This window comes from Euphorbia lathyris, chromosome 4, assembly GCF_963576675.1.
Source record: "Euphorbia lathyris chromosome 4, ddEupLath1.1, whole genome shotgun sequence".
NCBI lineage: Eukaryota > Viridiplantae > Streptophyta > Magnoliopsida > Malpighiales > Euphorbiaceae > Euphorbia > Euphorbia lathyris.
Window position 1 is genome coordinate 59546773 of NC_088913.1, and position 72089 is coordinate 59618861.

General features: G+C 34.2%; 3 protein-coding genes, 1 long non-coding RNA gene and 1 other non-coding gene across 5 annotated transcripts; 3 read left to right on the forward strand and 2 right to left on the reverse strand.

Annotated features, from left to right (window-relative positions):
• Positions 1-11941: 11941 nt before the first annotated feature.
• On the forward strand, positions 11942-13012 carry LOC136225446 (acidic endochitinase-like). Its single transcript, XM_066013446.1, has one exon. The coding sequence runs from the start codon at positions 12001-12003 to the stop codon at positions 12922-12924; it is 924 nt and encodes a 307-aa protein (XP_065869518.1). The 5' UTR covers positions 11942-12000; the 3' UTR covers positions 12925-13012.
• A 9707-nt stretch (positions 13013-22719) lies between these two features.
• Positions 22720-23777, forward strand: LOC136226768 (hevamine-A-like). The gene has a single exon (XM_066015418.1). The coding sequence runs from the start codon at positions 22788-22790 to the stop codon at positions 23703-23705; it is 918 nt and encodes a 305-aa protein (XP_065871490.1). The 5' UTR covers positions 22720-22787; the 3' UTR covers positions 23706-23777.
• Positions 23778-28574: 4797 nt separating this feature from the next.
• LOC136227192 (uncharacterized) lies at positions 28575-39173 on the reverse strand. Its single transcript, XR_010687981.1, has 6 exons — positions 36005-39173; positions 35891-35921; positions 34088-34135; positions 29309-29454; positions 28969-29217; positions 28575-28894 (listed from the first exon to the last, which is right to left on the reverse strand). It is a non-coding gene; the product is annotated as an uncharacterized lncRNA (long non-coding RNA).
• A 9759-nt stretch (positions 39174-48932) lies between these two features.
• Positions 48933-51893, forward strand: LOC136225486 (uncharacterized). The gene is made up of 3 exons (XM_066013532.1): positions 48933-49118; positions 50576-51094; positions 51245-51893. Exons 1-2 carry the CDS (start codon positions 49025-49027, stop codon positions 51082-51084), a joined length of 603 nt encoding a protein of 200 aa, XP_065869604.1. The 5' UTR covers positions 48933-49024; the 3' UTR covers positions 51085-51094; positions 51245-51893.
• An 8661-nt stretch (positions 51894-60554) lies between these two features.
• Positions 60555-60661, reverse strand: LOC136228284 (small nucleolar RNA R71). The gene has a single exon (XR_010688612.1). It is a non-coding gene; the product is annotated as a small nucleolar RNA R71 (small nucleolar RNA).
• Positions 60662-72089: the final 11428 nt, after the last annotated feature.

The window sequence follows — 72089 nt, forward strand, 5'->3', positions numbered from 1 at the left end:
CTTAATTTCTTCTGAAATGGTTGTATTGTCATTCATTATAAGAACCTATCAAGGTACAAAGTTAATATGTTTAGCTTTGGAATACTTATAAACTTATAAACGTATAAAGTTATCTTATTTTGAAACCATTCATGAAACTTTTCATTGATTATCTTTTGTATCTCACTCTCATCAAGACGAGCATGACGACGCCTTTTTCTCTTTTCCAACCGTATGAATTCACTATATCATGAAAATTTATTAAAACTAACTAATTATATTATTAAATTAATAGGAAAAATGTGCTTACTTCTTAAACGGTTCAATCTCATCACAATGTCGTAAAACATAACGATGTGCTTGAAGCAATGATAAGTCATCCAAGGTAATATTTTATGCTTTTCCAATAGTTTGACTAGCACTTGAAAATAAATATTTGACATTGTCATTTAAAGGAGGATCCGGATTTCTTAAAAGCCGATTAAATCTAGTCTCTACTCCATCCAATTATCTTGAACAAAAAACTAGACATTCTTCAGCTATATACCACTCTGCAATTGATCCTTCTGGATGCGCTCTATTTCTCACGGATGATTTAAAAGGAACAAAACTCCTTCGAAAAGAAAGACTAAATTAGTTGACAAAGACAAGCAATATATATTTAGTAAAAGAAATGACATACCTTTATATAGGATACATCCATCTATATTGCATCGGACCACCCAATTTCACCTCTTCAATTAAATGTACCATCAAATGAACCATTATAGTAAAAAATGAAGGAAGAAATGTCTTCCCCATATTGCATAGTGTTAAAACAATTCGCTCCTGAATTTTTTCAAGCTCTTCAATAACAATAACTTTCAAGCTCATCATATTTATATAAATATACCAGTATTGAATGCTGAGTTTTTTAGTATATCAGTACTTTAATTTTGTTTTATTGCTACTCTGGGTACATGTATTTAGATATATCAGTACTGAATGCTAACTTTTTTTATTATATCAGTACTAATACTGAATGCTAAGTTTTTTTTATTATATCAGTACTTTAATTTTGTTTTAATACTGCTCTAAAGTTATATTTTATAATTTCATTTTATTGTTGTTCTAAATTAATATTTTATACCAATAACACGTGGGGAATTTTAAATTTGGGGGATTGAGTAATTTTTTAATTTGGGAATTTTTTTAAAATTTTATTTGGGGATTCCCCGAAACCCGTGGAGAACCGTGCGGGCGGGTGTGGGTGCTAAAAAATCCCCGAATATTTTTTTGGGATTCCCCGAAACCGCCCCCGAAAATATTGGGGGCGGAATGGGGGATGCAAAACCGCCCCCGCCCCGCCCCGTTGCCACCCCTACGCAAAAGGTTGAATTCCCAATATGGTAGTATATAAAAAATACTTTTCTTCTTCCACCATTTTTGTGTATATACTGATGTAAATTCAATGTCATCTAACTGTCTTACCACATCAGTACCACTAGCTCGTAAAGGAATCTTTCTGTGCTCCTCTATGCCATCAAAAAATTCCTTTTGATAACGAAATGGATGACCATCAGGCAACCACCGATGGTGACCCATGTAGCAATGTTTGCCACTATTTCATAACCATTTTGAATCAGTTGATTCCCCACAACAAGGACATGCAAACTCACCTTTCGTGCTCCATCCAGACAAATAAGCATAAGCAGGGAAGTCATTTATGGTCCACATCAATGTTGCACGCATATTAACATATTGTTTAGTAGAACCATCATAAGTTTGTACCCCTTCCCATAATAGCTCTAGCTCTTCAATTAGAGGTTGTAAGTAAGTATCAATGTTATTTCCTGTACCTTTAGGTCCTGGAATGATCATTGATAAGATCAAAGAAGACTGTTTTGTACAACTCCAAGGTGGCAAGTTATAAGTGATCAACACAACAGGCCACGTGTTATAAGATGTGCTCATGGTTCTGAAGGATTAAAACCATCACTGGAAAGAGCAAGCCTAATATTCCTAGCATCAGAAGCAAAATCGGGATATCGAGCATTGAATGCTTTCCAGGCTTCTCCATCCGCTGGATGCCTAAGTAACCCATCCTTCTTGCGATAGTCTTCATGCCATCTCATATCATTCGATGTTTTTGATGAGAAAAACAACCTCTTCAACCTAGGAATCAAGGGGAAGTACCCCAGAATTTTTGCAGCTTTCTTTTTTCCTTTGGTAGAAGATGTCTCAACATCACTAACACCAGCAACATTTTCTTTTCTTTCTTTCATTACCCATCGAGATGATCCATATTTACTACACAATTCTTCATTTTTTCTCTCTCCCCAAAATAATGTGCAATGATTTGGGCAAGCATCAATTTTTTCATAATTGAGACCCAACGTTTGAATTATTTTTTTAGATTGATAATATGATTTGGGCAACAATACACCTTCAGGAAATGCATCAAGCAACAAATCCAATAACATACTAAATGATTTCCCCGTCTACCCATTCAAACATTTGAGATGATACAAGTGCAATATGAAAGATAATTTAGAGAAACTCTTACACCCTGGATAGAGTTCTTCATTAATATCTTTTAGCAAAGTCTTAAACTCATCGTCATCAATTCCAGTGTTTCGTCCGAGATCCTCTTCTCCATCACTTTCCTCATTTGCCTCTACGGTTCCTATTTCACATCTTACTCCATCCATACTTAACACCTCTTCACTAACTTGATCTACAACCTCCAAGGCATCACGCAATAACATTTCCATGTTATCTGGTATGCTAGTGTTACTCTGCATACTACATTCTTGCACATGTTCGACATTGAACTGATGTGTAGCACTTGAAAAAAGTGAAGAAGGTAAGTTGGTATATTCCCCCCCATGAAATACACATCTAGTGTATACTTTAAGAAAACCATCACATATCAAATGTTCTCTTACTTTTACGACTATTTGAAAAGAACAATTAACGCATTTAACACAAGGGCACATGATTTTCCCATTTTCAGAACCATTTCGGAATGCGAATTTAATAAAATTCTCTACTCCTCTTCTATATTGACTACTAGATCTAGGTTGATTTATCCAAGTTTTATCCATTCCTATATAATACAACGAAGAATGGAATAGAACAGGCAGAACATGTTATAGCCAGAATGAAAAGAGCTGAGGGAAGAAAATGAAAAGAGCTTTAGTAATAAGTACCTCCAACAAAGAACTTAGTAGCTATGTCGCGACTGCAAATGAAAAGAGCTGAGGGAACCAAAAGAAAAGAGCTTTAGTAATGTAGATCCCTGCAACTTGAAAACAACTTGCATCAACGTAATTAGGAACATCTCAACCCAACCTGGATTTCTCAAGCATACATATGCATATATAATATAATAATATAAAATAACCTGTAGGGATTATACAAGAAGTCCAGGAACTTAGTTGACTACGATATTCTGTTTATAGAAATAGGTTTGTGTGATTTCTTTTCACCCAGATTGATAATTGTTTTTAGATGTTTGTTTTGAAAGAAAAGGTTTGCATATAGCAAAAGCAATGGGAAAGTTTTTATGCTTCATTAATGATTAAAACTATACAACTTGATACAAAGTGATATAAAACATACAGATTAAGAAAAACAAAATTGATATCCAAATTGGTAACATCCTAGGGAAATTCGGATTACCAAAACAAATTGAGTTTGTGAGGAATTGTTTGCTAAATATATCGGCAGAGAAATGCCCAATTGCTTTTGATACCATGTAAATAAGGTCTAACTAATTCTAGAAGGTAGCTTGGTATGTTTAATCTCAACTGTTAATTATGCCTTAGAAGATTTGGTGGCATCTTACATGTAAATAAGGTCTAACTAATTGAGTTTTTATAATTTGTTACTTTCTCTATCTATTTATGCTACTATTTGTGGGTTCAAAGGTCTTCCCTTTAAGTATCCAGGCAGCAAATAAACATTGGAGCATTTTTGTGATATGTCAGATGAAGGGCTGCTAGCAAAAATTGAAAAAGTTTGAACATGTACAATTCCTTGAACAATTGGAAAATTGAAAAATTGGAGCATTCCTTGAACATGTACAATCCTAATCTTCTTGTGTCAATTGAAAAAGTTTGAGTTGGTGGCGTCATGTCCAATTTTGAAGTCTACTAAATCAGCAAATAAGAATGCTAAAAGTCCAAAATTATCAAGTTTTTAACAGAAAAAAAAAACAAGTATAGGTATGTAATTATGTATGAAGTTAATTAAATACTCCATAGTTCCTGGTGAGGAAATTACTGTACTAGTGACAAGTTTTTATAACATATTACTTTTCATCAATAGATTTCTTGTGTATACTTGATCTATATCTCCTATAAGAAAGCTGAGCAGCAATAGATAATCAATAAAACAACCAGTGGAATGATTAAATTTAAATTTTGCATATTATAAAATTGGCAAAACTAAATAAAATAAATGATAGATTATCAACTGAACAAGTTAGAAATTTGTAAGAAAGTGGTGGAGGATGAGTTGGGTTGGTTAGCTAACCTTCAAAATTCACAATCTAAATACCAGCTATATATATAAATATGGAAATGTTTGAATAGAAGAACTTAAAGCAAAAATGAAGCAATATGTCATCTCATAGTCACTGTATATATCGAAAAAGGGGGATTCACAACCAAATAAGAAACACTAGGAATGGCCAAAATAAAGAACCCAAAAAGAATACTATATACTCTGCTCATTCTGCTCAAAACACAAACATAACTCAGATTAAAAGAATGACTAAATTGACCATTCGTTTGTATTCAGAAGAATAGTAATGAATAAGCAACAAATTAACAATAGCATTGTCGTCACATTTTTCGACTTAACATTTAAACAACAAAGTAAGATTCCAACACATGAACTTATTTGACCTGAGATTATGCAGACAGAGGTCGGTTTTTACTAACTTTAAGAGTGGATTCAGTTAATAAGCAATCTAATTAGATAAATAAGCACCTAAAAAATGGGCTTACCTTATTGGAAGAAAAATAATCTGTGCATTTCCTGTAGCAGAAACCAACAGACGATATTAGATAAAATATGCCAAATTAAGCCTCAAATTAGTACTAAAATCTTTCACAATTTACCTCTAGTATAGACAACGACATTTCATCCATTGGCTTCCTCATTGAATCTCAAATTAAAATATCCATAATATTCCAAATTTCAACCCGTTGGCCATTCAGGTTGGATTTCAATTCGTTCTCTACAAATATTTCAAAATTTCTGAATACAAACGAATGTCAGAATAAGCACATAAACACTCAATAGAAACAACAAATTAACAAGAAGAATAACAATGAATAAGCTAATAGATGTTACCATCCCATGTCTCTGATGAAGTTACAATTAATTAGTAAAACCCCAATTTCCAACAGAAAAAACAGAGAAAGCATCTCAAACCCAAGCAGTGTAGTAGATATTTCTAGAAAAACAAAAAAAAACGAGGTTGGGAAGAGATAGAGATAGAATAGACACAAACCTCTATAACTAACAACGATAGCAGATATAGCGATAGCAGCGATATCAGATAGCAGATAGTAGAGAATTAAGAAAATCGTGAATCTGAGAGGAGAGGAGAGGAAGAGGAAGTAATTTGCGAACTAGATACAGCGATAGCAGATAGCAGATCCCATGTATGCGGCTTGAGTGGTGAAAATCGAGAAGTTCTGAGTTTGCCTTGACTTAGAAAGATGAAGAAAATAACCTAATTGCTCATGGGCTTTCATATAGTATCATTTAATTAAAGCCCATAGGGGCAGTTTTTAATTTAGCCACAACAATAGATGGCCCAAAGCCCATTGGGGCACTCAATCAAAGTGCTGCTACAAAAAGGCCACTAAAGCCCTATTTTTTGTAGTGTATATGATTCCGCTATTATGATGTTGATAGTCTCATCTAGCTATAAAATTGATATTGTTGAATTAAGAAAGTTTTTGAAAATTTTGAATGGCTTTGAACTTTGATTGCGTGAAGGAGGTCATTAAACCATAACAATCTTCTAACTCAGAGTCCAACCGATGAGATTACGACTACGGTCTTTCATCTGAATTCTGCTAGTGCGCTAACTAAATTTGAAGACTTCTTCAGAAGCATTTAAACATAACAGAGATGACCAAGAAAGAACTCAGCTTAGAAGTTGAACATTCGAAGATAACGAATAAAGCTGAGTGACAGTCAGGACATCATGAAGGATTCGTTCACTACAAGACAAAGTCTGCCAATCCTCTGCACCAATAATTAGAACCTCGAAGACATACAAAAGACTAATTCCAAGAAACATGGGACATTGGATTATTGGTAAAAGACAACTGGCGCAAAAAGACAAGTCTGGTGCAATAAGACAAAACCTGACGCCTGAAGAAAACAGAGGAAGGGAATGGCGGAACAAACTGAAGCTGACCAGAATTTGTCCCCCAAAAGAGCCGTTTTGGTGTTAACGGTAACAACAATTCAAACGATCCAAATCTGCAATTTTCCTTCTATAAAAGGACAATGAAGAACCTTGGATAATCATCGAAGCATCAAGAGAAAAATACAAAGAGAGAAAATCTTGAAAGCACTCAAATACAAAAAGATCTTACACCAACTTTTCTATTCTCTGTGTAAATGCTAGATTGATTGTTTTGTAATCATCTAAAGTGTTCTTTAGTTGAAAAAGAACAAGTCTGTGATCAATAGGAATATTGAGAGTGTTAAGCTGAGTGCTTGGTTGTAAGCATTCAGTGGTAGAGAAATCTAGGTGCTGGGTTGTAGCACTTAGTAGGAGTTGAGTAGACGAATAGAGGAAGGTACTCTTGCATATTCAACTGCCTTGTAATTGGTTTGTGCTCTACCGTTAAAGAGCTCAGTATTGGATTCAAAAAGCCCGGAGGACTCTGGGGACTGGACATAGGCAGAGAGGCCGAACCAGGATAAGTGATACTGAGTAATCTCTAAACTCTCTCTCATATTGCATGTGTTGTTTGCTTTATCTACTTAGCATATAAATTGCCAAAGCTGACCTTGAGTAAATAAGTTGTGCTGAGTTAGAAGCTGACCTCCAAGAGTGTCAATTCCTAACTTACAAGAAAATAACTTTAGTCAACACCTGACTAAAGCTGTCTTAAAACACATCTCACCAAGCTGACCAAAAGCTGAGTTAACAAACTCCTAAAATAACCTTCAGTCAGCATTACTAAACGCGAAAAAGTTATATCAGTTCCTAACCCCCCCCCCCCCCTTGGAACTAATTACTAGGGACCAACAGAATCTACCTTCATTATCTTCATAAGGAGCCCCGTGTCGATCCCACTCAACACACCGACACTCACTCTCATCATAGTAGACCCCATCTCCGTCTTCCTCATAAGCAGTCCCACATTGGTCCCACTCAATGCGTCGACCTTCATTCTCCCCATGGTAAACTCTACCATCTTCATCATAATCAAACTCATATGCACTATGACAAAGTTCACCATCTTCACATATTTCATCTTCGGAAGCGTGCTCTCTCTCTTCAACCTCATCCTCGAATTCGCCATCATAATAATCACACTCCTCATGTCTTTATAGCTCATTCTCGGATTGGTTCTCCTCTTCATCAATCTCCTCTTCTAACTCCTCTTCTTCATGGTTGTATTCAAATTCATTTCCATCTTCATCCACGATCCGTCTTTTCCCATGACCTTTCGTTTCCTCCCACTCCTCTTCATAATTTGAACCGACTAATTCACGTGCCAAGTCGCCCGACTCAAAAGACATGTTACAACCCAATATGGTAGAACCACCAACATCTCTCCCATCTCCATAGCCATCAATCTCCACACATAAACTAATTTCATCATGCTTCCCAAAGAGATTAACAAGCCCAAACTCCTTCTCCCCTTCTTCAAGACATATGCCATCAATTTCCTTAGGCATACTTATATAGCTAGGCCTAAGGGGCATTTTATCAAACACTTGGGGAGTATCCCTTGCGACATGGGTTTCCTCAATATTACCACACACAAATTCAACCTTCCCCATGTTCTCACACACAAGCATCCCTTCCTCCTCATCCACACATACATTTAAATCCTCATTCATACATTCATTATCAACAACTCCACAATGAGAATTTAAATTGCTAACAACACCACAAACAACCAAATCCTCACTAAGAGTAGGCATACCCGCAACTTCCATATCAAGAATTGAAAGCTTTGGATTTACCTTTTCCTTGTGCAATAGAGGACAGGTTTGGGATGAATCCTTAGGAGGCGAGATAGTGGTTTCTCCATCTCCTTTCCGTTGGACTCGACGTTGTCACCTCCGGCTACTTCGGGTTCTCCTTTGGAGTCTTTCCATCTCTTCTTGCTCCAAGTCCTCACTTGTCTTTCTTATCATCTCAACCTATTGGAGCTCCATCTCCATTGTCTCGGCTTCAAGACGTTCCTTTAAGGCTTATGAATAACTCGGTTGAATCATTGTGGAAAGAAGTCTCCGTTCAAGGAAAACGATCGGCTCTGATACCAACTGATACAGATCGGTTTTCACTGAAAGTTTTAATCGTAAACTTACAAAGATATTTCTTCTCTAGCTAAACTAAAAGGAGTGAATCTCGGGTTTTACGGACTAAATCCGTAGGAAATCAAAGATCCCCCATTGTTGAAGGTGAAAACCTTAACAAAGCTTCACAAAGAAGTTGATAATTTGATTGATAAAAAGTTAAGCATTACAATGACAAATAGATGAATTTATATCATCTAAAATCTAATTGCCAAATTACAATAAAGGGTAAAGCATATAACTACTTAAAAATAATAAGATAAGGGTAAAAGGGGTTAAATATAAAGGGGTGGCATGGATGGTAAATAGGGAGTAGTAGGGTTGTAATAAGGGAGTGGCAAAGGTGTAATAATGAGTGGTAGGATTGTAAATAAGGAGGAAGCTGGAGTAAGGAGCAAGTTGCTTAAACTGAAGGCACGCGGGGCGTATGTTGGCCGTTGAGCTCTTCTCCGGATCAGTACTCATTATACGCGGGGCGAGCCTAATTCTACGCGGGGCGTGCCTTGGCTGTTGAGCTCCTCTCTGGATCAGTACTCCCTCTACGCGGGGCATGCCCAATTCTACGCAGGGCGTGCCTTGGCTGTTGAACCCTTCTCCGGATCAGACACTCAAGTACGCGGAGCGTGCTATAAGGTACGCGGGGCGTGCCTGAGCTGTTGAGCTGTTATGTGGCCCTGTTTTGGCTTCTTTACTTGCTTGTTGCTCGTGCTTGGTTCTTCGTCCGACTTCCCTCGTACGGACCCGATCCTAGGGAAAGATGTCCCGCATCAATTCTGGAAAGTTAACATTCCAAATTTTTAGAATTCTATGCTGGTCGTCCAAAATTCCACTGATTCGGGATTCAATTTCGTTGCAGAAGTTATTGGGCAAGATTGCTGAAAAATAGTTCATATTTGATCCTGATTTTTTACTATTTCTTTTTCTGTTTTTTGTTATAATTTTGTTATTATTTTTTACTTTTATTACATTTTTATGTTGTTGAAAGTTGAATTTAATTCGCAATAAAAAAAAGTTCAATGTAATTAAATAAATTTAATTCTAGTGTAAAATTATAACATATGCTAAAAATATAAAAATTAAATTACCCCAACAGAAATCAAACCATAAAATGAGATTGAAATTAACGTTTGTCAAATTAGGATACATATTATAACACTCTAGCAATATTATAAATATGGCACAATACGTATTTGGCACCTTAAACTAAGGTTTCAAAATCAATTAAGACCTTAAACTATTAAAATTATCATTTAGGTCCTTGAACTAACCAAAAATCATCAATTTAGTCCCTATTTCTAAATAAAAAAATCATCAATTAAGGCCTCATCAAAATTCGGTTGAACAGTTTCACACTCATTTCCCCAACCAATTTTGAACCAACACATATATTATTATTGTCCATATTAAATATTCGCAATTTCTAATTTTAGGATAGAATATGGACTCAATTGACGATTTTTATTTAGTTTAGGGATCTAATTGATGATTGATAGTTTAGGGTTCTAATTGACTTTGAAACTTTAGTTTAGGGACCCAAATAAGTGTAATGCCTATAAATATAACAACAAATATAAAAAGATTGATTCTTTCGGTCCAATATATAGGGCTGTAAATGAACAGAGCCGCTCATGAGCGGCTCGGTGATCGGCTCGATAAAAGCTCGGCTCGACTCGGCTCGATTTGTAAACGAGCCGCTTGTGAACACGATTTACTGGCTCGGTTTGTAAACGAGCCAAGCTTGAGTAGACCAAAGCTCGGCTCGAAAGCTCGCGAGCAGGCTCGATTAGAACATTTATGAACAAATTTTAGTTTTGTAGAAAACTATATAGTTTTGTGTTAGTTCACAAATATTTAAACTTAATATTATTTCATTTGCTATTAGATGAGTTCGTTCACAAACATAATAAATGAGTAATATACGGACTATTTGTAAGCATCTTGTTTATTTATTCACGAACTTTGCTTGTGAGCTTGTTTATGTACACAATTAAAGAGTTATTTGCGAGCAAACTTCACAAATATAATTAACAATTTACTCACAAACAATTCATGGTTAGATAATTTTCTTAATGAACCAAGTCCAAAAGAGGATTTTGAGCTTGAAACAAGCTCGAAGCTCGGCTCAAGCTCGTTGAGCAAGCCAAAGCTTGGCTCGGGCTCAGCTCGTTAATTTTATAGCAAGCTTGGCTCGGGTTCGAGCTCGTTAATTTTATAGCGAGCCGAGCTTGAACAGGCCAAAGCTCGGCTCGGCTCGATTACAGCCCTACCAATATATAGGTCGGCCGTTGATCGGTTCTGGAACTAAATATTGAGAAAATCTCAAGAATTATGCCTAGAGGAATTCAATGAGATGGTTTAGTGATTTAATTCAATGCTAAATCTTTATACGTGTATTAATTTGGTCCGCTTGAGGAATCTCTAAAATTTGTAATGAGCTCTAATATTTTGAATATGGAATAGAAAAAAGGTAGTTAAACTGTCAACTCAATTATTTTTGGGTGTGCACAATCCGTTTAAATTTTTAATTCAAACGGTTTCATTACATGATATGAGAGCCTCTTGTACGAATTTCTGACAACCTTATTAAATAGTGGAATTAAAAACACATGTTGAGATGTACATGTATTGTGCACGCTTTAAGTTGAAGGGCATTCAGGTGAAGGTGTAGATCAGAAATTAATATAAAAATATATTATTGAGCTTTACCTAAAGCAAGAAAATGAAATTGTTTATTCACTTTGGATTGGGGTGAAAATGAAATGATGGATATTTGAAATAATATATTACATTGAAAGTAGGAGAATTAAAATTGGTTGCTCCTAACAATTAAAAGATAAAGATGAGTTTAAACCATTTAGAATATAATTTATATATAGATAATATTAACATGTTAGAGATGGAGTATGTTGGTGGATCAATCTTAATTTATTTAATTATTGATTTTATTTTGTCTTGTATGAATGAAAAACAAAAAGCAAAATAAATATTTGAAATAATATATATTACAATTGATGAAAGTTGCAGAAAACTCTTATTACCATCAACTTGCTATACATTGGGGTTGATCCTAAGGATTAAAAGATGAGGTTAAACAATTTAGAATATAATTTATATACAGAGATAATAATGTAGTGGTCACTAAGGAATATATAGAGTATGAATATTTTTGATCTCTTAAATGCAAAACAATAAACATGTGATATTTTAGAGATGAGGTTGTGGGCCAATCTTTAATTTGAAGTTATCTTAATTTATTTAATTGTTGATTTATTTTGTCTTGTATGAATGAATGAATGAATGGTGTTTGGCAATGCAAATGCAAAAAGAAAAACAAAAAATAATAAAGTATGCAATGCATGCATGTTTTAAATGAGTAAGAGTAATATTGGGTTATAAAAAGAGAAGGTTTTAGTGAAGATGAAACACACCAAATCAAAAAAGAAAAGAAAAGCATTAAACAGCAGGTAGAATATGGCAAAAATATTGTGGTTAGCAGCATTAATGGTGACATTTCTTGTTGTGGGTTCAGAAGTAGAAGCAGGAGGAATATCAATCTATTGGGGTCAGAATGGAGGTGAAAAAACATTAGCAGAAACATGTGAAAGAGGCAATTTTGAATATGTGATCATTGCTTTCCTTTCCACTTTTGGCAATGGCCAAACTCCTATGATTAACCTTGCAGGCCATTGTGATCCCTACACTAATGGTTGCACTGGTTTCAGCTCAGATATTGAATCATGTCAATCCAAAGGAATTAAGGTTTTCCTTGCAATTGGTGGAGGAGCTGGGAGCTATTATCTTTCATCTACAGAGGATGCCATGGAAGTTGCTACTTACATTTGGAATAATTTCCTCGGTGGGACTTCATCGTCACGTCCGCTGGGAGCAGCTGTTCTAGACGGGATTGATTTCGACATTGAAGGAGGTACAACTCAATACTGGGATGATCTTGCTAGGTTCTTATCAGCATATACCACTGAGAGTAGGAAAGTATACTTATCTGCAGCTCCCCAATGTCCATTTCCTGATGCTTGGATGGGAAAAGCTCTCAATACAGGTCTTTTTGACTATGTTTGGATCCAATTCTATAACAATCCTCCTTGCCAATATAGTTATTCATCATTTGCTGCAATTACTGGAGATGCTACTAAACTTCTAGATTCATGGAATGTATGGAGTAACTGGGCTTCGCCTGTTCCGTCTACCAAGATATTCTTAGGTTTACCTGCTTCAACTGATGCAGCTCCTAGTGGAGGATTCATCAAGCCACCTGATCTCATTTCTCAAGTCCTTCCTGTCATTAAGGGATTTTCCAACTATGGAGGGGTTATGCTTTGGTCTGAGTATTATGATGAGCTTACTGGCTATAGCGATGCTATCATCAACTATGTTTAAACTATAAACCATATCTATAAATAAATAAATAAATGTATCTTCATATTCCATTACAAATAAATAAATAAACTATTTCATTTCGCTATTATCTATGGTGATATTCTCATCTAGCTATATTTTCATAGCATTCCAAATAAATGACAGTTTGTTTTAAAGTTTCATAAAACACTACCAAAAGTCATAATCAAAATCTCTTCATAAACTTAAACACCATAATTCCATGAAAACAATACCCAAATTCAATACCATTTTTGCACACTGCAACTCTCAAAACAACAAGAAAGAAAGTCAAGTCATCATTTATTCAAACAAACATTCATCCAATATATTTCACAAAATCCATCATAGTCTAAAAAACAAGATGTAAACTTAATTATAGTTATAGTTATTGCATTTGTTTCCACAATGTTGATTATTTAGATTAGAGTATATTGCCTTGTCCAAATTGCAATTGTAATTAAAGAGGGCTCTCAAGTCTCAGTGGTGATCATTGAAATTCTTATCAAATTCAATTAATACACTATGTTTCTTGTACATGTGCAAAGTCTTTGATAATGATGGTTTATGATGCTTTTATTTGATTTTTTTTTTGTTGTTGTTTTCCCATTTGTTTACTAGTTTTGATTGGAATGCAAAAGAAATTTTTCTTTTTATAATACATGTGTGCATATAGAAATTCTATTTATTTATGATCTCAGTCCATTAGTAGGGTCTATTGAATCCGATTTACAGTAGAATTTCTCGTGCATCGTACATGTAAAATTGGACGGAAATAGAGCTTCATGAATAACTATATTTTTTTAGGTATTATATGATGCCCTTGTGTCAGAATTAACTTGGTTCAATTATATAGCATTGAATTTTGATATTTATTGGTCATCATTACTAGTATAAACATTTCTTTAGTGGGTCTTATTAGGAACAACTTCTGAAAGAAGCTGATTCCAAAGATATTTGAAGTCGGGCATTAGAAGATAGGATTGGGGTTAGCTTTCCTAGGCTAATTCGTGTGTAGTTTGTTGTTGTTCGTTTTTCTTTTCCTTTTCTACCAAAAAAAAAAAAAAAGTACCAACCCTAAAGATGTCTTGTTGGCTATAGTTGTTCAAATAAAACGACGCTAAAGACCATATATTTTTAGACACGCAATCGATTGAAGTGGCCTCGTATTTTTTTAAACAACCGTCGCTAATATGTTATCATTTAGATGGGTTGCTTATAACAACAGACCTGAATGACTTATTATTGGGTCGGTTCATATAAAACCAACTCCAAAGACCATTAATTGTAGAAGCTTTTAAAACCGTCCCTATATAATTTATGCATTATTTATTATATATACTGGTTTTCATATTCCAATTTGCTACCGACAATAATTATTTGTTAATTTAAATATACAAATCAATTCAAAAAGAACATATAATATCAAAAAATTCAACTTTTAATATATTACTAAATCCAATATATGATTCTAAAATTAAAAAAGAAACTAAATTTAACGAAAAATGTCATTTCAATATCACTAGCTTGGTATTGCAACACTAATATCATTTCTAATATCAAAATAAAACCATAATATGATATTCTATGTTGTCGATGCTCCATACGTGCTCATTGGAAACATATAGGTTAGCTTAATTAGTTCCCCTTTTATAATTTGTCTTATTGAAAATTCAATAATATGTTACATTAACAATACTAAATATATATCAGGATGTTAACATGTTGCTTTCATTACTTTTTGGTATTGTTAAAGCTTATTCTCATCAATATTGCATTGGTTTTAATGCAAAACCTTAAATGACCTATAAAAAAATAATGTACGGAGTATTTCAACTCATGCATGATCCTTTGACTTAATTGACTGATTGGAGAAATTTCCATTTGCTTGTTTTTGTTTAATAGCAGGAAGCTGAGAGCATAAAGGGAAAGCAGGCTGCTGGAGAAAATTCAAGCAGACCTCAACACGTTTGGAGAACCAACAGGTAATCTCAGATATTATATTTTCATACTTTTTTGTGTATTTAACATAGTTTTTTTTGTTACAGAAAGTTTAGGTAAGGGTAGGTCTACCCACTCTCAATGTCAGGGCAAACCACAGACCTCGATGAAAGTTTACAGTGGAATTTACAGTTACAGATTACCTACCAACGAGGGCTAAATTTTGACGAAGTGGAGAGTCGAACCTCAAACCTGTCAAGCAGAGGTTCAACGCCTTAACACTCGGACTAACCCTCATTGGCTATTTAACATGGTTTGACTCAGCAACAACGCTGCCTGTTCTGCTTTGAGAACCCAAACCGGCCAAAACATCTTATTGTGACAGTAGTCCAGTTTCAGACAAAACGGTCTAAGACATCCAGGTCCCAGTTTCTGAACAACATTTTAAGCTCTTCCATCATTGATAAGTTAAGAGGAAATTAATCTTTGTTTGCTTGGTTGCTGATGCTATTTTACTTCATACTCAGGATTGAAGCTTCAATCTCCAGCTCTCCTACTTTCTTTCACTATGTATTCTAAAATCTTCATCTTTTCTTTTTATCCCCTTTGTTTTCTCTTCCTTTACTAAAGTTATTTTCTATTGAAATGTAAATTAGGTTTGTGTTCGAGTGGGAGACCTAGTTTGACTGCAGAATTCTATAGCAAAGTCAGTCAGAGCCTTCAATACGGGTAATTAGTTGGTTTCAGTGACATGATCAAGGCTAAATTATCAAAATTTAGGAATATAGAATATCCTCCAAGTGTGGAAACTTCGACTGGTACTTTAGTTGGTTTTATCTGTTATTCTTTTGTACACCAAAGCTAAATCCCATCATCTTTTTTATGTGCTTATAATACAACAAGTACATTTTGCTTCATGCATTCAACTTTATAGGGTGTTGTTTTCAATTGATGCTATTATACGTGATAAGTGTATTGCTTGTGACTTTTTTGTGTGTGCTTGTAGGACTCGGAACCATAGACCAATACAGGCAGGAGCAGGGGCGGAACTAGGGGCGTTCCGCCGGAGAATTGAGAATTTTTTATTTTTTTTTAGTAATGGTGTCTCATAATATTTTGGCGAGAATTATATTGATTCTGTATAGAATTATTTTAATGTTTAAAGATAGATAAGATGGTTAAAGATGCTTACTTCTATTTGAGGAGGTTCTATGTTCAACTTTCTCGAAGCTCATTTTCTTTTAAAAAGTTTTTATTTATTTTAATTTTATTTTTCAATAATTTTAAAAACATGTTACAATTATTAATGAATTTAAATGGACTTTTTATTTTTATTTTGATAACACTTTTAAATTCATTTTTAATATGTCTTTACCATTAAAAAAAGTAAACATATTTAATATTCATTTTTATTATGTCTTTACTATTAAAAAAAAGTAAACATGTTTAATTTTCTACTAGTTCAATGCTAGTTTCTAAAAAATGATAACATTTTTACACGTTTAAAGCGTTGGCGGCTAAAAAAATTTGCTTCTGACTTTTTTTTACTATGTTTGGATCCAATTCCATAATAATCCTCTTTGCCAATATAGTTATTCATCATTTGTTGCAATTACTAGAGATGCTACTAAACTTCTAGGTGCATGGAATCTATGGAGTCAGTGGTCTTCGCCTGTTCGGTCTACCAAGATATTCTTAGGTTTATCTGCTTCATCTGATGCAGAAGGATTCATCATCCACCTAATCTCATTTCTCAAGTCCTTCTTGCGGTTAAGGGATCTCCCAACTATGGAGGGTTATGCTTTCGTCTGGCGATTTTGATGAGCTTACTCACTATATTGATGCTATCATAAACTTTGTTTAAAGTATAATTGTTGGGTATACATCCCAAGTCCCACATCGGAAAGATACAAAGGAGTTACATAGTTTATAAAGAAGTTCACCAACTACATTAGTATGAGGCCTTTTGGGAAGGAGCCCAAAAACAAATCTGTGCGGGCTTGGCCCAAAGCGGACAATATCATACTAATGGTTGAGCTGTTGGTGAACTCGTGGACCCTTCAAATGGTATCAGAGCATCATTGAGGAAGCTATGTCAAGAGGTGCGAGATTTGAAGTTGCGAAATTCAATGGCCATGGAAACTTCAGTTTATGGCAGACAAGGATGAAAGACTTGTTGGCGCAGCAAAGGCTGTTGAAGGCTTTAAAGCCAACAAAGCCAGATGGGATTGATTTGGATGACTAGGGGAACTGCAAGCGAAAGCGGTCGGGACCATATGGCTGGGTTTAGCAGACGAAGTCATGTATCACGTAGTGGCTTTGAGTAAACCATGAGAAATTTGGGCGAAATTAGAAGCACAGTTTATGTTAAAGACCCTAACAACTAAACTGTATATCAAATAAAGGTTGTATCAGTTGAAGATGAAGGAGGGTAGCGATTTCGGACAACATGTGAACTCCTTCAATCAGATTGTCTCAGACCTAGCCCAACTCGAAATAGCGATTGAAGATGAGGATAGAGCGATGATTTTGCTTTGTTCTTTTTGCCACCTTCTTACGAACATATGGTGACTACTCTGACATATGGAAAGAAAACTATCAAAGTTGAAGAAATTACTGCAGTATTGTTGGCTCATAACCAGTAGAAGAAGAATTTGGGAGAGACATCCTCTCAAGGTGATAGTTTATTAGTCAAGGGTGACCATGATCGTGGAAGAATGAAGGAAAGGGATCAATCTGGAAAACAACATTCTAGGTCGAAATCCAGGGGCAAAGGGACGTTTCATTGCTACAAGTGCAAGTAGCCGGCTCGCATTAAGAGGAACTACCCGATGATGAAGAATCAGGCTGATGGTCAAAATAGCAATTCATCTAAGTCCGTAAACGTGGCAAAGAATGACAGTTCAGATGGTGATGACGGTGATATGCTTTCAATTGCGACTACTCAGATGTCAGAGACTTGGATTCTCGATTCAGGTTGTTCCTATCATATTACTCCTAACAAGGATTGGTTTACCAAATACAGGTCAGTTAATTCTGGTTGTGTCTATTTGGGTGATGATAGATGTTGTGATATTGCTGGTATTGGTGATGTCAGAATTAGGATGCATGATGGTATTGTTAGGAATTTAATTGATGTTAGGCATATTCCTGATGTGAAGAAGAATCTGATTTCCGAGGGTACTTTACATAAGAATGGTTTTATTCCTAAGGCTGATGAGGATAGAGAAACCATTAAAATTGTAAAAGGGACATTGGTAGTTATGAAGGGAAAATTGACTGCTGGAAATATATATAAACTGTTAGGGAGTACAGTTGTAGGTGGAGTTCAATCTGTTGATTCAAATGGTGATGATACAAAATTGTGGCATATGTGTCTTGGTCATCTTAGTGAGTCTGGTATGGCTGAGTTGCATAAAAGAAATATGTTGCATGGTGTTAAAAGCTGCAAGTTAGATTTTTGTAAGTTTTGTGTTCTTCGGAAGCAGACAAAGGTCAGTTTTAAGACAGGAAAACATACAACCGAAGAAATTCTTGATTATGTGCATTCTGATGTATGGGGTCCTGTCAAAGAGTCTTCATTGGCTGGGTCTGTGTATTATGTTACTTTTACTGATGATTTTCTGCGGTTTGGAGTGAAACGCTAAACGCTCCTCCGAAAAGCTGAAACAAACACCCTCTTAGTCTAAATCAAATTTCACCATTGCCATCTTCCTCCAAGCTTTAAGCATTTTTCGTGAAACCGAGATCACCAAAACCTCATTTTCGAGTCATTCTCAGTTTACACACTTATTTTAAATCATGTTTAGAAACTTTTTATTAATCTCAATCAATTAAAAAAACCCAGAAACAAGCTTTTGAGTTTTTCATTATTGAAAAATTCATCAAACAACTTTTCTGGTGAGTCGTTTTTCAAATTTTATTTTGAGTTTGTTAGCTGTTCATTTTAGCCCAAATTAATTTTAATCTCTTTATTGACATCATTTCTCTAATTCTCATTTTTTATTTCGTAAAAAACGACCTCCTATAGCCTTCTTAATCGTCCTTAAAACACCATCCACGAAACAGAATCAAGCTTTTGATTTTTAACCATCAAACAATTATTCTATCGCCTCATTTTCAATAATTCATTCCGACTCTTTCACTCGACTTTTTTCTAAAATATCAGTTCCAGGCCTTTCCTTTGCACACTAACTTTAAATACTAGCCTTCATTTCACTCAAATCCGATCTCTACAGCCCCCGTAATCGAGCCTGAATGTCTCGCGAAAGCATCAGTTTAGTCCCATTTTGATGCTAACTTAGTGGTAAATTGCTGGTTCAGTCCCTGAACTCTCTGAATTGCTCCGAATTCACATAGAATTACCCGGACAACGCAACAGCCCCCGAGCCGATTTTTCAGAGTTCTAATCCTTAATTTCACGCATCCCAACGACATCAAATAGATCGGTTTAATTTTATTTCATCCCGTACATATTTGTTTTTTATGACTTATTTACATTTCTAGCTTTAAAGTTTTTTTTTTTTTGAACCAAAAAGTTATTATTTTTTTAAGTTGTAATTTGCATGCTTTATTATTATTTGTAATACAAAAAAACATTGAAAAATATTTAGAAAATCAATAAAAAATATAAAAGAAAATTAACAAATTTACATCTTTGTGTTGTTTTATTGCTTTTATTTTTGATACTTATCTTAAAAATTGTTTTTCTGACTGACCTGTCAAGTAACGTCGGGGCCCAAGACCGTTGTTTTTATTTTCAGTCCTTGTGACAGTCGTCAATCGCTTTTCGTTTAGAATTCAAGTAATTTAGGCACACTATATTTATTTATTTTATTTTATTACCATTTTACCCTTTGAGAATTAGCTTTTTTGGCACGCTCGCATTATTTTTACCATTTTTAATCCCCACAAACGCGTATCAAGATTGAAAATTGTGATATTTCGAAAATATCGCCAACAATGGTCAAGCTCACTTTAGACTTTTATCTTTTGGAATTGTAGTGTAGCTTGAGGTTTGGTGTCTTAGTCATTAGAATTACTGAGATTGTCTCAAACTTTCATTTGATTCCGTATAATAGAAAAATCTGCTATTTTATTATTAATTTTATTTATGAATTAGTTACTTACAACAACAACAACAACAAAGCCTTAGTCCCGAAATGATTCGGGGTCGGCTAACATGAACCATCATATAAAACCGTGAAAATCAAGTCGTGTCAGCGACACAGATTCGCTCCCTCCACTCCGTCCTATCCACTACCATATTTTCCTCAATTCCCAATAAACTCATATCACTCTCGATCACCCTCCTCCAAGTTTGCTTAGGTCTTCCCCTACCCCTCACCACTACATCCCTTTGCCACTCTTCGGTTCTCCTAACCGGCGCATCAAGCGCTCTACGTCTCACATGGCCAAACCACCTTAGTCGGTTTTCTCTCATTTTATTCTCAATAGATGTAACCCCTACTTTTGTCCTAATTATTTCATTACGCACCCGGTCCTTTCTCGTGTGACCACACATTCATCTCAACATACGCATCTCCGCCACCGACATCTTATGGATGTGGCAGTGTTTCACTGCCCAACACTCCGTACCATATAACAATGTTGGTCTAATTGCCGTCCGGTAGAATTTTCCCTTCAATCTATTAGGCATGCCGGGATCACAAAGGAAACCCGTAGCACTCTTCCACTTCGACCAACCAGCTTTAATCCTATGGGCAACATCTCCATCTACTTCTCCATCCGTTTGGATAATAGATCCTAAATACCGGAAGCAATCCGAGGCCTGAACAACTCTCCCATCTAGGGTGATTGTCCCTGCCTCCCTACTCCTACGGCCGCTAAACTTACACTCCAAATATTCTGTCTTACTTCGACTCAACTTAAAGCCTCTAGATTCTAGAGTTTGCCTCCATAGTTCCAACTTCATCTCCACTCCTTCTTTCGTCTCATCAACCAACACAATATCATCTGCAAACAGCATGCACCATGGTATACCATCTTGAAGTGAACTTGTTAGTTCATCCATAACGATGGCAAAAAGAAATGGGCTTAGTGCGGAACCTTGATGCACTCCAATCGTAATAGGAAACTCTTCAGTTTTCCCAACACTAGTACGTACACTCGTGCATACTCCCTCATACATGTCCTTTATGATGTCAATATATTTCCGCGAAATGCCTTTCCTTATCAAGGCCCACCAAAATACTTCCCTTGGTACCTTATCATATGCTTTCGATTTTTCCAAATTATAAAATTATGCCGTAGCCAACTTTTCAATTTGCACTTATTTATCACATGATAGTGCCATAAGTTATTATTTACTAAATAAAGTTCATTATGGTATCGTAAAAAAATTGCAAGTTTTTGTATACAAATTACTACAGTTCAATGACAATTTTATAAACTAAAGTTCAAATGAAAGTGAAAATGCAGTTCACTGTCGGATCGTAAAATGCAAATTTTTGTACGGAAATCACTACAATTCAGTGAGAAATTTCACAAATTAAAAAATCAAATGGAATTGGAAGCAAGGTGTGTATTGAAGATGAACCTATTTTCGTATCATATTCTCAAGACGGTCAATTAAGAAAAAAGTTGTTTAAATTAAGCTTTTAAATGACATTTATCGCTTCAATAAATAATTATAGGACTTTTTTTTTTTTTTGGTAAGAAGGGAAGAAAAAAAACAAACAAACAAAAACCTAACCCAGGATCAGTCTAGGAAGACTGACCCCAATCCTATCCTCAAGAAGAGAAGGTAACATAAAAGAAGGAGGAACGGAAAGGGTAGAAACACCTAACATCCCCCATGCCCAGCAACTGCCAAACGATCCGCCACGCGGTTTTGCTTCCTATAAATATGGGAGAAGGTAATAATTATAGGACTTAGTTTCTCATACTTCATTTTATAGGTGTATATCACCTCTTCTAAAGCTTAAGACTAATTTATTATTACATTAATGAATTAGTTTCTCCTCTATTTGATCATAAATAAATTTATTACTACATTAATGAATGGTATCACATGAAAAAATATTATTTAGCATCAATATTTTTCTTTATATATTTTCGAAGTCTATTTTTTTTATATATCTGTTAACCGAATACAAGTTTTATAGTATTTATTTCTCTTTTCCTATCATTATTTATTGATTTATCATTATCTATTGGTTTATGAATAAATATTATTTCAGTTCTATAATTTATTTATTTCATTAAGGAAGGAAGCAATGTGGAGGTATCTCCAGAATAGATGAAAGTTGTAGAAAACTCTTACTACGTACTACCATGAACTTGCTATACTATGAGTTGATCGTAACAATAACAATTAAAAGATGAGGTTAAACAATTTAGAATATATATAATTTATATATACAGATGATAATAATATGTTGTGGTCACAAAGCAATTCATAGAGTATCAATATTTTTTCTCACTTAACTGCAAAACAATTAACATGTGGAGATAAGGACGTAGCTAGGTGGACCAATCTTAATTTATTTAATCATTGATTTATTTTTTTTGGTTTGGATAAAGTTTACTATCCACTCCCAATGTCAGGGCAAACCTCAAACCTGTGAAGCAGTGGATACAAGGGTTTACAGTGAAATTTACAGATCACCTACCAATGAGGGCTAAATTTTGACGGAGTGGGGAATCAAACCTCAAACCTGTGAAGCAAAGGTTCAACGTCTTACCACTGGGACCAACCCTCATTGGCAATCATTGATTTATTTATATGAATGAATGACTGGTGTTTGGCAATGCAAAAGAAAAACAAAAAATAATAAAGTATGCATGTTTTAAATAAGTAAGAGTAATATTGGGTTATAAATAGAAGGTTTTAGTAAAGATGAAACACACCAAATCAGAAGATAAATAAAGCATTAAACAGCAGGTACATTTGAAGATCGAATATGGCAAAAATACTGTGGTTAGCAGCATTAATGGTGACATTTCTTGTTGCGGGTTCAGAAGCAGGAGGAATATCAATCTATTGGGGTCAGGATGGACGTGAAAAAGAATTAGCACAAACATGTGCAAGAGGCAATTTTGAATATGTGAACATTGCTTTCCTGTCCCAATTTGGCAATGGCCAAACTCCTGTTTTAAACCTTGCAGGGCATTGCGTTCCAGACAACAATGGTTGCGCATGGTTAAGCTCTCATATTGAATCATGTCAAACCAATGGAATTAAGGTTTTTCTTTCCATTGGTGGAGGAGTTCGGGGCTATAATCTTACATCTCCAGAAGATGCCATGGAAGTTGCTACTTACATTTGGAATAATTTCCTTGGTGGGACTTCATCGTCTCGTCCCCTCGGACCGGCTGTTCTAGATGGGGTTGATTTTGCAATTGATATAAGTACAAATGAATATTGGGATGATCTTGCTAGGTTCTTATCAGCATACAATTACCCCAGTCACAAAGTGTACTTAAGTGCAGCTCCCCAGTGCATATTTCCTGATGATTACCTCGGAAATGCTCTGAACACAGGTCTTTTTGACTATGTTTGGATCCAATTCTATAACAATGCCAAGTGCCAATATAATTATTCATCATCTACTGCAATTACTGGAGATATTACTTCTCTTCTAGATGCATGGAAGGAATGGAGTAACTGGTCTTTGACTGTCCCATCTTCCAAGATATTCTTAGGATTGCCTGCTTCACCTGCTGCAGCTACTAGTGGAGGATTCATCTATATACCTGATCTCATTACTCAAGTCCTTCCTGCCATTAATACAGCTACCAACTACGCAGGGGTTATGCTTTGGTCTGAGTATTATGATGAGCTTACTCTCTATAGCGATTCTATCAAGAACTATGTTTAAAGCATGTCTATATATAAATAAATAAATGTATCTTTCATATTCCATTACAAATAAATAAAGAAGCTATTAGCTACAAAGCGTGTTCTTGTTCTTCATATATTCCTGATATTTGTATAGCATTCAATTGAATCAACATACGGCTAGCAAAACATATTAATTCCCCTGCATCAGGAAAACGTCTCTGATTAATGTGGTAACAACTACAGACTCGAATAGTAATGTCTTCCACAGGTCTATTCCTGCTAAAAAGGCTGCATATGGTATTCATGCTCTAAAACTTGAACTTTGATTGCGTCAAGGAGGTCATTAAACAATCTTCTAACTCGGTGCCCAATTGATGAGATTACGACTAAGATCTTTCATCTGAACTCTGATAGTGGCCCGGACCGTTTCAAATGTAGTTTTTACCAAGGTTTTAGGGATATTATAGCTATCAATAAGGGTTTTGACGAGCTAGAGTAGTCGCAAACTATTCGAGCAGTTCAATGAAAGTTGGATTCGAGTCCGCCCGGCTCGAGACATTAATGCACCCAGCTTGTCTGCCTTAAGTTTGGTTCAAAATCTTTAATTTTCTTACTATAGGTAAAAAATATTTTTTACTCTCATTTTATGATATAATTTGTATTTTATATTGTTCATTTTATTTTTATAAATATGTTGAAGTAGTACTTAAATTTTATTTTATATACGGTCTAGCCCCCAACGTTTAAATTTTATCTTGTAAATAGGCTCGATTATTTTTTAATTACCATAGGCAAAATAAAGAAAATGAGTAATGAGTACTTCTAACTATCAACTAGTCACAACACACAAGACCTATAAAAAAATACTTAATAGGTGATAAGCATACTCTCCATAGCGATTCTATCGAGAACTATGTTTAATTTCATCATGCATATCTATAAAAAATAAATAAATGTATCTTCATATTCCATTACACATAAATAAATAAATATATCTCTTAATTACTATCACTACAACAAAAACTGTCTATATAGGCAGTTTTTTTTTTTTTTTTTTTGCTTGTAGGGGCGATTAAAACCGCCCCTACAAAGTCTAGGGGCGGTTTTACCAACCGCCCCAAATCTGCCGTCAAAGGGGGCCGGAGCTATAAAATAGCGACGAAAAACACCACCGATCGGGTAGAGTAAAAATTAGCGATGGATTTGTAGGGGCCGTTCAAACCGCCCCTAGACCTAATTCTAAAATATCTCTTTTCACTCTAGGGGCGGTTAAAACCGCCCCTACATAATTTATGCATTATTTATTATATATACTATTTTTTATATTCCAATTTGCTACCTACTGTAAGTATGGATTAATTAATCAAATTTAAATGTACAAATCACTTCAAAAAGAACATATAATATGAAAAAAAATCAACTTTTGATATATTACTAAATTCAATACATGATCTTAAAATTTAAATTCAATACATGATTCTAAAATTAAAAAAGAAACTAAATTTGATGGAGTATGTCATTTCAATATCACCAGCATGATATTACAACACTAATATCATTTCAATATCAAAATAAAACCATAACATGAGATTCCCTCTTGTTTCTAAATTGTCGATGCCTCATCCGTGTTCATTAGAAACCTCAAAACTAATGGCATTGCCTCTAAGTGCCATATGTTGGTGAAGTCAAGCAAAACAATATTGCAGTACTCAACATAAACAGCTCCATATTCCCAAAAGGCTTAAGCACCAAATGTTTTTATAACTCTCCAAATTCCTGCAAGAATCAAATGCTATATTTGGTAATTAATGTCTCAGCAGCAATACAATCTCTTAATCCATTGATAAACAAATAATTAAAAGTCCCTACTTTGAATTGACAGATTTGTCAATTAGCAAAACGAAGATGGCAAATCCCCAAATTTAAGATCATACAACCAAAATAAGCAAAATTTGGGGAGGATCAAAGAGAGCCTGAACATAATCATCCAGACCAGCTTATAGACACTATCATACTAATGAATACTCATATAGAGCAGGTGACAAAACATTGCTTATAGACATGGTATTTACAATTTGAAGCAGACTCATACAAGCAGATGTCCGAGTTTCAAAGGTAGCATTTTGATTCAATGACATACCAGTGCACAAGAACTGATGAGGAGGCAACGGCAACATATTTCTTTTCTAGATTAGTAGATACTATATAGTTTATTGACATCTTCTTGACATGCAATTTCTATTAGTTATGTGATTAAGATTACTAATAGACAATCAAGTCCACCATCATGACAATCAAGTCCACCCCTGACTTACATATATCTGAACTCAATTCATTACTAGTATTTGGATATAGACAAGTTCAAGCCACAAATTGACTTTTAATTCCACATTAGAAGTTCAAACAAACAAATTAGTGCTAAAATAATTAAAAACATACCTATTTCAACTAAAGTAGGGATCATGGTTTGAATTTGATGAGTTATATGATGGCACTTGATAGAATGAAGACGTATTCCCTCTAATTCTAGCACCACAAACCTATTAAAAAGAAAGATAAAGTAAATAATAATAATATAATACAGTTTTAAAACCATATGGGGAACACACATCATTACCTGATGGTCAGTTTCTTGAGTATTAGGCATCCATTGTCCAGGAAATTTTTGAGATAGAAAAGCATCCACATCAGTCAATTTGTTGGAGACTATCTCCTGCCTAGCAGTCAAATCTTCATATTTTCCACATACTACCACATGTCTAGCAGCCAAATCGTCATATTTGTCACATACTTCCTCATGCCTGGTGGACAAATCACTAAATTTAGAAGTGATGTCATTCAACTTCACTTTAAGTGATTCCACGTCATGTGATTGACTTGATGAATTCCATCTTGCTCCGACATCATAAGAGGCAGATCCAAAGTAACTTCTTGGAGTTGGTCCCAATCCTAAACCCCTAACACGACCATTATGTTCCTTTCCAAAAACATCTTCAAATACCTGCTCATTTATTTCACTTGTAGAGGCACTTGAATTAAGGCTTCATTCAGCTTGAAGTGTAAAAGTTGTATCCTACAAAATAATAATAACAAATTAATTTTGTAAATGCATAATTACTAATTACTTACTCAACCATTTTGATAAAGATTACCATGAAATATTTGGTACTTTGATCCACATAAGTGCCATCTTTTTTCTTATGAGTAGCATCATAAAAGCTAAGTCTATCAGGTGTGTGACCTAACTCTTTTGCCTACAAATAACAGTTTCATCATAACATTATAATCTTTAAGTACAGTAAATTCATATATACAAGTCAGTGAAATACTAATGTACCATTTCCTCCCGGCGTCTTCCATAGCTTTTTCTACCACATGTATGTGAATTCTTTCTCTTTTCGCATTAGCAATATTAATTTTGCTCAATCTCTACAAAACTAAGATTTTCGTATAAGTGGATAAAATCAAGAATAAAACTATAAATACATAATAGATGCACAATAACCTTAGTTTCTTCACTGAACCATGTCCTGACTAATGAAGGCCATTGACTAGGTAGCACCAGGGCCGTCTCCAGCATTTTGGAGGCCCTAGGCATATTGTGCATTTTTTTTCATATCTAAATCTAATACTATTTTAGAAATAATAAATATTAAATAGTAAAACCAATAAATTATTAACTACAATTTAAGTCATATAATAATAACATAAAACTAAGAAATTGTTATTCTTCTTGTTTTTGTACATGTAAAATCGAGTTTTCTTTTATATATTTAAAATAAAGTTTTTTCTCAGCAGTCATGTGAGAAGCAAGCAGACAAAAAAAAGTATTAATTTCTGGAAATTAATCTTGGACGGCTGAACTCAAACCTAATCGCAAGATTTTATGGAAAGAAAGAGAAGAATTTATCTTCGAGATTAAAAATTGGTTGAGTCGCGTATTTATTATGAATTACAGGCTTAATCACTATTTGGACATCGATTGATCCAAGGAATCTTGTCATTTTGATCTATCCAAAATTTTATTATTTGGCCACTGAACTATCCCAATTGGTGAAATTTCAATCCAATTTGGATGGAAACTTAATAGAATTATTGACATATGATGATATTTTGATAACTAAACTTGATAAATTTTAGTTTAGAGATTTGTTTTCTTGTTTTAATCTCATTAATTATTTGGATAAATCAACTTTAAAACGTACGACATATCAAGCTCATATGTTAAAATATCATCACATATCATAAGGAAACAATTTTATCAAGACTTCATCAAAATTAAGTAGAATTTCATCAATTTGAATAGTATATGGTCCAAATGTGACCAAATGATAAATTAGGGGCCAAATATTAAAATTTTAAATAAATCAGAGTCTAAATAACATTTTATACCAAATTACAAATTGTAATTTATAAGTGCATTTCGTCTTGTAATTAAAAAAATAAAAAATTTAAAAATCACTACAATAACAAAATAATAGTTTATACATTGTTTCCGAATATGAAAAAAAGTTCAGAAAAAATCAGTATAGGTGTTGTCAAAAGAAAGAAAAAAATAAGAGAAAAAATGAACTAATAAATGTTGATCCAAAGAATCATCAAAATTGAGTGAAATTTCATCAATTTAAATAGTTTATGGTCTAAATGTGATCAAATAATAAATTAGTGGTCAAATATTAAAATTTTAAATAAATCAGAGTCTAAATAACATTTTACATCAAATTACAATTTATAAGTGAATTTCATCTTGTAATTTATTAAAAATTTAAAAATTTAAAAATAAATACAATAACAAAGTAATAATTTATACATTCATGTTGTCAAAGAAAGAAAAAAAAATAAGAGCAAATGTGAAAAAAAATGCTAATTTAGAGAATCAAACCTTCACTCTTATTAAAATCTCCACTATGTCTTTACCATTCAACCTATTAGTATATTTTGTTATATATTTAAATCTATATAACTCTTAATCATTATTTTTTTAATAATTATCAAATTTAAAAAAAATCCGATCGGAGGCCCCCGTAAGTCGGAGGCCCTAGGCGGCCTCCCCCTAGAGCCGGCCCTGGGTAGCACTCTATCAGGAATATCTGTCTCCACTTCCTCTATAGATCTATTTCCATCACTATAGAATTTTGCTTTCAAGTCACTTTTGTAATCTCGCCATTTCTTGTTAATCGATTTTAGAATCCAACTGTTTAACTCGGGTGGAAACACAAATCGATCCTGCTAAAAAGAAAATGTATGTTCATTACAAAATTTAAATAGTAGCAAACTAAACAAGACAATATTTAAATTACCTTAACAATACATAACATTTTTCGATGGAATGACTCAAAATCTCCATGACTCCATTTAGGGATATATAAAGGTGCAAGTTGTCCATTAGTTGCAATTGTACCTAAAAACGATCCTAAAGTACTTCCTTCCCTTGTGCAAGGCACTCCAAACTTATCCACCTCAATAAAAAAATTTCTCACTAGTGTTCATATTCCACACTGAAGACATTGTAGTCTTTCCTCGCTTCTTATATCTTTTTCCGTCATTATCTAAAACAAAATACGATTGTTGAAATAGAAACCTTCTGCATACTTATATAAAAGGAAATTCATATAAGAAAATCAAAAGCTTAAAAGGTACCGATAACTTCTATGTAATCATTATCATTGATTTGCTTAGCTTGAGATGGAGAATTTTGAATTTCTACTTCTGGCTCATCGTGATCATCATCTGATTCTATTCTTAATTTTCTTAATCGTCGAGGCATCTTCAATGCTGCAAAAATTCTTAAAAAACACAACAATAATTCTCAAAAGTTGAATAAAGATGCAATTGTAATAATAATTCAAATATTTTAAAATAAAAGTAATACTATTGTTTAATATTTAAATCATCTTCAAATATATCAGTACGAACCCAACTAGGACGTTCATCCAATACAAAAGACATACTAATATCATTATCTACCATTTCCTCGTTACCCATATCAAACACATCTCTAGGTGTAACCCTCCTAACTACATACCAAACAGTGTTTTTTGGATCAGAAACATAATAAACTTGCTCAACTTGTGAGGAAAATACATAGGGATCATCTTTAAATTTATGTCCAGTATGTATTAGACGAAAGAATTAACAAGAGTGAATCCAAATTCATCTTGTTTGATACCTATGCCATGATGAACATCAAACCAGTCACACTTGAATAACACTACTTTAAAACTACCATAATAATCCACTTCAACAATATCTCTAATTCTACCATAATACAAGACACCTCCAACTTCAGATGCATTGACCACACCACTATTTTGAGTCACTTTTTGTTCTTCACGAGATGTTGTATGGAATCTAACTCCTTTTCTGATAAAACCGGAAAATCTCTTAGCAACTTTGTTTGGACCTCTACCAAGTGCCTTAATTTCTTCTGAAATGGTTGTATTGTCATTCATTATAAGAACCTATCAAGGTACAAAGTTAATATGTTTAGCTTTGGAATACTTATAAACTTATAAACGTATAAAGTTATCTTATTTTGAAACCATTCATGAAACTTTTCATTGATTATCTTTTGTATCTCACTCTCATCAAGACGAGCATGACGACGCCTTTTTCTCTTTTCCAACCGTATGAATTCACTATATCATGAAAATTTATTAAAACTAACTAATTATATTATTAAATTAATAGGAAAAATGTGCTTACTTCTTAAACGGTTCAATCTCATCACAATGTCGTAAAACATAACGATGTGCTTGAAGCAATGATAAGTCATCCAAGGTAATATTTTATGCTTTTCCAATAGTTTGACTAGCACTTGAAAATAAATATTTGACATTGTCATTCAAAGGAGGATCCGGATTTCTTAAAAGCCGATTAAATCTAGTCTCTACTCCATCCAATTATCTTGAACAAAAAACTAGACATTCTTCAGCTATATACCACTCTGCAATTGATCCTTCTGGATGCGCTCTATTTCTCACGGATGATTTAAAAGGAACAAAACTCCTTCGAAAAGAAAGACTAAATTAGTTGACAAAGACAAGCAATATATATTTAGTAAAAGAAATGACTACCTTTATATAGGATACATCCATCTATATTGCATCGGACCACCCAATTTCACCTCTTCAATTAAATGTACCATCAAATGAACCATTATAGTAAAAAATGAAGGAAGAAATGTCTTCCCCATATTGCATAGTGTTAAAACAATTCGCTCCTGAATTTTTTCAAGCTCTTCAATAACAATAACTTTCAAGCATATTGCTTTAAAAAGGCAGCTACTTCTATAGCAATTATAATCACTTCTTTTGATGGACTACATGTTCGTAAAGCCACGGGAAGGAGTTCTTCAATAAGAATATGACAATCGTGACTTTTTAACCCAATGATTTTGCGTTCTTTAAGATTCACACACCTAGATATGTTTGATGCATAACCATCGGGCAATTTCACACTTTTAAGAACTTGATAGAAAACATCTTTCTCCTTTGATGTCATATTGAAACAAGCTGTAGGCATCCTCTTATTTCTCCCGTTCTCATCCACTTGGGGGTGGAGTTCATGTCTGATATTCATTTCTACAAAATCAAGACGCGCTTTCATGTTGTCCTTTGACTTGTGGTCAAGATTCAATAGTGTGCCAACAAAATTATCACAAATATTTTTCTCTATATGCATCACATCAAGATTATGACGCAAAAGTAAGGGTGGCAATGGGGCGGGGAAAAACCAAAAACTGTGGGGATCCGAACTGATAGGGTCGGGGAAAAACCGAACATTTTGGGTGTGGGGCTGGGGGCGAGGGAAATTTTAGCCCCGAACATTAAAATTGGGCAGGGGTGGGTATTACTATCCCCGAACTGCGGGGATCCGCAAACCGCCCCCGAAAAATCGACCGTAAAATCCCCGCAAAATCCCCAAACAATAAAATAAAATATTATATATCTAAGATAATTAGTATTTAAATGTGATTAAAAAAAGAATCAGTATTCATAAAAAAAAAATTTATCAGTATTGTGATAAGTTAACTAATACTATTATCTACATCTACATCTACAATAATTTAATTTAGTTTTATTGCTACTCTTAGTATATCATATTTATATAAATATACCAGTACTGAATGCTGAGTTTTTTAGTATATCAGTACTTTAATTTTGTTTTATTGCTACTCTGGGTACATGTATTTAGATATATCAGTACTGAATGCTAACTTTTTTTATTATATCAGTACTAATACTGAATGCTAAGTTTTTTTTTATTATATCAGTACTTTAATTTTGTTTTAGTACTGCTCTAAAGTTATATTTTATAATTTCATTTTATTGTTGTTCTAAATTAATATTTTATACCAATAACACGTGGTGAATTTTAAATTTGGGGGATTGAGTAATTTTTTAATTTGGGAATTTTTTTAAAATTTTATTTGGGGATTCCCCGAAACCCGTGGAGAACCGTGCGGGCGGGTGTGGGTGCTAAAAAATCCCCGAATATTTTTTTGGGATTCCCCGAAACCGCCCCCGAAAATATTGGGGGCGGAATGGGGGATGCAAAACCGCCCCCGCCCCGCCCCGTTGCCACCCCTACGCAAAAGGTTGAATTCCCAATATGGTAGTATATAAAAAATACTTTTCTTCTTCCACCATTTTTGTGTATATACTGATGTAAATTCAATGTCATCTAACTGTCTTACCACATCAGTACCACTAGCTCGTAAAGGAATCTTTCTGTGCTCCTCTATGCCACCAAAAAATTCCTTTTGATAACGAAATGGATGACCATCAGGCAACCACCGATGGTGACCCATGTAGCAATGTTTGCCACTATTTCATAACCATTTTGAATCAGTTGATTCCCCACAACAAGGACATGCAAACTCACCTTTCGTGCTCCATCCAGACAAATAAGCATAAGCAGGGAAGTCATTTATGGTCCACATCAATGTTGCACGCATATTAAAATATTGTTTAGTAGAACCATCATAAGTTTGTACCCCTTCCCATAATAGCTCTAGCTCTTCAATTAGAGGTTGTAAGTAAGTATCAATGTTATTTCCTGTACCTTTAGGTCCTGGAATGATCATTGATAAGATCAAAGAAGACTGTTTTGTACAACTCCAAGGTGGCAAGTTATAAGTGATCAACACAACAGGCCACGTGTTATAAGATGTGCTCATGGTTCTGAAGGATTAAAACCATCACTGGAAAGAGCAAGCCTAATATTCCTAGCATCAGAAGCAAAATCGGGATATCGAGCATTGAATGCTTTCCAGGCTTCTCCATCCGCTGGATGCCTAAGTAACCCATCCTTCTTGCGATAGTCTTCATGCCATCTCATATCATTCGATGTTTTTGATGAGAAAAACAACCTCTTCAACCTAGGAATCAAGGGGAAGTACCCCAGAATTTTTGCAGCTTTCTTTTTTCCTTTGGTAGAAGATGTCTCAACATCACTAACACCAGCAACATTTTCTTTTCTTTCTTTCATTACCCATCGAGATGATCCATATTTACTACACAATTCTTCATTTTTTCTCTCTCCCCAAAATAATGTGCAATGATTTGGGCAAGCATCAATTTTTTCATAATTGAGACCCAACGTTTGAATTATTTTTTTAGATTGATAATATGATTTGGGCAACAATACACCTTCAGGAAATGCATCAAGCAACAAATCCAATAACATACTAAATGATTTCCCCGTCTACCCATTCAAACATTTGAGATGATACAAGTGCAATATGAAAGATAATTTAGAGAAACTCTTACACCCTGGATAGAGTTCTTCATTAATATCTTTTAGCAAAGTCTTAAACTCATCGTCATCAATTCCAGTGTTTCGTCCGAGATCCTCTTCTCCATCACTTTCCTCATTTGCCTCTACGGTTCCTATTTCACATCTTACTCCATCCATACTTAACACCTCTTCACTAACTTGATCTACAACCTCCAAGGCATCACGCAATAACATTTCCATGTTATCTGGTATGCTAGTGTTACTCTGCATACTACATTCTTGCACATGTTCGACATTGAACTGATGTGTAGCACTTGAAAAAAGTGAAGAAGGTAAGTTGGTATATTCCCCCCCATGAAATACACATCTAGTGTATACTTTAAGAAAACCATCACATATCAAATGTTCTCTTACTTTTACGACTATTTGAAAAGAACAATTAACGCATTTAACACAAGGGCACATGATTTTCCCATTTTCAGAACCATTTCGGAATGCGAATTTAATAAAATTCTCTACTCCTCTTCTATATTGACTACTAGATCTAGGTTGATTTATCCAAGTTTTATCCATTCCTATATAATACAACGAAGAATGGAATAGAACAGGCAGAACATGTTATAGCCAGAATGAAAAGAGCTGAGGGAAGAAAATGAAAAGAGCTTTAGTAATAAGTACCTCCAACAAAGAACTTAGTAGCTATGTCGCGACTGCAAATGAAAAGAGCTGAGGGAACCAAAAGAAAAGAGCTTTAGTAATGTAGATCCCTGCAACTTGAAAACAACTTGCATCAACGTAATTAGGAACATCTCAACCCAACCTGGATTTCTCAAGCATACATATGCATATATAATATAATAATATAAAATAACCTGTAGGGATTATACAAGAAGTCCAGGAACTTAGTTGACTACGATATTCTGTTTATAGAAATAGGTTTGTGTGATTTCTTTTCACCCAGATTGATAATTGTTTTTAGATGTTTGTTTTGAAAGAAAAGGTTTGCATATAGCAAAAGCAATGGGAAAGTTTTTATGCTTCATTAATGATTAAAACTATACAACTTGATACAAAGTGATATAAAACATACAGATTAAGAAAAACAAAATTGATATCCAAATTGGTAACATCCTAGGGAAATTCGGATTACCAAAACAAATTGAGTTTGTGAGGAATTGTTTGCTAAATATATCGGCAGAGAAATGCCCAATTGCTTTTGATACCATGTAAATAAGGTCTAACTAATTCTAGAAGGTAGCTTGGTATGTTTAATCTCAACTGTTAATTATGCCTTAGAAGATTTGGTGGCATCTTACATGTAAATAAGGTCTAACTAATTGAGTTTTTATAATTTGTTACTTTCTCTATCTATTTATGCTACTATTTGTGGGTTCAAAGGTCTTCCCTTTAAGTATCCAGGCAGCAAATAAACATTGGAGCATTTTTGTGATATGTCAGATGAAGGGCTGCTAGCAAAAATTGAAAAAGTTTGAACATGTACAATTCCTTGAACAATTGGAAAATTGAAAAATTGGAGCATTCCTTGAACATGTACAATCCTAATCTTCTTGTGTCAATTGAAAAAGTTTGAGTTGGTGGCGTCATGTCCAATTTTGAAGTCTACTAAATCAGCAAATAAGAATGCTAAAAGTCCAAAATTATCAAGTTTTTAACAGAAAAAAAAAACAAGTATAGGTATGTAATTATGTATGAAGTTAATTAAATACTCCATAGTTCCTGGTGAGGAAATTACTGTACTAGTGACAAGTTTTTATAACATATTACTTTTCATCAATAGATTTCTTGTGTATACTTGATCTATATCTCCTATAAGAAAGCTGAGCAGCAATAGATAATCAATAAAACAACCAGTGGAATGATTAAATTTAAATTTTGCATATTATAAAATTGGCAAAACTAAATAAAATAAATGATAGATTATCAACTGAACAAGTTAGAAATTTGTAAGAAAGTGGTGGAGGATGAGTTGGGTTGGTTAGCTAACCTTCAAAATTCACAATCTAAATACCAGCTATATATATAAATATGGAAATGTTTGAATAGAAGAACTTAAAGCAAAAATGAAGCAATATGTCATCTCATAGTCACTGTATATATCGAAAAAGGGGGATTCACAACCAAATAAGAAACACTAGGAATGGCCAAAATAATGAACCCAAAAAGAATACTATATACTCTGCTCATTCTGCTCAAAACACAAACATAACTCAGATTAAAAGAATGACTAAATTGACCATTCGTTTGTATTCAGAAGAATAGTAATGAATAAGCAACAAATTAACAATAGCATTGTCGTCACATTTTTCGACTTAACATTTAAACAACAAAGTAAGATTCCAACACATGAACTTATTTGACCTGAGATTATGCAGACAGAGGTCGGTTTTTACTAACTTTAAGAGTGGATTCAGTTAATAAGCAATCTAATTAGATAAATAAGCACCTAAAAAATGGGCTTACCTTATTGGAAGAAAAATAATCAGTGCATTTCCTGTAGCAGAAACCAACAGACGATATTAGATAAAATATGCCAAATTAAGCCTCAAATTAGTACTAAAATCTTTCACAATTTACCTCTAGTATAGACAATGACATTTCATCCATTGGCTTCCTCATTGAATCTCAAATTAAAATATCCATAATATTCCAAATTTCAACCCGTTGGCCATTCAGGTTGGATTTCAATTCGTTCTCTACAAATATTTCAAAATTTCTGAATACAAACGAATGTCAGAATAAGCACATAAACACTCAATAGAAACAACAAATTAACAAGAAGAATAACAATGAATAAGCTAATAGATGTTACCATCCCATGTCTCTGATGAAGTTACAATTAATTAGTAAAACCCCAATTTCCAACAGAAAAAACAGAGTAAGCATCTCAAACCCAAGCAGTGTAGTAGATATTTCTAGAAAAACAAAAAAAAACGAGGTTGGGAAGAGATAGAGATAGAATAGACACAAACCTCCATAACTAACAACGATAGCAGATATAGCGATAGCAGCGATATCAGATAGCAGATAGTAGAGAATTAAGAAAATCGTGAATCTGAGAGGAGAGGAGAGGAAGAGGAAGTAATTTGCGAACTAGATACAGCGATAGCAGATAGCAGATCCCATGTATGCGGCTTGAGTGGTGAAAATCGAGAAGTTCTGAGTTTGCCTTGACTTAGAAAGATGAAGAAAATAACCTAATTGCTCATGGGCTTTCATATAGTATCATTTAATTAAAGCCCATAGGGGCAGTTTTTAATTTAGCCACAACAATAGATGGCCCAAAGCCCATTGGGGCACTCAATCAAAGTGCTGCTACAAAAAGGCCACTAAAGCCCTATTTTTTGTAGTGTATATGATTCCGCTATTATGATGTTGATAATCTCATCTAGCTATAAAATTGATATTGTTGAATTAAGAAAGTTTTTGAAAATTTTGAATGGCTTTGAACTTTGATTGCGTGAAGGAGGTCATTAAACCATAACAATCTTCTAACTCAGAGTCCAACCGATGAGATTACGACTACGGTCTTTCATCTGAATTCTGCTAGTGCGCTTGGCTCGGACGGTTTGAGAGGTACTTTTTTTACCAAGGTTTAGGGGATATTATAGTTGTCAATAAGCCTTTGTTTGGGAGTTTGGAGGTTAATAGAGGTGATAGTTAAAGGAGGTAATGAAAAGGGAATGGAAGTGATGGAAAGGAAAGTTAAAAATTAACCTTGTTTGGGAGTTTATATGATGTAAATGAGGTTAAATTTTTTAACTTCGTTTGGGAGTTTAAATATGGAGGGGAAGAAATGTTAAATTTACTCTGCAGAGTTTAAAAAACTTTACGTTACTCACATTAACTCCCAATTTGGAGGTTAGAGTTTGGAGGTTAGAGGAAGTAAACATTTAACCTCATTAACCTCTATTTACTCTCAAAAAATAACTCCTAAACAAAGTTAACTTAATACTTAACCTTCCATTTACTCTCATTAACCTCCTCCCAAACAAGGGCTAAGGGTGTTGATGAGATTTAGTATTTGGCAAACTATTCGAGCAGGGTTAGATCAAAGTTAGATGAAAGATGGATTCGAGTGGGCCTGGCTCGAGTAGTTTGTGGGTCTATTTTTCAGCAAAAAAGTCTTTCTACTTTGGTGTGTTGTCCCTTTGACCCCGACTTCATCCACCATTCATCTCCTCACATGTGGTCGACTAGATACCTGCATCACAGAGTCGGTTAACTAAAGCATAAACATAAGAATGTACAATAAATGGAAAGTCGAAAGAAAAAGGGAAACTTCAAAACAAAGAAAATTTCCATCCAAACTCAAAAAAATTAAGCACAATATACGCCATAAATGAAGAAAAGAAATCATGATTGGCAACTACACTATATCGATGGAGGAAAACCACGGCATGTGTGTATAACCATGGTGATGGAGCATGATGTCGGTGGAGAAGGACGCTAGTGGAGTAAGACGGAGAACGGGTGGTTCTGGTTTGGAACTGTCTTGGTGATCTAGCAGAAGAAACTATTTCTATTTGGAATTCTGTTTTGTGTTTTTGATGCGGTCGAATATTGAGCAATTCATAAATTCTACCAAGTTTTAAAGTGTCGAATTTTTGTATTCTCGAACCCTACTATAATTAGAAACGGGCCAACGGTGAAAACTCATACAGCTTTTGTATGGCCCCACCCTCGTTTGGCCAAATTCCACTGTTCAGGGCCTCAAAATCGCGAATTGGTGTTATTTAAACAAACACCTAAAAGCACCATATTAAGATGTGGGTGTTCTAAATGATATCTTAAAAGGAAGTTATGGATATCATTATATGTTTCCCTAATGAGAACAATTGGTTTGTTGCTAACTATTCTGAAAAGAGTACTCCTCATTTGAAGAAAGTTAGTGGGAGAAGATTTTTTAAACTTAGATCTTCAAAAGGTAGTTTGTTGATTATATCTAGTTCACTAGGTTATGAAGATAGATATAATCAGTAAACATCTAAATTTATATAAGTCGCATGATTAATTGAAATTGATATGAGACTTGCCTAAAGTAAGAAAAATAGTGGGAACACATAATTGTTCTTTGCATGGAAAGACTTAGCTAATTAGATTTTCAGTACATCGAATTGTGAATCCAATTTCTTGGAGAAATAAAAGATTAGATGGATTGATACTCTCGAACCATAATTAAAGCTAAAAGATGTCATAAAGTATATAACGGATGTGTCAGTCTGTTTGTAGGTTTAAATCAGCATGTCATTATTAAATCTATTTAGAATACTGAGTTTGTTGTTGCGTTGGATGCAACAAGTTAGTTTGGATCAGAAGTGAGTTAATTACTGAGTTGGGAACAAATATTTATTTTTGTGTTATTTCTTCCTAGTCAGGGTACACATCTTTATGTGATGGAAACGGAACAAGTGCACAAGCATGGAAGTTTCGGGCATGATAACCAAAATCTAAACACATATTTAGGGGATTTTGTCTTAATAGAATGGATTCGATTGGAGAATAAAGACCGACAAAGTTGATTCAGATAGTATTGTCGAGGATCAAATAATGGAATGATTGGATCAGCCTTAAGCATGATGGTCATGTTAGGTCAATAAGGATAGAACCTTGCTTAGTGTAAGTGGGAGATTGTTGGAATATGTCCAAGTCTCAAGACTTTATATCAAAAGCACAAATGCAGTAAATACATACATTCTTGCCGCTTTTTTCCATTTAAATCAAAGAGAATAAACTAGAAGAATGAGGAATAAAAATGGAGTTTGCAGATGTTGAAAAGCATAAGATAAATCAAGTTCGCAAATGCAGAGAAGAAGAAGATGAAGGTAAAAAAAAGCGTTAAATGTTATATATATATATATATATATATATATATATATATATATAAGGTAGTATGGATAATTCCTAAATGAAAGAATCTATATATGTGACGTGTTTTGTAATGGGTTTAAATATATGAATGGACCTTCAATTTGACCCGGTTTTGTAATTTTTCCTAAATTAAATATAAGTGCATCTATCTACGAATCTAGCGTAAACAAAAAATAAGGCTATAAAGATTGACACAAATTTATTTCATTACAAATTATCTTATTTATGTTAAATAAATTAAGGGTTAATTGCAAATAACTACCATGTGGTTTGGCCGATTTGTGATGTGGCACCTGTGGTTTTTTTTTTTTTACAAACACAACTTTATGTTATCACCGTTAACAAAATCAAGGAAAGCAGCACCACTGTTAAATCACATGGGCAATTTCGGGTAAAAAAAATTGACTTTTTTTTACTTTTTTGGTTGACCTTCTTCTTCTTCTTCTTTCTTCTGGAATTCCAGATGTTGAACGTCTGGATTTTCCAAATGTTCATCACGTCTGGATTTTCCAAACGTGAAGTTCACATCTGGAAATTCCAGATGTGATGAATGTCTGGAATTTCCAAATGTTCTGAAATTTTCAGAATTCAGAATTTAAAAAAAAATAGAAGAAAAGGAGAAAAAAAAAGGAAGATGAAGATGAAGAAGTAGAAAAGAGAGGAGGAGGATGAAGAGGAAGAACAATGGAAGAAGAAAGAGAGAGTAGGAGAGAGACAAAGAAAGAAAAATCAAAAAATCAAAAATAAAAATCGTTTTTCTCATAATGTCCTGTGCCACATCAAGAACTTAACAGAATCCATACATTTGTCTTGTGTTTGCAAAAAAAAATAATACACATATACCACATCATAAATCTGTCAAAACACATGGTAGTTATTTGTAATTAACCCATAAATTAATTATTAATTCATTCTATGATGTGACGTTTTCTTTGACGGTTAGAGTAATTTTTTTCCACACTTTGACATTCAGAAAAAACTTATCTCATCTGTATATTGTCTGACCTCCATGTTACATAAACCTATATAGAAGAGTATTTTTTGGACCCTTTTTTCCTTCGGCCCTAGGTACCCCTCCTGCCCAGACCAGAAACGGGGCTAATCATATTCTGAAAATTTTTATTCTTTAACTATTTTATTTTGAGGTCATTTAGATTTTATTTAGTTGGAAAACAGAATTTGAATGTTTAGAGAAAAAAAAACCACTACAACTTATGTTTTTGAAAAATAAAAATTATGATTCTATAATAAATATGGTTATAAACAACTTTAATTCTTTCAACTTTTCATCATCAGTAATAATTTTGAGAATTTATTGAGAAATTGATTAAAAGTTAATGACTATAATATTAAGTTTGGTGAATTTTATGTTAATATCCATACAAATTAGTAAAGTTGAGTTGGAATAGGTGTAATTTACGGCAAATTATTAGAAGCATCCGGATCTCCATGTCACTCGGAGGACCTTCCATATATATTTTGACACGTGTAACATAGACCACGTATATTATAAAAGGCCACACTATTTTAATTATTACGTAGGGTCACAATACACGTGTCCAAATGTGAATTGGAGGTCCTTCGAATGACATGGAAGACCCGGTGCTTTAATTTAGAGTGCATTATTCTAAAATTTTACCAATACTTTGGAATTTTGGTCTTTTTCTATCCTCCGTCACTGCTTTCCCTTTGTCAGTTTCTTCAATTTCTCTGCACCTTCCTTTACATCTTTGACACGGACAGAACTGCAATCTTCCAAAACCAAAATTACTAAACAAATACAAACCTAAAACTAAATTGAATTCCTTTTCAGTTGCTTTCCGTGTCACCGCCGGCCACCACCCACAACGGCGGTTCCTTCTTCCTCCAGAAAGTCTCCTCATGTGCAGATCAAAAAAGAGCACTGACGTAACCCCCTCTCTCACCCCCAAATCTCACCGGTCTAAATCATCTTCTTTTGCAAATCCTTCTTCTTCTTCATCCATCAATTACCCCCTATCTTCATCATCTTCCATTAATTTCTCTTCAACCTATAACAATAAATACAAGGACAATTCTAAGTCTTCATCTTCCTCTTCCATCTCAACCAAACCATCTCGCAAAAATATTGAAGCTTCCTTACCAGAAAACCCAAATATTTACGATTTTGCTGAAATCTGCAGAGCCACAAATAATTTCCTATCCAATCCTTTCTCTTCTTCCTCTTCCTCCTCCTCTTGGCGCTGTCAAATTCGTCAGAAAGAAGTCATTCTCTTCCGTAGGAAATTCCGCCACCGTGAACCAATCGAACTGCCTGAGCTTCAGCAGCGGCTGTCCACCATCTGCAGAAGTCACCACAGCAGCTTGATCAAGCTCCTAGGTGCCGCAATTTCAGGAAATTATATATATCTCGTGTATGATTACATTCAGGGGGCTGATTTAGCTAATTGTCTAAGAAATCGACAAAACCCTAACTACACAGTACTCTCGACATGGCTATCACGGATGCAGATTGCTACAGATATCGCCCATGGACTTGAATACATTCACCATTGTACAGGTTCGAATTCGGGGCTTGTGCATAACCATATAAAGAGTTCAAGCATTTTAGTGACTCAAGACACATTGAATGCGAGAATCTGTCATTTCGGGACGGCGGAGCTGTGTGGGGAAATCGAAAATCAGGAGATGAAAAGCTTAACTAGATCGAACAGTAAAGGAACGAAGATCGAAGGGACGAGAGGGTATATGGCGCCGGAGTTTCAATCGAGCGGATTAGTGACGGAGAAATGCGATGTGTATGCTTTCGGAGTGGTGATTTTGGAGCTGGTTTCAGGGGAGGAGGTGTTGAGGTATGTGTTTGATGAAAAGAGTGGAGGAATTGAGAGAATTAGTTTGATTGAAAGGGCAAGAGAAGTGATGGTGGAAGGTGGAAATGGAGTGAGGGGGTGGGTTGATAGGAGATTGAAGGATTCATATCCGGTGGAAGTGGCGGAGAAGATGGTGTTGGTTGGATTGGGATGTGTGGAGGAGGAAGCAGAGAAGCGGCCGGATATGGAACAGGTTGCTGTTATAGTGTCGAAATTGTATTTGGATTCTAAGAATTGGGCTGATAAATTTGAAGTGCCAACTGATTTCTCAGTTTCTATGGCTCCTCGCTGATTATCTATAGTTTGCAGCTGTGTTGTTCGGAAACGGAGATTGAAAAGGAAGATGAGATCTGAAAGTTTAGTTTGCTCCGGGAGGAAGAGAGTGCGTGAAGAAAGAGTGATTTTGACATTGTTGCTGATTGATTTGTTTTTTTTCTGCACTTGTAGCTAGAGATATTATATATGTAGGTATTTTTATCTTTTGACCATTTTTTTCTTCTAAATTATTATTACATCTATTAATCGACTGTTAGTCAAATATTTGTTAGGTGATTATCTTTTTTTAATATATGATTTGATTAGGTAATTTTACAGATCTGTTTAGTAAAATTTAATTTAATTTAATTTTAATTTTATATAAAATTTAATTTTATGGTAAAACTTTTATTTAAAGTTAATGGTTAGTAATTAAAGAAAATGGAGCAATAACTAATCGAAAAAAGCTTATTTTTTGTGTAAATTATACTCATGGTCACTGAACTTTACCCATTTTCACATTATGGTTATTTAACTTCATTTCTTTTCGGTATGGCCATTAAACTTTACATTTTTTGACATTGGTGGTCACTCAATTTTAACTAACTTTTCAAAATGACTGTTAACGATCGTTAACGACCTTAAAATAAAAATATTCAAAAAAATAAAGTTGTTCAGAACGACATTTACTATGAAAATTATCATAGTCATTTCTGTTAACGATCGTCAGCCATGACATCATTCTGATGCATTTTAACCACTGAAATTATCGAAATGACCTAATTAAATCAAAACTCAAAATTGAGTGCTTTTATTGAGACAAATTGAAGTTAAGTGACCATTTTGAGACAACCATGTAAGTTCAGTGACCAACGATGCATTTAACCCCATTTGGACACAATAAGCTCTTTTAAACATCTCTTCACCAAACACTTCTATTAGAAATTTGACTAATCAAAACCTCTAAATTGGCTCAAACCTTAATTTTACCCCAAAAAAAAAATCTCTTTATCAAAAAGGTCCTTGTATACATTGCTAATAATAAAGGAAAATTCATGATTTAGATTTTAGTGTCATAAGCTTTTAATTTTTATTTTAATACATGTAAAAATACCCTCTTCATATTTAGGAGTATTTTTACCCTTAACCTTAACAATCAAGAGTAATTTTATCCCTAACGTTGGCAAGTTGGATTAATTTGAAAAATAATTTATTATATTGCCTTTGACTTGTTACATGTACGTAATTTTTATTACTCATTACGTTTCATATTACATCTTCTAGAATCCTATGAGACAAAAGATTACTCCCAGGATTTGGATTTCTTAAGGGACAAGGAATCCTAGCTGTAAGGATTTCTAAAGAGGTGACAAACTCTAAACTTAAATAAATACTATAAATAGACAGATATTGGCACAAGGTTCGGTACGTTAACTATTATCTCAAAAACCTATTCTTGCTCTCTTATTCGGTCATAAATCATAAATTGACTTAGGCTCTAGAGGAGGTTTGTGAGACTCCGGCCCCGTCTGACCTACATATTGTTTTGTAGGTTCACTACGACGTCAGACCATTATCGCGGCTTTGACGCGTAAGCCCAATTGAGTAACAAGTTATCATTGGTGCAGTAAGCGTGGAGTCTAGTTGTCAATGATTTATCAGAATATTCAGCGATGGCACAATCCAATCGGGTTCATTTAGAGATTCACCGAAATAACGATCAGGAAGGCAATTATCGAGCAGAATCCCAGCCCCAATTAGATCCTCAATACCAACTTCTAGCGAAAGAGGTGTCCCGGAGGTTCACCCATAACCTAGTGGCCATGCAAAAGGAGATGGCTGATCTCCGACAGCAATTACGAAAAGCGAAAGAGGGCGAGTGGGAAAAACTCGTCTAGGTGGAAGAATCTGGTAAGGAGTCCACCAGGACCCCTAGGGTATATTCCCAAAGCACGTCTCCTAAGAGAAGGTATTCCCGATAAAGAAGTTTATCTCCCAAGAGAAGATATTCCCGATCAAAAAGCCCACCAATGGATCATGCGAAGCCAAAAGACCCTAGGGAAAAAAGAAAAGACTGAACCCATAGGCGAAGCAAATATTGTTCCCTGTCAAAGCCTCTAAGCAATCGTCATAGGAAGTCAGAACCTGAAAAGACGAAGGCAAAAGACGATACACCACTCAGCAAAGATGATATACCGGAACTCCTTAAAAAGAATGCTTTGTGTAAATCTGACTCTCAGGACGGATATTCTGATTTGGCGGAGATAAACACACATTTGTCCAAAGAAATCCAACGACAGCCAATGCTTCGAGGATTTTGAGTTCTGACCTTTGGTTAGCATGGTGCAGTGGGAGACCCTGTCACCCACGCCAAGAACTTTCAGAATGAAAGTGACCACGTAAACTGACATCATCATGTGCCGCATCTTCCCTACAACGCTAAAAGAACCTGTAGCATTTTGGTATGAGCAGGTCTTGCCTGAGTCGATCTGCAACTTCAACCAAATGGCGCAATGGTTCGTAAATCACTTCATCACATCGATTCTAGTGGGGGAAACCATGTTAGATAACAATCGAGCGATACAAACTGAAGGGGAAACGTTGGCCCAATTTATTGAGAAGTTCCAGGCATTGGTACTTCAGGTTAAGGAATTCAGTGCTGGTGGGGCTATTAATGCCATGGCTAGTAATTATCGAAGTAGTGCACCTCAGCAAAACATCTTTAGTGCTAGGCCGAGGGACTTTCAAGATCTTATAAAGAGAGCTCACAATTATACTCGGTGGGACGAGCATAAGCCTTATCCTTTGCTTCGAAAAGAATCAGTCCCAGGCAACGACAAGCCTTTTAGAGATAAAGACAGGAAAAACTGAAGCACTAATAGGCCTTGGGAGCAAAGGGATAAGCCACAACTTACCTTTAACGCTCCTGGGAGGAGATGCTCTTTTGGGTAGAGGATAATAAGATGTGAATCGAATATCCACCTAAACTCAAAAAGGGTCGAAGCAACAGAAAGTATTCTCGCTTTCACAAGAGCGAAGGATATGAGACGGAAGATTGTAGGCAGCTGGCTATTGAATTATAAAAGATGGCTGAAAGTGGTAAGCTAGACTATTTCCTCAAAAAAAATATGGAGAGGATATCAAGAATGAGAAAGAAAAAAAAGCAAGATAGCCGAACCCCTCATGGTGTGATAAATGTAGTTACAAGAGGTTCACGAACCAAAGGGAAGCGGGAAGAAAGTGTCGTCTTCAAAATCAAAGAGCAACACTCGGACTTTTTTCTTCAGCAGCCTCAAAAATAGACCCAATGAGGGGCATGATGATGCGTTGGTGATCGAGATGCTAAGTAATGACTATAAGATTAGGAGAGTCTTTATAGACACAAGAAGCTCTATCAACATCATTACCTGAAGAATATTTGAGGGTCTCAGCATCAAAAGAGGAAAGTTGGCCGAAGTTATGCCACCTTTGATGGGGGTCAGTGGCCACACGGTCCCCTTGCTTGGTAGCATCTGTTTAGAAGTGGAGATAGGTGATGCGGGACCAAGGTGGCGAAGCAAAGCGGAGTTCTTCGTAGTAGACGCTACACTCCCATACAACACGATTATAGGAAGACCACTTCTATGCGATTTGCTAGGAGCTTTGTCTATCAGGAATTTAGCTTGACAAATACCCACGAGCGAGGGCATGGCCATCGCCCGAGGCAACCCATTAGTGGCATGTTGGACGTATATGGCCTCCATTGGTATAAAGCCAGGTAGTGAAGATCAACAAGAGGAGATAACACCCTCATATATCAATTCATGCTCTGCCGTCGTATATAAGAAGATAGAAAAAATAAAAAGAAGTAACTACAAATAGGGGTAAGCATGGTCTGGTTTGTTCCAAAAATCGAACCGAACCAAATAGGACAAACTAAATAGGACTAATTTTTATGATCCGAACCAAACTAAATTTTAGTTCTGTTTGGTCTGGACCGAAACGCATGTCTAAACTCAATAAGGATTCTGTGAATTTTATTTGTCACTTTATAATAAAAATATAATATGTTATAATTATTGTTTGTTTAATTTTGTGAATGATTATGGATAAAAATTCAACATGTCAATAATATAGTTGAATTTTTTTAATTAATAATGTTAGTGGTAGGAGAAGATCTAAGCAAATTTGGAAGAATGTGATGAGGAAAATATGGTAGTGGATAGAGCGGAGTGGAATGAGAGAATTTATATCGCTGATACTACTTGATTTTATGGTTTCATATGACCGTTTATATTAACCGATCCTAAATCATTTCGGAACTAAGGCTTTATTATAGTTGTTGAATGTTAGTTGTTGGACTTGTTGTTATTGTCAAACTTAGTTTGTTTGATTTTACATAGCTTGGTGTTGGATAATGCAAGCTTTATTCATTTTGTTAGGATTATTATTTATTTAATTTTGTTTTATTTAAATAAAGTAGTACCAATTTAATTTTTTTTTAGTAAATTCATGTAATAATAATAATTCCACAATATCAAAAAAAAATTCTTTTTAAGATTGAGATTAGTGGGGTGTCTGGATTGAGATTAGTAGTAAGTGTGATATACCAAATAATCTACCATGAAGAAGGCTTATAAGTTGGTTGTCAAGGAAGGCTTCTGAAAAATCTCTTAAATCTCCTATTAGAAGAGTTGCTTTTGCAGCAACTGTGTATTGGGTGTGGTTGACTAGGAATGAAATTGCTTTTGATAATGGTATTTTTTGTAAGGATCAAATTGTTAGGCCAATGTCTTTAAATGTAAAAATAAGATTATGTAAATCTCAGCTCAATCTTCCAGCTTGCTGTGGACCAATTGGACCTAAATGTATGAGTTGTCCTTTAATCACTGTATCAATTTGTTAGCGGTTAATAAGATTTTTTGATGTTTCCATACAAATAAAATAAATAATTCCACAAAGGTATCATAGTGAATAAATAAAGGCTTAAAATAGAAGAAAAGAGAAGCAAGACAAGAGAGGTGTGTAATGTTACTATTTAACCCAACTTAGGAAAGGGTGGAAGTCCATGTAAGAAGTTAAAACCATAAAAATTAGGAAAAATTATAAAATTTGGTCAAATGGGAGACTTATTTACATATTTAACTAATTACTCAACCTACTATATATTTAGACTATTTTTATGTGATTTTTCTAAAATACCCTTAATATATATATATAACACTTATAAATTTTTTAGCCTTTCTTCTTTCTTCCTCCTGCCAGACTTCGCAGATTTTGCAATATGCGAAGTCTGCGAAGATAATGTTTGGTTCAGTAGAGTATTATCTTCACAGACTTTGCATATTGCGAAATCTGCGAAGTAGTATATAACAAAAAAGGCATAACAACAAGAGATTCTAACATTAAAATCATAACATTATCAAAATTTACAATAAGATTACCATAATAACAACATTAAAATCATTTCAAAGTCAATATGACCAATCTTGATGGAAATTTCTCACTGTATCAGAAGAGAATCCAAGAAAAAATTTCCTCTGCATCCCAGTACATCGCCTTTTTGAAAGGGATGTTATAGAAAAATTTAATCGTGTTAAGAAGAAAAATGACAATTTGGCTTCGCGAAAAAGGATTTTACGAAGTCTGCGAAGAGAAATGTGTAAGATAGAAGACGCTTTTACTTCGCGAAAAGAGGATTTTGCGAAGTCTGCGAAGGTAAAAATCATGAACACTTCCCTTCGCAGACTTCGCGTAATCCGTTTTGCGAAGTAAATCGTCTGTTTCAGGCTCTTTCTCCTCGCAGACCTTCACGAAACCAGATTACGCGAAGTGATTTTCTGGAAAAAAAAAAGCAAAGAGAAAATAGTTGATACTTACATTTTTTCGCCTTTTACCATTAAAATCGTCAATAACCATATAATAAACGCAGAAAAACGATGAAAATAACGTAGAATAATGATTTCTTCTATCTGCACAAGAAGAAAGAAACCAAGAGAGACAAGCAAAAATAGGAAGATGAAGAACCATGATTTAATTTTCTAGCAATAGGAAGATGATGAATCAAGAGATGAAGAAGAGAAAGACATGGTGATGAAGAGAAATAGTGCAGATTTCGCAATATAAAGTAAATGAGGAAGATCAACGGACTGGGAATCTCTTAGAGAAGAGAAACTGTGAGTCAAGGAAGAGAAATGGGAAGGGAAAAGATGAAAGGTTAATGGTATTTTGGGAAAGTCACACAAAAATAGTCTAGATACGTAGTAGGTTGAGTAAATGAGTTAAACATGTAAATGAGTCTCTCATTTGATCCAATTTTATAATTTTTTCTAAAAATTAAATATAAATTTGGTGATTTTGTTCGGTTTTAAACCAAACCAAATCAGAAACCAAAATGCTTGAAAAACAAGAATCAAACTAAACCGGCTTACAATTTCATACGGTTTGATTCGGTTTTTTTATTTGGTTTGGTTGTGCTGACCCCAGCTACAAATATATGATACTACAATTACTTTATCTTTAAACAAAATAGGTGTATGTATTCCATCGTCGTATTTGTTGACCAAGTTCACATATATGTTCGCTCCTGTGTCTCTAATTTGCTCAAAACAGGCAGTGCGCGAGCTTGGGCAGCAAGCACTCAATGGCGGCAGCTAGAAACATTTTGCAGATGAGGCGCCTACTCTCTGTCCTCGCAAATCATAATCAACAACCTTATTTCTCTCCTGTTAATAAAGGTCACTTCAATCTTCCTACTTTGCTGCATTTTTGTTTAAATATTTTTGATTAGGTCACAATTCTCTAGATTTGTTGTTGCTTTTGATTTTTTACAAGTGAAAAAGGGGTTAGGCTCTTTGTAGATTCAGTTCAGTTTTGAGTTTTTTAGGTTCATAACGATATAAGATTAGAATCTCTTGTTGTGACGCGTTTGGATGATAAGTTTAAAGAGATTTTGTTTTGTTTTGCTTCTTCTTTTTGGAGAGGTATTGCAGGGCTTCCGCTTTAATTGTTTGATGGTTATGGTCCAATTTGGTAAACGAAATGACGATTGAGAACATTTTCATGCATATTAGATGATCAAATTCGGAAAAGATTAAACACCAAAGAAATTGTTATGAACAATTCATTCAAAATAGATGAATTCGATTGAATTCTTCTATAATTTGCTACTTTTCTCAAATTAGCTTGTTTCCTGAAAAGAGTAAGTAACTGAATTCTTTGCTTTTTGTTCCTTTGAAAATAAAATTGAATTGAATTCCTTTATAATCAGTCTGAACATAAGTTTCCAAACAAGCGGTAATTGTATAACTGATGATTATTATTAATGTTTGGATTTAATTTTTTGGGGTCGGAACCTAGAGATAATAGACAGAGACCTGGGCTCTACTTTGCATCCTAGATGGTGCTTCTGCAGATTTCATTATGTAATGATTTGAGAGAATAAGTTGTAATCTTGCCAAAAGAAATCTAATTTATGCCACATACTGCTAAATCATGTCATCGAAGTCTTAATTTATTTTCATTTGTAGTAATCCATTTCTCTGGGATGAGCTATAAGCAGTGAACGAACAATGTCTATCTCATAGCTGATAAGAATAACAATATAAAAGTGGAAAAGCTCTGAATACTTATGAGAGATTCTAAAAGATAAAAATAGGAAAAAGAAAAACTTAGACTCTTCATGCTATTGATGTGTGGGATGGAGCCAAAGATGATAGGTTCTGGCCCCCAAATATATTTTGTGAGCATGTTCGCAAGCGTGAACGTACAGAGGAAAAGTTACAGTAAATTTAGTGTATTCAATCCTCTCTATCTCTGGATGTTACAGGAGAAAGCATCTACCTTTTTTCACTGGTAGTTTGTTAGCACTTCCTGTGATATTTTGAGCAGTTAGTTCTGGTTGGAGATAGCAAAATTTATTCCTAGGAACATTATCTATCAGTGCTTTTAGGTTGAATGGTTCTTTGATATGGTATTAATGCCTTTTGATTGATTAAATTCCTAGTACAAGGTAGAGTGAACCTGTGTTTGTACATGCTTTAAGTCCAAGGTATATTTGCATGGTGGGGTGTTGTTTGAGATAATAAAACTGTCCTTGGAATCTATTTAACCGCTAAAACTTTTGGATTAAGTTTTTCTTGAGCCCTCCTTCTAACTAAGACATCATTTTCTGATGAATAAAGTTCTCTTTCAGAATCCACCCAACAACTTTTTCCTTGTGCAAGTACAATCTTCACTAGGAGTGATTTTTATAGAAGGTTTCAGACACAAACAAGTGCAGCTGGTCAACCTACTGAGGAATCAGAAGATCATGAAACCGACAATCTGAAGCATGGTTGCGACTCAGCTAATGTTCCTTCTCAAATAAGCTGTAGCGAGGATTCTGGTGTGAAGCACTCTGCTACATCCAGCTTGAAAATATCACCAAGGCATGATCTTGCAATGATCTTTACTTGCAAGGTCTGTGAGACAAGATCTGTTAAGACAACTTGTCGTGAATCATACGAAAAAGGTGTGGTGGTTGTACGTTGTGATGGCTGTAATAATTTACATCTAATGGCAGATCGCCTTGGATGGTTTGGAGCACCAGGAAGCATTGAGGATTTCCTGGCTGCTCGTGGGGAGGATGTGAAAAAAGGTTCTGAAGCTACGCTCAGTTTAACGCTTGAAGATTTAGCAGGAAGCAGTATCTTGAAAGAGTAGCATTTTCAAGGTAAACAGTGTTTCTGGGAATGAATAGCTAGTGAGAAAGCTTTATCTAAATTTTGTTGAGCTAATTGTAGTTCATCTGCTTTTTCAGAAATTGCATGCAGATTTTCTGTTACCTAATATTCTGATTATCATTCCTTGGTTTCTAATTCAGAAATTGCAGGTGATTGGGTACTGTTCCGGTCACTGGGGTAGCTCCTTTGTGCACTCAATGATAAAGTTAGCAAGTGGTTATGATATAGAGAGATACAGGGATAAGAAAGTTGACCGTTAGAAGTAATTTTACCCCTAACGTCTAAATGATGCAATTTTACGTCTAACGTTTAAAATGATGAGTATTACCAAGTTGGATCAACTTTAGGCATTATCAAACATAGATATTTTCACATTTTGTATGATTTAGTAATTTTAGAGATTAACATTTTTAAATTTGACGAAGTATTTAAATTTTTTTATCGAACTCGTAAAATATATAGTATAATAAATTTAATTTTTTAAAAATATTTTTTTATGTCCGTGTGATCTGTTACTAATAAGTGTTAAAATGAGGTAAATGTGAAGTGTAGATGATAAGATACGTCACTGAGAATAAAATTTGATAAATTATTTTTCAAATTGATTCAATTTATCAATGTTAGAGAAAAAATTGCTCTTGATTATTAATGTTAGAGGTAAAAATGCACCATTTTTAATGTTATGGGTAAAATTGTTAATGTTAAAGGTATTTTTGCATTTTATCTCGAGAATAAATGGAATGAGAGAGAGAGAGAGAGAGAGTCATTATATGTCTCTAATAAAAATAGTTATGCGCAAGTCCCAGCGACACAAGAATATATTATATATATATATATGACATAATTAACATTTTCTTTTAGAACACATAATTAACTTTTTTAAAATATAAAAAATAATCTTAATCATAAAATGCATAAAATAGATATTAAATTAATTAGTACATAATTCATAATAAAATTTTAAATTTAAGAACTTTGTTTTGCAACCGTGCTTCCTTAAAACAAAACTAGTTTTTGGCCTGTGCGATGCACGGATTCATCTTAACATATAAATATTAACAAAAATATAAAATAATAATTACAATTAATGATACAAAGGTACTATATAAATTAAATATTATTATTTTATTTTTACATTTACTTTAAATAATCTTTTTATAGATAAATATAATAATATAATTAAAATTAATATATTATATTTTTTTGTAGGAAAAATTAATATATTAAATATTATATTATATTTTTTATCAGTAAAAAATGAGCAAGTGACACCTTAGCTCCATCGTTACTGTTTTATATTATATATAGATATGCAGAGAATTAGAGAGATTTTATAGATTAATTCAAATTATGTAGGACGTTTAGATATAGTATATATAAAATAATCTTTTTATAGATAAATATAATAATATAATTAAAATTAATATATTATATTATATTCTTTATCAATAAAAAAGGAGGAAGTGACACATCAACTCCATCGTTACTGTTTTATATTATATATAGATATGCAGAGAATTAGAGAGATTTTAGGGATTAATTTAAATTTTGTAGAACTCTTAGATATAGTACAGATAAAATAATCTTTTTATAGATAAATATAATAATATAATTAAAATTAATATATTATATTATATATTATATTATATTTTTTTTATCAGTAGAAAATGAGGAAATGACACATCAGCTCCATCTTTACTGTTTTATATTATATATAGATATGCAGAGAATTAGAGAGATTTTAGGAATTAATTTAAATTTCGTAGAACTCTTAGATAGAATATGAATAAAATAATCTTTTTATAGATAAATATAATAATATAATTAAAATTAATATATTATATTATATATTATATTTTTTATCACTAAAAAAATGAGAAAGTGACAACTCAGCTCCATCATTACTGTTTTATATTATATATAGATATGCAGAAAATTAGAGAGATTTTAGGGATTAATTTAAATTCTGTAGAACTCTTAAATATAGTACGATAAAATAATATTTTTATAGATAAATATAATAATATAATCAAAATTAATATATTATATATTATATTATATTTTTTATCACTAAAAAAGAAGGAAGTGACACCTCAGCTCCATCATTACTATTTTATATTATATATAGATAGATAGATATGCAGAGAATTAGAGAGATTTCAGGGATTAATTTAGATTCTGTAGAACTTTTAAATATAGATATATAGAGAATTAGAGAGATTTTAGGGATAAATTTAAATTCTGTAGAACTCTTAGATATAGTACGGATAAAATAATCTTTTTATAGATAAATATAATAATATAATTAAAATTAATATATTATATATCTATATATATATATATATATATATATATATATATATATTATCAGTAAAAAAAGAGAAAGTGACACCGCAGTTCCATCGTTACTGTTTTATATTATATATAGATAGATATGTAGAGAATTAGAGAGATTTTAGGGATTAATTTAAATTATGTAGAACTCTTAGATATACATATGCAGAGAATTAGAGAGATTTTAGGGATTAATTTCAATTCTGTAGAACTCTTAGATATAGTACGAATAAAATAATCTTTTCATAAATAAATATAATAATATAACTAAAATTAATATATTATATATTATGTTATTTTTGTTATCAGTAAAAAAGGAAGAAGTGACACCTCATTTCCATTGTTACTGTTTTATATTATATATAGAATATATATATGCGGAGAATTAAAGAGATTTTAGGGATTAATTTAGATTTTGTAGAACTTTTAGATATAGATGTGAAGAGAATTAGAGAGATTTTAGAGATTAATTTAAATTATGTAGAACAATTAGATATAGTACGGATAAAATAATCTTTTTATTGATAAATATAATAATATAATTAAAATTTCTATATATATTTTATCAGTAAAAAAGGAGGAAGTGACACCTCAGTTCCATTGTTACTGTTTTATATTATATATATATATATAGATATGCAGAGAATTAGAGAGATTTTAGGGATTAATTTCAATTCTGTAGAACTCTTAGATATAGTACGGGTAAAATAATCTTTTTATAAATAAATATAATAATATAACTAAAATTAATATATTATATATTATATTATATTTTTTATCAGTAAAAAATGAGGAAGTGACACCTCATCTACATCGTTACTGTTTTATATTATATATAGATGTGGTAAGAGGCATGTAATTGCAAATGTTTAATTGGCATTCTATAGGTATAACTTTTTGGGGTTTGGGTTTGCAAGCTTGTTTATTAAAGTGGATTGTTAAATACCGCTCCCATTTTATTTCACGGTTTCCATTTGGATTTTTTTGCTCTTTTCATAATTTTGATCAAAAACTGAAAATTTTCTTTCCAAAATCACAAACCCGAACAACAATAATTGAAATTATAAAAATAATTGATGCATGACAACCCGAGAATCCCGGAAATGGATGATTACGAGTTGGAAACATTAAAATTTATGTTTTTTTTATCAAAGAAATCATGAAAATAATACATAGTTTTTTGTGACGATTTTAAGTTTTTCGTCACAAAAATTGGATGATTTTACATTTTTCGTCACAAAAAAGTGGCCGATTTTACATTTTGGGGTCAAAATTTTTTGGGAAAATTACACAGAAATTCATTTTGTAACAACTATTTACAACTATGTCAAGTTATAATTTTGGATTATGTCAAACTAGTAAAATCAGTACTTGTAATATATTTTTAGGATTAGAATTTATAAATTAGAAGTCTAAAATATATTTTCTAGGGTTTATAATTTATGAATTGGAGTCTAGAATTTTTAAACTATGTTGTAAAATCATAATATATAGAGAATAATGACATATTAAGAATTAAGTTTGGTGATATGACTTAGTTGTAATTTTGTACTTAATTATGATATTCATGTATTTGACCCAAATTTTTTTTACCCTAGGCGGGCAAAATATCTGCCTGGCCCATGGTCAGGCGGAAATTTTGCGTACCTGGCATAGGCCAGCCAGATATTTTGCCCGCTTAGGGTAAACTTAAAAAATTCTCTCAAAAAATATATATTTTCGGTTTTGACAAAAAATTATGAAAAATGTAAAATTGTCCACTATGGGTGGTAACTAGTAATTTGGGGGCGGTAAATAACAACGTCCTTATTATAAGATAAAGAGATAATTTTATATACATTTGGACAAATGGTCATCGGGGCTCCGCTCATGTTGAGTGCTGTCTTCACCGGGCGTTGGTTTCAGGGGGTTTTCTTGAGTCTTGGGATTCGCTCTCTTGCATTGCTTTGGCTCGTTATCGATCGGATCATTGCCCGATGTTATTAAAATGCTCTTCTGGTATTCCCCATGTCGCTAGGTTCAGATTTCATGCTATGTGGCTGACTCATGCCTCTCTCAAAGATGTAATTGCTAGGCACTAGGAATCTTCTTCCATTTCGCTGCCCCCGGCGCAACTCTTATATCACAAGCTTCGTTCTCTCCATCCAGTTCTCTGAGAATGGAATAAAGCTGTTTTTGGTCACGTCGATAATAATATTAGGCTTGCTGAAGGTAGGCTCAACGACATCCAATCACTAATTGAAACTGAAGGTTGCTCTGATGATGTGATTGACAGCGAAACGGAGGCTAAAAAAGAGCTTGACCTTCATTTACTTCAGCAAGAACTGTTGGGTAAAGAAAAAAGCCGTGCGAAATGGCTGGAGACTAGGGATCGCAACACTCAGTTTTTCCATCGAGCTGCGCAGATCCGTAAGACTCAGTCTGGGATTAATTCGTTGATTATTGAGGGGGATGAACCGTCTTCTGATCTTGTCCAAATTGAAAATCACGTCGTCAGTTATTTTTCTTCTCTATTTAGAAGTGAGGGGGTCGCGCTGATTTATCTGAGGTTGCTTCGGTTATCCCTACCTTGGTCACCAACGAGGATAACTCCTCTTTAACTGACAAACCCTCTTCTGATGAAATCCGTCGCACGGTTTTCCTCATGGATGCGGACAACGCTCCTGGTTCCAATGGCTTTGGGGGGTTGTTCTATCAGAATTTCTGGAATGTGGTGGGGCAAGATGTCTGCAACATGGTGCATAGTTTCTTTGAAAATGGTTACGTTTTCCCCGGGCTTAACTCCAACTTGATGGCCTTAATTCCAAAATTCATCGGGGCTGACAAAATTGAAAACTTCAGACCTATTATTATGAGCAACTTCTGCTTTAAAATAATCACTAAGATTCTGGCCGACAGGCTTGCATCAATCGCTAGCATAATTGTCTCTTATAACCAGTTCGGGTTTATAAAAGGTAGAAGCGCTCACCACAGTATAGCCATTTCTTTGGAAGGTATCAATCTGCTTGACAGAAGGGGGTTTGGAGGTAATATGGCCATCAAAATTGATATCAAGAAAGCGTTTGATACGTTGATTAGGGTTTTCTTCTAGAGGTTATGGAGGCTTTTGGCTTTTCCCTAACTTTTCGTGACTGGATTTTAAACATCCTTGCATCTTCTAAAATCTCAGTCTTAATTGGTGGAGTGGCAAAAGGTTATTTTGGTTGTTCTCATGGTGTTCGCCAAGGGGACCCCATCTCCCCGATTCTCTTTAGCATTGCGGAGGACTTCTTATCGCGCTGGCTGTCGAAAATTGAATTGGATGGCTATTTTACGCCTATGTACTACTCTGGTGGTTAGAATTTTCCTTCTCACCTCCTATATGCTGATGACATGTTAGTTTTTGCTAAAGCAACTATGCGCAACGTCAAAACCCTGAGGGATTTCTTCCGGTTTTATGGGAATATTTCGGGTCAAAAGGTCAGCTGGAATAAATCTTCTGTGTATTTTGGTCAGCATGTCTCTCGGGTGAGGGCATCCTGTCTTGTCAGCTGTTTGGGCATCCGTATGAATTGTCTTCCCTTCAATTATCTTGGGGTTCCTTTGTTTAAAGGTGCGCCCCGTGCTAGGTACCTAAATTCTATGATGGATAAATTCCTATCGTAGTTCAGCCACTGGAAAGGTACATCTCTTTCTTTCACAGGCCAGTTAACTTTGATAAAAACGGCTGTTTCTGGTTCTTTTGTGCACTCTTTCTTGATTTATAAATGGCCGATTGGGCTTCTGAAGAAATTAAACCGTGCTGTGAGGAATTTCCTCTGGACGGGTAATGTTGATAAAAGAAAACTTATAACGGTGCCTTGGAGGACCTGTTGCAGGAGCATCGAGTCGGGGGGTCTTGGTATTAAAGACTTTGGTCTTTTTAATCGTGCACTTATTGGTAAAATTTGATCCAAGGTTCTGGTTTTGCTGTGGATTTGTTGAAATCTCGATTTTTTTCTATATCCGGCCTCCCCAAGAATTATATTTCACCATCCTCCATTTGGAATTCTTGCAAGTTCGTCTATGGAATCATTCAGCAACAGACTCTATAATGGATTGGGGAATCTTCGCATCTCAATTTTTGGACGGATAATTGGATTTCTCCTACCATTGCGGACCGGATGCTTATCCCTGCCCCGAAGCAGCGTCGCCTCTACGAACGTGTATGTGATTTCAGAAATGGGGACTTTTGGTGCAACCTTGATCACTTGCCAGTCGACCTTAGAAACTCTATCTTTGCTGTTCAGAGAGGTTTGGATGTGGATGACTTCTGTATTTGGAAGCTGGATTAAAAAGGATCCTTTACTATGAAGCAATTTTATTCTGAACTTGTGTATTCCTCTGCTCCTATTTTCTGGCACCGTTTTATTTGGGGAAGCCACATTCCGCCCTCTCGCTCGACAATTTATTGGCGGCTTATCCTTAATCGCATCCCAACTGAAGATGCTATTCAGCATAGAGGGATGGCGCTAGCTTCGCACCGTGAACTGTGTTTGGCTGCTGGTGAATCTGCTGCTCATGTCTTTCTCGAGTGCTCGTTTGCTACGTCTCTTTGGCGAGAGATCGGCTATATCTTTGAAGAGGAAATGCTCCCTCTTTCTAATTTTGACCTCTTTTTTGACAGGCTTATCTCCCGTTTCTTCGGCGGACAGGTTTCCAAGCTCTGGAGCTCGGCCATTTCGAACTATATTTGGCTCATTTGGAAAGCTAGGAACGTTGCTATTTTTGATTCAGATCGACCTTCCATCCAAAATTCTTTATCTTCCCTTCGATCGCTTAATCAGGAAAGCAGCTTTTCAAGGTATGGCTATTGCTCCTCCCGTCGAGATCAGAGGATTTTATCTCGCATCAGGGTTGCTGCCCGACCTCCTCCTGCGCCGAATATCAAATTAATCTGCTGGGTTCGACCTGCTACGGGTTGGATTAAAGCCAATGTCGACGGCTCCACGTTGGGAGCTCCGGGTTTGGCAGGTGTTAAGCCCAAAATATACCTAAAAGATCATTAATATTTACATCAGTTTTGCTTTAAAATTGTGTTGTTTATATCTATTTAGCGTACTTTTACGTCCGAATATGTTTCTTTCATGTAAGGTACCTAAATATTTGGTAAAATCCAAATAGGAACGAAAAGAGGTAAAAAACGAAGGAAACCCCTACAAAAGGAGTCAAAGACGAAGAAAATCAAAACGCACCGAAACGAAGACAAGGAAAGAAGTCAGAGACGGAAAGAACACCCATGTCGCGACCGAGAATCCTTTCGTTCGAAGGCTGAAACTGTTTCTCCATTCTCGGCCGAGAATTTAGATTCTCGGTAAGTTTAGAAATTCAGGCAGCACAACATACACTTGTTCGTTTTCAAAGAAACGCGTCCGTTCGATTGGATAAGAACGTCTCTTCACAGTAGACACGTTCCTTAAATTGACCCTTCAACATCTATAAATAAAGAGTTGATTTCAGAATTAATATGATGATTTTTAGAGTTAAGATTTAGTACAGAATTAATGCAGAAATTCTGAGTCAAACGATTCAGAGTTAGAAGTTCGATTTTGTAAAAAGCAATATGATGTACACACATTGTTTATCAAATAATTACAAACGCAGTAGCATTTAGATTTAGATTAAGATCTGTTCATATTAGTTTACATTTTGGTAGTAGAAGTACCCGTCTCTATTCCGAAGATTCGGCGAGAAGATTAAGTAGCGGATTCGACCCCGGAGCCTGACAAACTCTAACGAGGTTTGAGGAAAGGATTGACAACCTGGAACTTGAATATCGTTTTGAATGCTTCCATGCTTTCTGTTCTCTGTAAACTTGTATCAAATTCATACTTCATCTAATAAAGTTCATGCAATTCAATAAATTTTTATGTAGCACTTCTGTAATTGATCCGAAGTGAGTTCTGGTGTTTTCATTAATACGTAGTTGAATTAAATATCTTTACAAGGAAACTTTGTTGAACACTTAGGCAAATTAATTCTTATGCAAATAAGTATTAATTTGGTTAAGGTAGCAATCTAACCCGACCGTAGGAGGATTGTCTGCAGTTCAAAGCCCTTTAATTGAAGGAGTTTACGTTATTACATTTTTATAATTTATACAAAGTTTAAAGTTGTTTTCTTTGCTTAATGCAAACGAATACAATTATTCTCTTATTTTAAACACTAAACGTTTCTGTTTTGTAATTCATACTCAAAACAGAATTGATTTCTAACATTCTACATATTCTAACCTAATTCTTATTCAATCAATCTCAAAACCAAATCCAATTAAACGATTTTCCATATTATAAACATAAAACGTGAATCAAACTGAATTAAAATAAGTTTTCGTTAAAAAACGTTCCCTGTGGGATCGATATCTTTTTATTACTACAAGCGAAACCGTGCACTTGCGGAAATCGCTCAACAAGTTTTTGGCGCCGTTGCCGGGGAACGCCAAAATGTTTAACAAAAATTTAGATTTTTCGTGTTTTATTTCGAATCTAGGTTTATACATACTTATTTTATCTTTTGTAATTTATTAATTTTACTTTACTAACATATTTATTTTTCAAATTCTGTTTTGAAGGTAGTTTTGGTTCGTGCAAGATTTCAAGTTCATGCGCAGTTCTCGAAGATCAGGCATTGCACCAGACCCTACTGACCCAGAAATTGAAAGAACCATTAAAAAGAAAAAGAAAGACAAGAAAAAAAAACAAACAAAATTCAGAACCACAGTCAGAAATTATGGCAACACTTATGGATTACGCTAGGCCAGGAGTGGCCGGTGTAACAAATAGCATAGTTAGACCCCAAATAAATGCAAACCAATTTGAAATTAAGCCAGCATTGCTTAATATGTTGCAAAATAATGTAACATTTTATGGGTTGCCTAACGAAAATCCTAACACCCACTTGACAAATTTCTTAGAAATTTGCGACACTTTCAAAAAAAATGATGTGACTGCCAAAGCTATCAAACTTCGCCTCTTTCCTTTCACCTTGAAGGATAGAGCCAAAGAATGGTTAACTTCCATGCCAGGCGCAATATTTGAAACTTGGGACCAACTTGCCCAAGCATTTTTATCAAAATATTTTCCTTTAGCAAAAACCGCAAGAGTCATCAAAGAGTTAACATCCTTTACTCAAAATGATAATGAAACTCTTTATGAGGCTTGGGAACGTTTTAAAGAACTTCAACGTTTATGCCTACACCACCAATTGCCCGATGCACTTTTAATGCAAATATTTTATAATGGATTAAATCCTACAACCAGAGGTTCATTAGACGCTATGTCGGGAGGGTTATTTATGAAGAAGACATTAGCCCAAGCAAGAGAACTTTTGGAGGAAATGGCAATCAACAGCAGTATGTGGCCCGCGGAACGTGGACATATACCAGTGGCGAAACCATCATCCTCAACCACATCATCAGTTAAAGGTATAGTGAATCTTGATCTAGTTGCGATGTTACAAGCTCAATTTTCTGCCTTATCGCACAAAATTGATAGGTTTATGGCACCGTGCGATGCTAATGGTAATTCAATCCAAACGGATGTGGATTACGAAGGTATGAGCAAGATTGAATAGGTCAATTTTGTCCAAGGGCAAAACCAAACTAATAATCCTTATTCTAATACCTATAATCCTGGATGGAGGAATCATCCTAACTTTAACTGGAAAGATAATAATAATAATAATAATGCTAATCAAAATCGTACCAATAATTATCAAAATCAATCAAGAGATACGATTAGCACTTTATCTTCTAAAATCGACAAATTTATAGATGCTATCAGTGGAAAAATAAGTAATCACGACGATGGTTTTAAACGGATCGAGAATAAATTCGATCAGCTTATTAAAAACCACTCATCTAGCATCCATAATTTGGAGGTTCAAATTGGACAAATTGCTAAATCAATTCCATCCCGAAAAGAGGGAAGTCTTCCCAGCCATACGAAAGAAAATCTGAAAGAGCATGTAAAGGCTATCACTCTTCATTCAGGGAAAAATTACTTAGGTCCGGAAATGCCCGGAGATTCGACTTTACCAGGAACTGATTTACCAAAATCCAAAGAAGATACATTAAACACAGAAGGTTCACCAATTGACTCAAGTACAAAAACTTTTGTACCCAAACCACCTTTTCCACACAAAGTCCGAAATAAGGACTATGACAAACAACTTTTAACATTTTTGGATAAACTTAAAAATTTGCACATTAATTTGACGTTTATGGATGCAATTACGCAAATTCCTAACTATGGTAAGTTCTTAAAAGATTTGATTTCAAAGAAAATTAGTTGGGAAGGAATTTCATCCATTTTGCTAACTGAAGACTGTAGTTCAATAGTGTCAAGCAATTTGCCCACTAAACTCAAAGATCCCGGATGTTTTACTATTCCATGTAAATTGGGAGATATTGAATTCCCAAGTTGTCTTTGTGATTTAGGAGCAAGTATAAAACTTAATGCTATTGTCTATTTTTAACAAGTTAGGTTTAGAAGAAGATATCAAACATACCAATACGGTTTTGCAATTAGCGGATCAAACCACTAAGAGACCATATGGTATAATTGAGGACGTTTTAGTTAAAGTTGACAAATTTATTTTTCCTACCGATTTTGTTATATTAGATTTTGCATATGACGTTAATTGTCCACTAATTTTTGGTAGACCGTTTATGAACACGGGACGTGCTTTAGTTGATGTATCGGAAGGGAAAGTAGTTTTAAGGATAGGAGAAGATAAGATTGAGTTTAATATGAACAAAGAGATGAAATATCCTATGGAGGAATTCGCTTGTATGAAACTTGACTTAGTTGAAGAATGTGTCAATGACATTATTCAAAAAGAAGAAATATTAGAACCTATAATGGGAGAAGAATTAGAAGATAAGGACCCAGAGCCTTTGATTCGAGAAGATGGACCAGTTCCGCCTTCAATTGTAATACCCCTAAATTAGAACTTAAAGAGTTACCAAACCATTTGAGGTACGCTTTCTTAGGTGAAGGCGATTCTCTACCTATAATTATCTCTAACAAGTTAACTAAAGTTCAAGAAGAAAAATTGAAAGAAGTTGTTAGAAATAGGATAAGAAGTATGGGATGGCAAATTTCAGACTTAAAAGGAATCAATCCTAGTATTGTAATGCACAGAATTCACTTAGAAGAAGATAAGCCACCTAAAGCGGTTAGGCAAAGACGCTTAAATCCAAACATGAAAGAAGTAGTCAAAAATGAGATTACTAAACTTTTAGACAATGGGATCATTTATCCTATCTCGGATAGTGAATGGGTTAGTCCAATCCATTGTGTACCTAAAAAGGGAGGCATAACTGTTGTCAGGAATGATGAAGGTGAATTAATACCTACGCGAACCACCACCGGTTGGAGGGTTTGTATAGATTATAGGAACCTAAACAAAGCAACCAGGAAAGATCATTTTCCTCTACCTTTCATCGATCAAATGATTGAAAGGATAGTTGGTCATGCTTTTTATTGTTTTCTCGATGGTTATTCTGGATTCTTTCAAATTTATATTTACCCGGATGACCAAGATAAAACAACCTTCACATGTCCTTATGGAACCTTTGCATATAGGAGAATTCCCTTTGGTCTATGTAATGCACCAGCAACATTTCAACGTTGTATGACTGCAATTTTTAACGATTTCATTGAAGATATCATGGAAGTTTTTATGGATGATTTTTTAGTTTACGAAGATTCTTTTGATGCATGTTTAGGAAATTTGGATAAAGTTTTGTCTAGATGTGAAGAGACGAATTTAGTGTTAAACTGGGAAAAATGTCATTTCATGGTTGACGAAGGAATTGTTTTAGGTCATAAAATATCTGAGAAAGGATTAGAAGTGGATAGAGCAAAAACTTCAGTGATAGAAAAATTACCCCCTCCAACTACTGTTAAGGGAGTACGGTCATTTTTAGGACATGCAGGTTTTTACAAACGATTTATAAAAAACTTTTCTGTAATTTCCAAACCACTTACTAATTTACTTATGAAAGATTCAACCTTTGATTTTAATAAAGATTGTGTTAAAGCTTTCGAAACATTGAAGACAGCTTTAGTCAGTGCACCCATAATTGCTAAACCCGATTGGGATTTACCTTTTGAAATCATGTGTGATGCAAGTGACTTAGCCGTAGGATGTGTTTTAGGTCAAAGGAAGGATAAGAAGCTTCATGTTATTTATTATGCCAGTCACACATTGTCCGGTGCTCAATTAAATTATACCACAACCGAAAAAGAAATGTTAGCGGTAGTTTTTGCATGTGATAAGTTTCGGTCGTACCTCCTAGGATCTAAAGTTATTATATATACCAATCACGCAACTTTAAGGTATCTATTTGCTAAAAAAGATGCAAAACCGCATCTGATTAGATGGGTTTTGTTATTACAAGAATTTGATATAGAGATTAAAGACAAAAAGGGAGTAGAAAACCTTGTCGCCGATCATCTATCAAGACTCGAAAATGAAAACGGTCCTATAGGTGAAACTATCGGTATACGAGATGATTTCCCCGATGAATATCTCTACTAGATAAAAAAAAAGTGCCATGTCACCATGGTATGCGGATATAGCAAATTATCTCGCAGCTAATATTGTTCCAGAAGGGTTAAGTTTCCAACAAAAGAAAAAATTCTTTTCCGATGTTAAACAGTATTTTTGGGAAGATCCTTTCTTGTTCAAAACTTGTGGTGATGGTATGATTAGGAGATGCATTAGCAAAAATAAATACGGGTCTATAATGTCAGAATGCCATTCAAGCTCTTATGGAGGGCATAACGACGTTAGTAAAACAATAGCTAGGATATTAGAATGTGGATTCTTTTGGCCTACATTGTTTAAAGACGTTCGTTCGTTTGTTATTCGTTGTGACAAATGTCAAAGAACCGGGAATTTAGGAAGGAAAGATGAGATGCCTCTCACAAACATGTTAGAAGTTGAAGTCTTCAACGTGTTGGGGGATCGATTTCATGGGTCCTTTTCCCCCTTCTTTTGGTAAAACTTATATTTTAGTAGCCGTAGATTATGTTTCAAAGTGGGTTGAAGCAATTGCAACCCCGACGAATGATTCTAAGGTTGTCCTTGAATTTCTTGATAATATATTTTGTAGATTTGGATTCCCAAGAGTTGTGATAAGTGATGGAGGTACCCATTTCATAAACCGTAGTTTTGAATCACTTATGAGAAAATATGGAGTACGCCACCGCGTATCTACGCCATACCATCCTCAATCGAATGGTCAAGCGGAGATATCAAATAGGGAACTCAAATGGATTCTAGAGAAAACAGTTTCGTCTTCAAGAAGAGACTGGTCTTGTAAACTTAACAATGCGTTATGGGCATACCGTACTGCATTTAAAACACCAATAGGAATGACACCATACCGATTAGTGTATGGGAAAGCATGTCATTTGCCAGTAGAATTAGAGCATAAAGCTTATTGGGCTATTAAAGCACTTAACTATGATTTACAACAAGCAGGTAAGATACGATTATTCGACTTAAACGAGTTGGATGAATTACGTCATTTATCTTACGAAAATGCAAAAATATATAAAGAGAAAGTGAAAAAATGGCACGATGCCAAAATTAAAGTCAAAAGCTTTAGCATTGGAGATAAGGTAATGTTATTTAATTCACGACTCCGATTATTTCCAGGTAAACTTAAGTCTAGATGGACAGGACCATATTTAGTCGTTAAAACATTCGACTATGGATCTTTAGAACTTGAAGGACTTAATGGAGTTCGTTTTAAGGTTAATGATAATAGATGCAAAATTTATTATAAAAATGCTCCAACTAGAGAAATTAAGTTTGTAACAAAATTTCATGAAGATTAATTCGTTAATTTTCATATATATTCTTGTTTTGTTTTTTTGTTTAAATTTTTTAGTTTAGATTTTATTTTTTATTTTATTTTATTTTATTTTATTTTATTTTTACACATTTCATTTGTATGATTTTTAGTTATTAGATGAGTTTATATCAAGTTTTAAATGCATAAAAATATATTTAAGTCATGTTTTTAGTCAGATTTTAGGTAAATAGTTCGAATTAGAAGAAATTCAGCAACTCTCGGTCGAGATTCCAGGAATCTCAGTTGAGAATTCACACTTTCAAAATCGTCCAAGTAGGTAAGAAATTTTCTGATCTTACCGAGAATTTATATTCTCGACCGAGAATCAGAATACAAGGGTTTCGATGCCTGATTTCCAAGAGGAAATCAGCGTGTCGCGACCGAGAATTATGATTCTCGGTCGCGACACGGATATTTTCTGCACCATCAGACCTGTTTCTTCTTCCTCCTGCAGACACAGCTATTCAAACTCGAAAAATTGAGTTTCTTCAACTCCAAGAGGTTTGATTTTATGCTTTTTCGCATAAAAAAGACACACTATTTCATCCTATGATCCCTATAAATAATTCAAGAGGTTCAGATTTTTGTTACTTACTTTTCTATTCATCTCTGTCAGACAAAAAAATGATATTTTAAACACCATTTTCAAACAAAGTTACAGAATCCTTTTTGCTCCTCAAAACACCATGACTACCAAACATAAGTCTTCCAAGAAGATTGTTGCTGCACGTCATAAACGTATTGATTTATCAGAATGTTATGGTGCACCATTCCCCATTTATAACCATGATGAAGGCAGACGTTATTACCGATTCCGTTATGCTATATTTGTAGGAATGCTATACATGGATGAGTTCTTAAATGATGAACTCGGGATTAGCAATGATATGAATCGCTATTTAGAGAATTTGGGCTGGACCAAGTTCGCCCATATGAAGTTTCCAATCATCGGAGATTGGATCCTTGAATTCCTATGTACAGTACGCTTCATGAATAAGCATCGAGTTCGTCTTAGTTTTCGCAAAGATGGCGAAACTTTCACCTTCGGTTACCCTGAATTATATGCCTGGTTTGGTTTCCCACCACGGGATACTTCATACCACCATCCTGGCAGAGATATGACTTCCAGAGACATTTGGAGAATGTTAACGGGATTCTAGCGTTTCAATCCAAGTCTCTCCTACAACAAATGCATCCACTCCAATTCAATGCTTTATTTGCACAAGTTCCTGAGTCATAGTTTATTTGGACGAACTGGTAGTAGTATGGTCCAAGACACCGACTTGTATGTCTTAGGCGACATATTTCAAAGCAACACCGTCAATTCTTCCAAAATATTGATGGGAGGTTTGATTGCCGCTTCTCGTTCCAAAGAAAAGAAGATTGGATATGGGAATATAATTTGTGGCATAATATTGGGAGCCAAAGGCGCATCATCTGTTCCTTGGAATGATGCAGAACCATTTCCAATGATGGATTGTGAATTTTTGGAAAAAGATGGCCTCGTGAAACGTGTCTTTCGGGTTGGCCCAAGGTTTCTTTCTGAGGAAGAAAGACAGATCTTCATGCAGATGAAGATTGAACGTTATAGGGCTAGACAAATCCCAATTTCGCGAGACGACTATTTAGTTTCAGTTATTTAGATTTTATTTGTTTTAGTTTGTGTTTGATTTGTATTCAATTTTTCTCTGTATATATGTTTTCGTTCAATTTGTACATATGTGTTATTCAATAAAATTTCAATTCATTTTAGTTCATTTCTTAGTTTGATTCTGGTTTATATATATGTTCCAATTTATCTATGATAATGAATCAATCTGTATTAACCTATTTCATGTTAATAAACTCTAATCATTATTACAATATGAACATGATAATGATTTTAATGAACTTATATGATCTTCCATAATGATTAACACATATATCCTTTTTAAACTTACTATCCATAATTTCATTAAATTATGTATCTGTATCATACTTAACAGTTTAAGGTTTCAAACAATGAATTAATACTTACATGAACTTGCATTTACTTACATTTAAGATGATTCATTTAACTTATATGCTTTAATGTACATTAATGATTCATTAACCATAATTAAAGCATTAATGTTTCATAATTGTTCATTGTTCTCAAATTAATAAGGACAAACCTTTGGTTTTCCTTGTATTTAATGCTTTTAATTTGTGATTTTAAGTACAGGTACAGTTTTAAATAGTTTCAGGGCATAATTACTCAGAAAAATCCACGAATGGAGTTAATATGCGCGATTTTCAGCCACCACGGGTAGATTCTCGACCGAGAATTAAATATTCTTGGTAAGTTCAGCGAAAACGAGCCAATTTCAGAGAAATTTTCTCTTTGAAATTGACGTGTCGCGATCGAGAATCCGGATTCTCGGTCGCGACACGCGTGCTGTATGGCCGGTGGAGTCCGATTTTCACACTAAAATTAGCCTATTCCTATTCCTAATCTACCTATAAATCACTCTGTTCAACCCTATATATACCTACTCCTTACACAAACATCACATCACCTCAATTTTTACCCAATCCCTCACTCTAAACTCTTCCCAATACACAACGTTTACTCTTCCCAATTTATTCATACACTATTCACAATCAATTACCCCCTTTTCATCTACATACTCTTTCATTCAATTAACCCTTACCATTCCCAAACTCTTCTTCAAGCTTTTGCTATTCTCTCTACATCTCTTCTTCTCTATTTTTCAAACCCTAACACCACCATCATGCCTATAACCAAGGTTGTCGGAATCAAGCCTAAGGTTACGGAAGCAAATCGCCTTCGTATACGTTGTAGAGCTTATTTTGATATAGCTTCCGAGGAAGAGGCCGCTCGCTTCACTCATTTTTCAAATGCGAAGAGGGAGTTTGTGGACATGCATTTCCTTGATTTTGATTCGGTAAGAGAGTTAAATTTCTCTACTCGGATTAATGCTTACCTTGATACTTTAGGTTGGCAAACTTTTGTTTCTATGAAATTCTCTAGCATTACGGAATATATTGTGGAGTTTTTGGTTACTTTACAAATTGATAAGAAGAAGAATTTCATCACTTTTAGAAACAATGGTGTAACTTACACTATTGATTATGAAGCAATGGGAAATATGTTTGGTTGTCCTACTAGTAATTTCTTTGACAAGCCTAAGGATTTTGATAATGACACCATTTGGAATACTCTTTCGGGGCAAGATTATTTTAATTCGAAAAATACTTCAAGCAAGATGATTAAGGACAATTGTTTGTTTTTCTTTCATAAATTCTTGAGTTTTTCGTTGTTTGGTCGTGTTGAGAGTTCCAAGATTCAAGTTCGGGATTTGTTCGTTATTGATTTCTTGTTGAAAGGGTTATGGGTTGATAGCATTGTATGCTATTTGATAATTTGTATCGTGCTTCGAGGGCTCACACTACTCAGGTCCCTCTAGGTAATTTTATTACTGCTTTAGTATTGGGTGCACGTGGAGAATTGACCGATTATGATATGTCTTCCTACCATGGATATGTTCCGCTTTTGAATATTTCGGCTCTTGAACGAGCTCACTTATTGGTTTCTTCGTGTCCTCCCGTCTTTGTTTTTTATGAGTCACGTATTGCCCATCTTCGTGGTAATATGGGAGGAGGAGCTTCGAGTTCTCAATTTGTAGGTACCGAAGAAGGAGGAGCGGAAGAGGAAGCGGCGGATGCACCACAAGCACAACCCCACGCCCAAGCACCACAAGAAGAAGATCCGGTTGATTTAAGACGGATTTTGAACCAAATCAATTCGCATAATCGTCAAATGAATTTAAGAATTGATGATTTGGTTAAGAACAACATGGTGATGAATGACAATCTCAACAACTTGAGGAGGGAGCACAAGTCCACCCGTCATCGGATGCTCTCGTTCTTCAAAACGTTGAAACTTCACCATCTCCACCAGATTCACCTTCAAATGTTTAGGTTTTATCTTTTCTTTCATATTTTTCTTACTATGTTTTAATTTGGTACAATTTTTATTTCCATTTTGATTGGTCCAATTCTATTTTATTTTTCATTTATGATGAATGCTTTTTCTATTTTCATGTTAGATAAATTTATTTTATTTTTATTCCGTATGTGTTATTTCGTATAATTTTTCGTGTTTTATCAATTTTTGCACCAATGAGGACATGGTCCAAATTAAGTGTGGGAGGAGATATCGCATATATCATTTAATTTTTATTACGACTTAATGCAACGAAATAATTTGTAAGCAACATTTAACATTTTCAATATGCAACAATTGTTTTATGCAAATGCAACACATTTTGCAACATTTTTTTTAAAAATGATATTATTTTATAAAACATTATTTTTCATAACTTTGCATTTTCATATGGTTAACACTTATGATTATTTTTAGGTTATCATTATCGATAGAAATAATATTTCTATACGGGTAATATTTTTCAAATTTTTCACAAATCTCCGATACGATTTTAAGTAAAAAACGTCTCGAGTGAATGTATTTAAGTAAAAAATTCTTTATTTTAAATCTCTATTTTATATCTGAAACTCATGATACAATAAATCTTATTTTAAATTTTCAATTAGGTTTATAGGCATTAAATTGAACTAACAATTTTTAGCTCGGTTTGATTTCGTCTTACATTAACACCAATTGAAGTTTTTAAGGAAACTTTAGCCATAATACATGTTGAATTATAAGTCAATATAGGATGAATGTGCTATTTTCTTATTCCCAATTTTAATTTCAAAAATCAATTAGTCATATTCTTAACTTTTGGCCATGATTGAGACCAACCTTATCGCAATCGAGGTATGAAAGGGAAGAAAATTAAGTATCGTTTGCTTTTGGCCACGATTGCGACCACCCTTATCACAATCGAGGTATGGAAGGAACGTTAAAAGCAAAATTAAGCGTGTTTAAAGTTTAAAGTAACGATTGCGTCCACCCATGGCATGGTCGGTACCTCTTAAGCAAACACAAAACACAAAGCAATGCATATAAAGTTACGATCGAGACCACCCTTATCTTGGGCATAACTAAGCAAATAATTAATCCAAATACTTACTCATTTAATATAATTCATGTAATAGTTTAGGTTTGGAAAAGGAAATTTTGTGCTTTGAAATGCCTTGAGACAAAAGACTCAATAACATGCGTGCTTATATCGTCCCGAATGCTTCAATTTAAAATTAAAATACAAGACGAATGATATATCGCCTTTATACTAGTGAGTTTGATATTTTGCATATAAATTTGTCATGCGAAGTTAGTCTTTTTGGCTTAACTAATTCAAAAAGGAATACAAAGATATATGTTTTATTTTCATAAAGAGATTAGTTAAAAAATAAATTCAGTGAAATTTTGCTCGGGATAGCAAAACATTAAGTGTGGAGATTTGTTAAGCCCAAAATATACCTAAAATATAATTAATATTTACATCAGTTTTGCTTTAAAATTATGCTGTTTATATATATTTAGCGTACTTTTTACGTCCGAATATGTTTCTTTCATGCAAGGTACCTAAATATTTGGTAAAATCCAAATAGGAACGAAAAGAGGTCAAAAACGAAGGAAAAACCCTACGAAAGGAGTCAAAGACGACGAAAATCAAAACGCACCGAAACGAAGATGAGGAAAGAAGTCAGAGACAGAAAGAACACCCGTGTCGCGACCGAGAATCCTCCATTCTCGGTCATGACACGCGTCGCCCAGGCATTCCCCCCTTTCGTTCGAAGGCTGAAAAACTGTTTCTCCATTCTCGGCCGAGAATTTAGATTCTCGGTAAGTTTAGAAATTCAGGCAGCACAACATACACTTGTTCGTTTTCAAAGAAACGCGTCCGTTCGATTGGATAAGAACGTCTCTTCACAGTAGACACGTTCCTTAAACTCGACTCTTCAACATCTATAAATAAAGAGTTGATTTCAGAATTGATATGATGATTTTTAGAGTTAAGATTTAGTACAGAATTAATGCAAAAATTCTGAGTCAAACGATTCAGAGTTAGAAGTTCGATTTTGTAAAAAGCAATATGATGTACACACATTGTTTATCAAATAATTACAAACGCAGTAGCATTTAGATTTAGATTAAGATCTGTTCATATTAGTTTACATTTTGGTAGTAGAAGTACCCGTCTCTATTCCGAAGATTCGGCGAGAAGATTAAGTAGCGGATTCGACCCCGGAGCCTGACAAACTCTAACGAGGTTTGAGGAAAGGATTGACAACCTGGAACTTGAATGTCGTTTTGAATGCTTCCATGCTTTCTGTTCTCTGTAAACTTGTATCAAATTCATACTTCATCTAATAAAGTTCATGCAATTCAATAAATTTTTATGTAGCACTTCTGTAATTGATCCGAAGTGAGTTCTGGTGTTTTCATTAATACGTAGTTGAATTAAATATCTTTACAAGGAAACTTTGTTGAACACTTAGGCAAATTAATTCTTATGCAAATAAGTATTAATTTGGTTAAGGTAGCAATCTAACCCGATCGTAGGAGGATTGTCTGCAGTTCAAAGCCCTTTAATTGAAGGAGTTTACGTTATTACATTTTTATAATTTATACAAAGTTTAAAGTTGTTTTCTTTGCTTAATGCAAACGAATACAATTATTCTCTTATTTTAAACACTAAACGTTTCTGTTTTGTAATTCATACTCAAAACAGAATTGATTTCTAACATTCTACATATTCTAACCTAATTCTTATTCAATCAATCTCAAAACCAAATCCAATTAAACGAGTTTC

Bases quoted from the DNA above. Each gene is read 5' to 3' on its own strand.
- LOC136226768 (XM_066015418.1), top strand. From the start codon at position 22,788: ATGGCAAAAATACTGTGGTTAGCAGCATTAATGGTGACATTTCTTGTT.
- LOC136225446 (XM_066013446.1), top strand. From the start codon at position 12,001: ATGGCAAAAATATTGTGGTTAGCAGCATTAATGGTGACATTTCTTGTT.
- LOC136225486 (XM_066013532.1), top strand. From the start codon at position 49,025: ATGGCGGCAGCTAGAAACATTTTGCAGATGAGGCGCCTACTCTCTGTC. The intron at 49,119-50,575 runs GTCACTTCAATC...GTTCTCTTTCAG, and splicing joins TTTCTCTCCTGTTAATAAAG to AATCCACCCAACAACTTTTT.